Source organism: Thamnophis sirtalis, unplaced genomic scaffold (genome assembly GCF_051295495.1).
Source record: "Thamnophis sirtalis isolate CommonGarterSnake01/CBP01778 unplaced genomic scaffold, rThaSir2_p1.2 scaffold_2, whole genome shotgun sequence".
Lineage (NCBI taxonomy): Eukaryota > Metazoa > Chordata > Lepidosauria > Squamata > Natricidae > Thamnophis > Thamnophis sirtalis.
The window spans coordinates 69322970-69394677 of NW_028261382.1; the positions used below are offsets into that span (position 1 = coordinate 69322970).

At 42.4% G+C, this 71708-nt stretch overlaps 3 protein-coding genes across 5 annotated transcripts in view; 1 reads left to right on the forward strand and 2 right to left on the reverse strand.

The window, feature by feature from the left end:
- Window positions 1–2363: 2363 nt before the first annotated feature.
- LOC148048910 (uncharacterized) lies at window positions 2364–3512 on the forward strand. The gene has a single exon (XM_087703492.1). It carries the CDS (start codon window positions 2364–2366, stop codon window positions 3510–3512), a length of 1149 nt encoding a protein of 382 aa, XP_087559618.1.
- Window positions 3513–7172: 3660 nt separating this feature from the next.
- Window positions 7173–20055, reverse strand: LOC106537829 (solute carrier family 2, facilitated glucose transporter member 11). Of its 2 annotated transcripts, XM_014052090.2 has the most exons (12): window positions 19982–20055; window positions 16167–16265; window positions 13307–13467; window positions 12442–12566; window positions 11967–12096; window positions 11671–11819; window positions 10466–10653; window positions 10014–10124; window positions 9069–9170; window positions 8578–8653; window positions 7820–7947; window positions 7173–7568 (listed from the first exon to the last, which is right to left on the reverse strand). In XM_014052090.2, the coding sequence occupies exons 1-12, from the start codon at window positions 20003–20005 to the stop codon at window positions 7362–7364; spliced, it is 1500 nt and encodes a 499-aa protein (XP_013907565.2). In that variant the 5' UTR covers window positions 20006–20055; the 3' UTR covers window positions 7173–7361. The 2 variants fall into 2 exon arrangements, with proteins under 2 accessions (XP_013907565.2, XP_087562080.1); XM_087705954.1 differs by lacking the exons at window positions 13307–13467; window positions 19982–20055.
- A 33415-nt stretch (window positions 20056–53470) lies between these two features.
- LOC106548565 (solute carrier family 2, facilitated glucose transporter member 11) overlaps window positions 53471–71708 on the reverse strand; it is a 23197-nt gene continuing 4959 nt past the window's right edge. The window contains exons 3-12 of one of the 2 annotated variants that reach the window (XM_014065956.2): window positions 70198–70358; window positions 69343–69467; window positions 68073–68202; window positions 67848–67996; window positions 66291–66481; window positions 62260–62370; window positions 61645–61746; window positions 60115–60190; window positions 57741–57868; window positions 53471–55530 (exon numbers count right to left, since the gene is read on the reverse strand). In XM_014065956.2, the coding sequence (XP_013921431.1) occupies window positions 55327–55530; window positions 57741–57868; window positions 60115–60190; window positions 61645–61746; window positions 62260–62370; window positions 66291–66481; window positions 67848–67996; window positions 68073–68202; window positions 69343–69467; window positions 70198–70358 (1377 nt within the window). In that variant the 3' untranslated portion in view covers window positions 53471–55326. The remainder of the gene's footprint in view (window positions 55531–57740; window positions 57869–60114; window positions 60191–61644; window positions 61747–62259; window positions 62371–66290; window positions 66482–67847; window positions 67997–68072; window positions 68203–69342; window positions 69468–70197; window positions 70359–71708) is intronic. The other variant, XM_014065957.2, reaches the window with a different exon arrangement.

The following is a 71708-nucleotide window of genomic DNA, read 5'->3' on the forward strand; positions in this document are numbered from 1 at the left end:
GCCATCTATAAAACATCTTGTAAAAATTCTCTCTCAGATTTTGGGCTTGCATAAATTTTACATTTCTTACCCATATCTTTTCCCATGTATCCATCATTATTGGTTCTTCAAAATTTTGTGCCCATTTTATCATACAGTCTTTAACTAGCTCTGTTTCAGAATCTATTTCTATCAATATATTATATAAACTTTTTATATGCATTTGATTCTGGTCCCTAATTTGTTTTACTAAGTTATCCTCATTTTGCATAATACCAATTTTCTGGTCTTTTTTCCATCTGGCCTGTAATTGTGCATACTGAAACCAGGTTTGAATTACCCTTTCCTCTTTTAATACATTCAAAGATTTTAACTGTAGTACATATCTTTCTATGGTGAGAAGCTCTCTGTATGTGGTTACATCCTGTTTTTGTTCTATATTCTCTATCGTGTGTCTGGGTACTGCCAACATGGGTATCTTATCATTTAATTTATATTGGTATTTTTTTCAGACACGCAATAGAGCATTCCTTAAAATATGACTTTTAAAAGTCTTATCCAACTTCTTATCGTATATTAAATAAGCATGCCAACCATATACCAAATCATACCCCTCAATGTTCAGTATTCTATCCTCTGTTGAGTTAATCCAATCACTAATTGTTGATAATACTACTGCTTCATAGTATAATTTTAAGTTGGGCATTTTCAAACCTCCTCTCTCACGTACATCTTGCATTATTTTAAGCTTTATTCTCGGTTTCTTCCCTGCCCAAACAAATTTAATAATACTCTTCTGCCATTCTTCCAAATTTGCATCTTTTTAAAGTATTGGTATCATTTGAAAAAGAAATGGAAACTTAGGCAAAACATTCATTTTTACTACTGCTATCCTTCCCAGGAAAGACAGTTGTAATTTTTCCTATTTGTTCATCTCTATCTGTATTCTATGCCATAATGGTTCATAATTATATTTATATAATTTTCCATTTGAGGTTGTGATATAAACTCCTAAATATTTTACCTTTTTTACTATCTTGCATCCTCTTATTCTTTCTAGTTCTTCTCTTTGATTTGTATTCATATTTTTAACTATCATCTTTGTTTTCCCTAGATTTATTTTAAACCCAGATACTTGACCATATTGATTAATTATGTTCATTAAACCTATAGCTGATTTCCCCAGTTGGGTGAAAGTTATAACCAATTCATCTGCAAATACTTGTACTCTGTATTTGTAATGCCTAATCTTAATTCCCTGTAAATCATCTGACCCACGTATTTTATTCAACAATAACTCCAGGGTTAAGATAAACATTAATGGAGATAGGGGACACCCCTGTCTTGTTCTTTTTTCGATTTTAAAGGATTCTGTTAGACCACCATTAACTATAATTTGTGCTGTTTGTTTCTGGTATATTGCCTTGATAGATTGTGTAAAGTACTCTCCAAACTGCATCTTTTGTATTATTTTCATTAAAAATTGCCAATTCGCTCGATCAAATGCTTTCTCCACATCCAAGAATATAAGCACTGCGGGGACTTGCTTATTCTTTCCCAAATACTCCAATATATTAACAATTTGTCTTACATTACTTTTCATTTGTCTCCCTTGTATGAAACCAGATTGATCGTTGTGAATCATTTGTTGCATAACTAACATCAACCTATTTGCTAATATTTTAGCAAAAAAATTATAATATGTATTAAGTAATGATATGGACCTATAATTTTTTGGCTGGCTGAGATCTTGATCTTCTTTTGGAATCAGGGATATAAAGGCTGTAAGGCTCTGATGACATCCCTCTGGGATGCTCCAGCCCCGAGATTGCATTACACTGCCAGGACAGCCTAAATCAGCTGTCTGGCAGTTTGAAAACTCTTTCCATGGGAGAATAGGAAGAGGAGAGCTGCCGAATGAGGATAGAGCTCCCTTAAACCCCCAGGAGTAATTTCTGGGGCTTGGAAGGTGTAAGCTCCCCTGTAGCTCAACACACTCCGCTCTCGGGATGCGTCTGCTATAGCAGATCAAAGAGTCACGACCATCCCTGCAATCAATGTTTTGATCTACATTTGAATAAGAAGCAGGCAGAGCACATACTGGGGCATTTTACAACTGCAAGTACTTTAAAATTTAATTCCATTTCACGAAAGCTCCTTCTGTTAAAATTAACGAGATAGAAGCAAAAATGGTGCCCAAATATTAAAGGGTGTGGTCAAACTGAAACTTAACAAGCAATTACATCTTGTTTTCTAACACTGTTAAAAAAACTAAGAGTTTATGATCATTCAAAACAGCATTGACTTACTCTTAATAATTGGATTAGGTGGATTTTTTTGGACTTAACAATTCGGCTGAAGATAAGTTTGATTGAATAGCTGAAATGGCTTCAAAGCAACTCAAAATAACTGCTCCAAAGAGCACTGGCAGTTCTCCAGCCCAGACAAGCAAATTGCAGTCATTATTACCTCCTCCCGCTGCGGAGGTTTTAACTCTTGAAGCTCTTCATGGTGCCTTAAAGGAACAGGCTTCTGTGTTAGAAGCAAAAATAGAGGAGAAGATCACATCTGACTTTAAAGAAGTCTCTGATGAAATGTCTGAAATCAAGGATTTAATTCAAACTTGTAATCAACAAATAAGAGAAGACATAGTGGATGCCTTTAAGGGTCTGGCTAGCTATATAACCTCATTGGAAGATAGTGTGGAAGAAATTAACCAGTCCAATGTGCACTTAGAGAGTAAAGTTGAAGATGTTCAAAGTAAGATTGAAAAGTCGGAAGCAGAAATTACAATGATGCAATATAGAGCGATGAAATTTGCTTTGAGAATAAGAGGCCTGAAAGAGAATAACCAAGAAAATTTGAAAGAGATTCTTGCAGAAGCTTTTGACCAATTAATTGGTCAACTCAGGGCTGAGTATGATTGGCAAATAGATAAAATTTACCGCGTTAATTCATGGATTGCCAGACAGAAACAATTACCAAGAGATATTGTAATCTACTTTGCTACCAGGAATACAAGGAACCTGATACTACAAGCATCCTATAAAACCAAGTTGCAAATTGCAGGTCAGGAGGTGTTAGTTTTGAAGGAAATTCCACCTAAAATGTTGAGATCTAGGAAAGATTATGCGTTTTTAGTGGATGAACTAAAAAACTGCCAGATGCAATACAGATGGGAAGTTCCAGCCGGATTAGTGGTGAATTACTTGGGAGAAAGATATTGTCTCAACTCAATTTTGAAGGCCAGAGATTTTTACAGCAACGTATTAAAGGCTGATTACCCTCCATTTCCAAGATTTAGAGAAAGGGAAGAAGCAGGAGAGGCCAGACAGCAAGATATTCAAGGACCAATGGGTGCTGCTCAAGCCTTGAATCTTCTTGTGGAGACAGAAGGAATTATGGAGCAAAGACAAACTCAAGTGGCTACTAAACACAAGGAACAAGAATTAAAGATGCAACAAGTCCAGATAACAATTCAAGAAACTACAAACATTAATACAGAAGCTGTGGGGGAGCCAGGCCGAAGATGAAATTACAGGATTTCCAGGTGGCTCTTAAAAAGCTTCAGGGAGCTGAAGATGACAATTAAATTTTTAACCTGGAATGTAATGGCTTAAACTCACCACAAAAAAGGGAAAAAATATTCCATTATTTGAAACAATTTAAAAATGATGTAATTTGCCTGCAAGAAACATATATTAGAACAAATGACCAGAAATATTTGATGAATGCAAGATTGGGACAACACTTTGTAGCATCTGCTTCGGAGAAGAAAAACAGTATAGTTATATACTTAAGAAAGGACTTAAAGGCTGAATTAATTGAAGCAGACGCTCAAGGAAGATATATCTCAATTGAATTATTATTAGAAGGAAAAAAGACACTCTTAATGGGAGTATACGCCCCCCAATCAACAACAAGAACATTTTTTATAAATTGCTCCATACCAAGTTAATACAATGGGATTATAGATTGTGTATATTATTGGGTGATTGGAATGGAGTATTGGATACCAGGAAAGACAAGAAGGGATCACTGCAAAACATTCAAACACGTGCAAGATTACCTAAGTCTTTCTTTGATATGATGGATGATATCGAACTAAGAGACATCTGGCAGGAAAGAAATGCTAAAGAACAGGACTTTACATTTTTTTCTGATAGGCATCAATCCTTTTCTAGGATTGATTTTATATTAATCACAAATGATTTCTTTCTAGGGTGAAGAAGACAAAGATATGCCTGAGAGCTTTAACAGATCATAACCCAGTTTGAATGGAACTGGAATATGGGAAGGGACCTAGAAGGTCTTGGAGGTTAAATAAAAATTTATTTAGATATGAGAAAAATGTCAATGAATGTAAAAAACTGTTGAAAAAACATTTTGCTTTTAATATGAATAAGGGAACATCTATGGAAATGGTTTGGGATGTAAGTAAAGCATATATGAGAGGAGTTTTAATAAACTTAAATAACCTATATAGACATAGACAGGGGGGAAAACGAAGGGAATTAGAAGAGGAGATAAAGAAGAAAGAGCAGGGGCTAATATCTAACCCAGGTGATAAGAAGACAAAAGAGGCAATTACTTTACTATGAGTGCAATTTAACATGTTGATGTAAGATCAAGTGGCTACTAATTTATTATATGCTAAACATAATACTTTTTGCAATGCAAATAAACCAGGTAGATGGTTAGCATATATTACGAGGAAAAAACAAAAATCTCGTACTATAGAAAAAGTAGAATAAAAAGGTAAAGAAGCTTATCAACAGGATATGATTAAAAAGGCCTTTTTAGAATTTTATACAAGATTGTACACTGGTGATAAAATACAAGGTTTAGATATAGATAGATACTTGGAGAAAGAGAAAATTTCCATAGTTACAGATTAGGAAAGGGAGAGATTGAACCAACTAATCACTTCGGAGGAAATCCTCCTGGCAATTAAACAGTTAAAAGTTGGGAAGGCCCCTGGCACAGATGGACTGATAGCGGTTTATTATAAAAATTTACAATTAGAAATGGTAGAACCTCTTAGGGAACTATTTAATAGAATTAAATAGAATGGCTATTAGTTTTTTCTTTTTTCTTCTGTTTTGGAAACATGGATCAATATTCAGATGAGGAAACATTAAAATTCCAAAATATCTTGGCTGGAATTCAAAATCTATTGGAAGGATATGGGACAATTGAGAAGAAGTTGAAAAGACTAGTCTTCCTCACAGCAAGAGATGATAGGGTTGGAGTCCCAAAAATTAAAGGCGAGAATGAAGATATAGAAGATAAATATAAGACAATAGATGAATTTATTAATGGAGCAAATGTGGGTGAAAGTGGAAAGAACGGAATATGGAAAAGGGAATTCGATGAATTGGAGCTCTACTCCAAATTCCAGGATACAGAAGAAACAACAATGGTAATGATGATGGACCTAAGAAGAGAAATTTTTTCAGAAGCAAGATTGACAACCAAAGACAAGCTAATTTTAGTAGCAGCTGGTGGGCAACGAGATTACCTGAGAGATCCTTCAAGCAACAAAGTGAGAAGAGAGAAGCGAGAGAAGTCTATAAAAACCTTATAAAGGAGATAAAAAGAAGACTGACACCACAACTGGCAAGAGAGATAAGACTGTTTTGTTACTGGAAAGATACAGGTTGACAATGAAAGTCGATAATAAAAAATTAGTTGATTTTGGTGATTAATAAGTAGGAATTTAGTAACTCTTAGATTATTTGATTGTTATTAAATGTTTATTTGTTAACAAATAATTAACTATAATAACAATAATGAAATGATAATGGATACATCTTAATGATATATACATGTACTGGCAAACTAGTAAAATAAATTTGGATATAAATTGTAAATTGTTACTTGGGAAAAAGACCTATAAATTTTATTAACAAATTTTTATTTAGATCTTGTTATAAAGGTGTAAGGTTTTGTTTTTATTGAGGGGGGGTGTCTGACGAGAGGAGATGCGACATAATTAGTAAATGATTTTAGCCAATTATAATAACAAGGAAATATCAATGGATATTGTTTAACAATATATACATGTTATGGTATTGGCAAAAGTAACTTGGATATAAATCCTAAACAGTGAGTTGGGGGGGGAAAGGGGGGGAAGGTTTAGAAACTTTATTAATTGACTTTTACTTAAAACATGTCATAAAGATGTAATGTTATTGGAGGTTTTTTTAAAATAGCTAATGAATGCCATTATGTGGTTGTGTCTTTAAGTATGAATGATTTGAGGTAAAAGCATGTTCAAATAACTGCAGTCAAATGAGAATTGTGGTACATTGATAGTAAGATATACAAAGATTTTTGATTTAAAGTGTATAATCTAATATGAACTATAATGACTGTGGAAGAAATGCACGAAAGTTATCTGTAACCAATTGACACGCTTTCTACAAGATGTAATGAAGGATGATTCTTTTTTGTTTTTGTTTAATTAAAATAAAAAAAACTTTTTTAAAAAAGGACAAGACTTAGCAATCCACTTTCTTGCAAATGTAAGACATGGAACATTGGAACCAGATTGAATGGATCTAATCAGCTTCATCTATGAATTCTCAGACTTGTGAAGCATTAACAAATTAAATAGAGAACCAGTTTCTGCAATGGAGTGAGGTCATCAAATTTGTTGACAATATCAACTAATCCATACAGGGTAAAAATAAAAAGGAAGTACAAAGAGCTGTAAACTGTAGTTAGACATTCAAATGGTCAATTTTGAGGAAGTGGGTAAAATGCAGAGGGAAAAGTGAATCTGAAGGCAAGTTAGAAGGACTTTTCCACAGAGCACAGAATTCATTTCCTCAAGAAATGAATTGGAAATGAAATGAAACTCCTCTTATTGGTATCATTATTATGATTATTATTACTTTGTTGCTTTGCATGTACATTTGGCCAAATAAAGCTGTTCTGTTCTGCTACATTCCACGCCACGCCACACAAATCCATCTCTATTCAGTTCCAATTCTATAATTTCCTTAAAAGTCGGACTAAAGGTCCTCTCTGGTGCTGTACCCAGGACGTTCCCAGATTGAGATGATGTGTGTAGAAGTGAAAGCAACTTGGTATCCAGTGCCAGGGACTCTGAATGTGTTCCATTACTCCTCTTTAAAAGACATGCTACAGTCTAGCCAGGCCCTTGTGTGATCTATCAAAATGTGCAATGTTGTCAAGAATACAACGATCTTTATTTCTTACTGGATCATGACATCACAAAACAACTAGGATTTGTGGACTAGAAGTGCTTTAACATCTTAGGAATGGAGAAGCAATTCTGGAGGATCATCTAAAGAGACCTCCAAAAAGCTGCAGGTTGGACCATGCAGGGCTTCTCTGAGATTTGAGAGTCTTTGTCATAGTTTGGTACACAATTCATGGTCTTTGGTCAGCTTGGCGTCTAAGACAGGAATTTGTTTCTTCTTAAAATTAAGTTTATCAAATTCTTCTTGGATTTCTAGGATAGATTTTTTCTTTGTCTCAGGCAGGAAGAAGTAAACAATAAATCCTGAAGTATAAAGGATGCCCATGAAGATGAGAAAGGAGAACTGACGGACGTTTTCCTGGTGATGGGAAAAAATGGCTTTAGGATTACAACAGCGGAACAGAGGCTGATTCTTGTGCAAATTCCCAATAAATATTCCTGTCTGGTTTCCAAATATCAAGCCCTGGGATTCAGCTGGTATTGCCAACTTTGCATCATTCAGCAAGTCAGCTTCAACCAACTTACAAGATGTAATTGGGGCAGTTGATTGTCCCAATTTTCCTGCAGATTGGAGGGAGGAATAAATCCATGTGTATCAGAATCACTTACCAACATCAATGGAAACACCATTCCGATCACAAAGACTCCAGCCCAGCTCAGGGTCCCACTAATCGCAAAGGCAGGGGCTCTGGATGACTGATCAAACATTTCCATCCGGAGAGAGACTGTGGCACCAGCTATGGAGAAAGTAAAGGAAAGTTTGTTACCATCAGCACAACTCTACCAGTAATCTCATAGAGATTTTTCATCTAGAGGACTTCCTGAGCCAGACACAGTGTATCCAAAATTTAGCTGTGGCTAGGAAGGGGAACTAATCACTTTATTAACCACAGTTTGGGAAACGAGAAGTTGGAAGGATTTTGGAATGGTGGCTAAAGAGCAACCGCTTCAGCTCCTGAAAGCCAGGGTCTAGATCATGACACTGGAAACAGACTATATATATATTGTCACCTGTGGCCAGAGGTACTCTTTTGTACACCACAATCCTTTTGGCAAATGCTCAGTAGTACATGCTACCTTCTTTTAAGTATTTGCAGATCCTATAATTTCTCAGGTTCCCATCTTTAGCAGCAGTTGGACAAGGTACAGGTAGTTTCATCTTGCGACTGGAAGCTATGACATATTCCCAAAGCTACTTATGAGCAGGTTTCAAAGTTGTGGCAGTTGCACCATCCCCACAGTTATTTGCCCATCTGATTGATTGCTGCAGCACTCATCCCATCTTACTTTATTTTGCCCTCTCCTTTGAAAGGTTTAAACCAAAAGTTACTTTCGATATCCCTATAAATCTGTGTTGAAGAAATTACCTGGGCCCAAACCAAAGACAAATACAAAACAGAAGATCAAAGAAAGGCAACAATAAGGCATCCAGGAGAACCAGGGCTGAAATAAACAAAACTGCATTTTAGTTCATTAACTTATTATGATTAAACATGGATATCAACCAACTCCCTATGATTCATGAGCCAGAGGTTTAATTTTTATCAAAAACCTAAAAACACCCTGGTTCTTGGCCCCCATTCTTAGCTTCTCCATCTACAGGGCCCTTGTCTGGTCAGCAGAATAAACTATTCTCTTCTGACTTTGCTCAGCCCTCAGCCCTGTTTTTGTCTTGGGAATCATATTATCAGCTGTGTTGCTTCCTTCTTTTCTAACCATAAAGGGATGTATGGGAGGGAGGGAGGGAGAGACCTATTAGATCAGGGGAGTGTAACCTAGTGCAGTGGCCTCCTTGAATAGATCACTCAACAGCTGTCATCCCTTGTTTTAATGAGCAGCTCATGAGGCATTTCCTCACCTGCAGAGAGAGGGATAAGGTGAAACCAGCCAGCATGGTGCCCATCAAAGCGTAGCCTGCCCAGAGTAGCATCTTTCTTCCAAATCGTTCAATGATGAAGCTCTGAGGGATTTGGGGAGAGGAATGAGCACTTGGAAGATGACCTTGCTAACACCCATGGCACTGAGTTCAGTTGCCTCTTGAAAAAGCACCTTTGAGACAACCATGATCTGGATGACTGAGAATCTCCATAGATACTGAGAGCTTGTGTATTCAATCACACTTAGCCAATAAAGAATTCTATTCTGTTTGTTCCGTTCCACTTGTTCTGTTCTGTTCCATTCTATTCCATTCCATTCTCTGCCCTGCCCTGCCCTAATTTCAGTGATATGTCCCAACAGGATGCTCTGGGAACAAGACTATGGAAGTCTGTCCATAGCCAGCACGGAGGACAGTGCTGCTGGTTGAGAAATCCCTGAGGCTTGCAAGCCACCATACGACATATTTTACCTGGCTTCCAAGGGCTAGCAGGAAGTAAGGTTATCACACACCTTATTTATTTAATAATTAAATGTTTATTCCACTTTTATCATTTTTGTATCCAACTCAAGCGGACGAACATACCTAATGCTCTTTCATTCCTCTATTTTCCCCACCACTGTGAGATAGGTTGGGCTGAGAGTGACTGGCCCAAAGTCATCCAGCTGGCTTTGTTGCCTAAGACTGGACTGGAACTCACAGTCTCCTGGTTTCTGGGCAGTCCCTTAACCACAAAACCCACCAGCAGGATTGTGCTATCAATGCCTGGTCCTTGCAGAGGGTTCAGGTTGTGGCCACAAAGCCACTCAGGCAGCCTCTAGCCATGGTCCTGTCCTGGCTTCTCTCCCTTTTGGAGGAAGGGCTGCCTTCTCTGGGGCCACAACCGTCCCAGCCGCTTCCTGCTGCATCTTACCCCCTCTCACTCACACAAAGGATGGTGGAAAGAAATTCGCAGAGGCTCACTCCCAGGGCCAAGTAGGGGATCTGCTCAAGGTGGAACCCAGTGGCCTGGATCACTTCAAAGGTGTAGGAGTAAATCTGAGGAGAAGGAGGAAGAGGAGGAGAAACCAGGGAAGCCATCTGAGGACTCCTGTACAGGAGAAAGATGCTACGACTGCACAGGAGCAGTCCTGGAAGGGGAGGCTTTCAACGGAAGGGAGCGAGCTCAAAACAGGGCATTCATCAAACCAAGCCTAGGAAGGAAGAGAAAGAAGAGCCAGTTCTGGTTTGTAAAACCCCTCTCCTCCAGTAAAGGAGGCACTTCAACTCTCAAGGGGAAAATAGGTCAAAGGGAATTGTAGGGTTTTCCTGTTTCCGTATCTCCAAGTGGAAAGCCCCTCCTCCCACCCAGAAGCAATGGACCAGAGGCCTCACTCAACTGCCTGGATGCCACTCAGCTGTGTGGTCACTGCCAGGACAAGCAGCATATAGAGTTGCCAGCGCAGGGAAGGCTCCTTGACCAGTTCCAGGAGGCTCTTGCTCTGGGTGCTGTTCAGGGCTGCTTGCTCTTTCTGCAAGTCATCCAGCTCTGCCCAATGAGGCTTTTCCCCCCAAAAGGTCTTCATTGCTGGGAATGAGAAAGAGTGCATGGCAGGACACAGGCATCCCTGCCACAGGACACAACTTCGGGTCCAGTAGATACATCTCCTCTGGCTCCCTGCCTGGCAGCAGAACCAGCTGGCCCATTTCTTGGTGACACCAGCTCTACTTTGTGCAGACCAGAATTGGCACAGCTATTACTTCTGTGGATATAAAAGGTGGGGAACTCATGGAGTTGGCAGGGGGATCCTGCTAACAGAGGAACTAAAGGAAAAGTAGAAAAAGGAGAGTGGGCAGGACTCTCTGTCTCTAACAGAATAACAGTGGGAAGGGATCTTGGAGCTCTTCTAGTCCAACCACATGCACAAGCAGGAGACCCCATACCAATCTGGACAAATGGCTCTCTTAAAAACTCCAGTAATGAAGCATCCATCACTTCTGGAGGCAATCCATCTCAGAGAGAGATGCGTAGTTGGAAAGGATCTCAGAATCACTTTGGTGCAGGGCTTGTTTAGGCAGTTTGGACAGTCATCTTACTAAGCCTTTGTTTGAGGCCTTGAGAGAGGGGAGGATCCCCTTCCTGTGGCAGTCTGTTCCACTGGTTAGCACAAAGTCAGGAAGTTGTACCTGATACCTGCTCTGTATCTTCTTGCATGTGGTTTAAATTGGTTCTGGCCTCCCCATCTGTGGCACGGGGGAAGAGTCTGCTCCATAGGAAAAATCCCCTGGCATTTATTAGTGATTTATCCAATTTATATTGCTGCCTATCGCAACTATATGATTCAGGGCAGTTCACAAACCATGAAAAGCAACATGAAAGAATCCAAACAAAACAGCAATTTAAGAACAATAAAACCTAAAACTATATAAAAACCATATATGTGTCCTCACTTAACAATGGTAATCGGGACTGACAGTTCCAAACTCAGCCCCATCTTGGTAAATCTTTGACTTGACTCAATTTCTCACTGCTTTTCTAGCTGCCTTTTCAGAGGCTTTTTAATGTTACCGTTTCTCGTGGAAAGGAGGAAGTGTCATCTGTTACCTTTCACACATCCTTCTTCGTCTCCTCTGTGCAAGAGCAAGTGAGGTGGTGACTCAGGGAAGAATGGTAATACGAGCAAGGGGACCATGGCCGTAGCCCCACTGAAGGCCAGCAGCATTGGCCAGAGGGCCCCACTTCCCAAAAGCTCCCTGGGAAAGCAGACAGAAAACCTAGGTTGTTTCCAAGGCTTATGGATAAGACGCATCTCTGATTGTCATCTTGCACTCTCATGACCGCAATAATTAATGTTGAAAAAGTAACATGAAACCAGAGCATTGTGGAAAGTGTGACTGTACCTTAATCCCATAACTTGACCAAGGACTTTTCCCAAACACCAAAACATGGAAGCAGTTGAAGTGGTAAATCCGCGGAGTTTTTTGGGGGAAACCTCTCCGAGGTACTGGGGATGAAGAAGGATACAAACACCTTGAATTGAAGGCAGAAAACAAGTTATTGGGGCCACAAGAAGCAAAAGTCTGCTGCACCATCAAAGTGAAGCAAGAACAGTTTGGCAACAAAAAGGAGAAGCACAAAACAGGGAGCAGTGGAAGCAAAAGAGTGCCTTGCACAAAAGGCAGCAGTCTACATCCAGTGCAACAATGCAATGCCCTTGGTGCCCTCTGGGGCTCTCACTGGCAGCTCTTCCTCTGCCCTTCCAAATTCCTTATGACTTAACCATTGCATGTTCACATCCTATCCTCCCTCTCAGTCCTAATATGTCCTGGCACATGCTTGGGTCTTGGCCAGCAGTTGGGAGAGCTAGGTGCATACCTGTGCTGATGCCACACAGAAAACGTCCCACCAGAATGAGTTCGACAGATCTGGCCATCTTGCTGAAGCCCAGGAGGAATGCACTGGCCACCATCAGCATGTTGCTGCCCAAAAAGCAGTTCTTCCTGTTCATGAAAAAGAGGCGGAGATGCTCCAATACTTGGAAGAGGATGGGGATTTCTGGCCTGTTCATGGGAGGCCCAGAAGCAACCATCTCTTCCTTCAGAAAAAGAAGGGCCTGCCATTCTTTGGCAATCATTGAAATTCAGGTCCTACATTTGAGAAGAAGAGGACCTGACCTTCTATGTCTCTGGCTTTGAGATATGGGAACAGGGCTAGCATATCTTCTCAGTTTCTTCATAGCTAAATACATCCAGTTTTTTTAACTGTCTTCATAGGAAGACAGGAAAACAATACTGTCAGGAAGGTACATGTAGGTAACTTGCCTGATTTAACATTACTGGCTTTAAAAAATGGCCTTACACAATTTCCAAAACATATCAAGCTCTTGCTAATACAAAAACTCTGATAAACTTTCAGTGATTTTCATCCCTATTGCTCCTATGGCACCAACCTATGATCCCTCTCTGATTTGGATTGAGCTCCCATGGGACTTTCAACTGCATATCCCCTCTTTTTCTATATGCATCTTCCTCCTCCTCCTCCTCCTCCTTCAAAGGGACTTACAATAAACTATAACAATTAAACAACCAAGCAACCAATTAGAATTATTAGCCAGCCAAAAAGGCCTGGTTAAAAAGTCCAACTGCTACCAAAAGACTCTCAAGGACTGGACTAATGGCACATGGTTCTTTAATGCTTTGAAGACAGCCTTGATTAAAGCAAGTATTCAATGGGGACCTACTTTCCATATTTGGCAGCCAGGCATCCACTGCTCATGGAGCCCAGGAGACCTCCCAAGCCAAAGATGGATACCACTGAAGACCACAATAAGGTGAGCGTTGAAGGATGGACCGAATGTCCAAACCTCTCCAACCACGTCTCATTGATGAATTCTTTGATGTGCTGGAAAAGAGGGATGTGGTTAGGCAGAGAGAGTTTTCTCACCACTGATGGTAGAAACCAAGTTCACAAGAAGGGAAAGGTAGGAGATGCCTAAGGAAGACATAGCAACACAGCCAGGCAGGTGATGCCTGTAATGATACCAAGGTGGCCATCAGTCAGCTGGGCCACCAGGCTCAGTAAATGAGAGCCTACAAGATTTTGGAAGCAGAAAAATTTCAATGGAAGGATGATGCAGGTACTCGTCGACTTACAACTACAATTGAGCTCAAAATTTCTGTTGCTAAGCAAGGCAGTTAAGTAAGTTTTGCCCATTTTATCACTTTTTTTTGCCACAGTTGTTAAGCGTATCACTGCAGTAATTAAATGAATCACGTAGTCATTAAGAAAATCTGGCTTCCCCATTGATTTTGCTTGTCAGAAGCCAGTTGGGAAGGTTACAAATGATGGTCTTGTGACCCAGTGTCAGTGCAGTGGTCAGAGATACTTGCCAGTTACTGTGAATGCATGAATTTTGATCCTGTGACCATAGGCATGCAGCAGCAATCATAAATGTGAAAACGGGTCATAAGTTGTTTTTTTTAGTGCTGCTGTAACATCAAACTGTCACTAAACAAATCGATGTAAGACAAGGACTTCCTGTGATCTGGCTGTAGAAGGTCTCTAAAAAGCCTTTGCTGGTGCCTTTCCGTGCACATTACATGGCAAGGAAGACAAAGGCTTCTCAAAATATTGGGAAGAGTTGTTCCAAGTGCCGGAAGGGACGTGGCGTTGCCCACAGGAGAGAACCACAATTTTCTTTGGGGCCTGGGGAATATTTAAAGATGGAAAGGGGGACCCCCAAAGGGGCATTTCCAAAGAACCTCTTAAAGATCTGGGGAGAAACAGGGTGGGGAGCTTGGGGTGTTCTTGAGGCTGGAACCTGGAGATGGCTGCCTCCCAGAGGCCTGCCAGTCCCAGCTGTTTGGAGCAGAAGAAACCAAAACCAAAACTACTCTACCAGCATGTAGGAACTGATATGATGCTTTGCAGCATGCCAGGTTCCCAATTCTTTTAATTCCATTTTTAATATAAAAAGTGTAAATAGGAAGGTAGGACTGGGTCCTGGAGGGCCACAAAGATGTCCTTTGGTACAATGGCCCTGCAGACCACCCTCTGGGGGATTCCAGCAGTCGCCAATGTCTGAAGTCCTCAGTCAGAATGGGGTCTTGTGATTGTGTGGAATACATCCCTTGCATCCCAATAAAGGAGACTATTTGTAGCTCAGGGTTGAAATGAGGGGCTCTTGATGCTCTGAGCTTAATTGTTTTCTTGCAGATATTTCATTTTGATGTTACCTAATTTGGGTAATGAAATGTCTGCACGAAAACAATCTGGCTCAGAGAGCACCAAGGACCCTGCAGAGGTATCCCTGTACACAGCCCCGGTTTCTGCTGCTCCATCCTGCAGAGCAGTCAGAGATATCCCCACAGGCTTCTCCTCTTCTGCCAAAGATGTTGAAGCACAAGGGGCATCTTCCTTTTGTGCCTCAGGGTGATGAGTTCAAGGCAGGTTCTGCAGAGCTGTGATCAGTAGATCTTCCATGCACATCCTGCCTGGGAGGTGGACTGTGGAGGACTAAGGTTGGAATTTGGAAAGTTTGTTAAACAAATTGCTGACACAGAAAGTTGCAGCTGCAGTGAGGGTAACAAATGATGGGACACAATTGTCTAGAATGTTAGAAAAACCGCTAGAAGAATGCTTGGTAACCTGTGGCTTATTGTAGTAGTAAAAGTGTTGTGGCCCAGGAGGAGCCGTTGGAGCTGCCACCAGACTCCGACAGCGAGGAGTTGGCTCTGGAAGATGTGGGGGACCCTGGACAGGGTTCCGACTCTGAGCAGGGCGCAGAGAGGCTAGTTGGCCACCAGGAGGCGCCCGAGGCCTGGAGCAGCGGTGAGAGCCAAAGGGAGCATGCTCCTGAAGTCAAGCCTTGGAGCAGTGGGGAGGAGACAAGGGAGTGTGATCTTGACGTCATGCATTGGAGCAGTGGGGAGGAGACAAGGGAGTTGGTCCTGGATGCCCGGCAACGGAGGGCTAATAGGCATAAAGCACAGTTATGCAGTTACAGGAGATAATTGAACTCAGCTGGTGGTAGTTAGGTTCCTCTCAAGACTATAAAAGGAATGGCTTTCCACAAGCGCGTCGCAGGAATCAACGTATTTACTAGAACTGGAGAAGTTATCGTGGCTATCTTGGCAGGCTGGATTGCTGTCAAGGTCAGTCTGTGCTGGATTGCTGCCAAGGTCTGGTCTTTGCTGGATTGCTGCCAAGGTCTAGTCTGTATGTTAATAAATCCTTGAAGTATCTTTGTCTCTGCGTGCTTTGGTGTATAAAGAGGGGGGTCAGAACAAAAAGATACACTTCTTTTGATAAGAAAGCTTATTAACATAAACATGCAGTGTGTGAAGGAGGGTAAAGTAGAAGAATCCAATCAAGAGACGTGTCAAGGAACCAATGTGTGATTCATAGGATGTTAACTTCCTTAATTGTAACTATAAAATTTGTGCTTGTGATTGTTCGAGATCTTAGCTCCTTTTGCTACTGAGACCCTTTTGCTGGTGGACTCTAATAAAAGAAACTGAAAATGCCATTCCTCATATCTGGTGGTCTTTGTTGGCTTTGGCACCAGGCTAGGACCCATTTTGGGTACAACAATTGCTTACCAGAGATGCATAGGTGATCATAGATCCTTGGAAGCCAACCTGCAGTGATCCTCCGATTCCCAGAATAACCACCATTAAGAGAAGTCTCTGATATTGAATCTGGGAGGAAGAGAAATAACATTTAAAAAAAAACCAAAAAACACCAAAAATCTGTATTCCTCTCCTTTTTATAGCATGCCAAAAAGTGGTGGGGAAGACCTTCTCTTTCACCAGGCGGGGTGTAGGTGGGGTGGGGTCAAATGCTGCGTTACTGGGGCTCTGGCCATGGGTTATATGATACGTGGTTATTTTTCATCGATTGGATCTGTTTTTACTTTATTTGTTTACCAGATTGATGGGCAGCATAGAAATTCAATAAATATATAAATACATAGAAATAAACTATCACACAAAGACATAAAAAGCAAACACTGATAATGGTAATAATATAATAACACCCCTCCCCCCATCTATGCATCTGGAAGAATCTCCCCAAAGGAAGGGCCGGCTTCTAAGTGGGAGTTAAAGGTAAGGGGTATGCTGAACACAGAGGACTTCTGCTGGCCAGGCCAGAGGTTGGGGTTGGGGTGGGGGGCAGCAGACAGAACTGGGGCAAGGTGTTTGCACCTTCATCCCACAATGCTGGCTGCCCTTGGACACCCCTCATCTTAGACTGTCCACATTCAGCCCCCGCCCCTTGCCTGAATCTTGCCATGCATTTATGTAGTTTTAAACCTTTTGGTTCAAAATAGTCTTTCCCCTCACTTCCCTTTGTGTTAATTTCCTTTGACTGGTCCCTATAAAAAAATCACCTTGAGCAGCAATGGCGAACCTTTTTGGGCGCCTGTGCCAAAAGCGGGGGAAGCGCAAGGGGGTCATATGTGGGCGTGCCATACCCATTATGCTATGCGTGTGACCCCCCTTGCGCATGCATGTGTGCACACCCTGCACATGTACGCCCCCCCTTTTGGCCCGTGATAGATGCGTTTTTTGCCCTCCCCAGGCTTCAGAGGCTTTCAAGGAGCCTGGGGTGGCGAAAACAGCCTCCCCTGGCCTCCCGAGGCTCTTTGCTGTCTCCCGGACTGCGCTAGGGGCGACTAAACAGCCTGTTCTTGGAAATGGAGGCTGTGACCAATGGGCTTGGCTCTGGGCTCTTGCTCCACTTGCCCGGGAGACAGAACACAGGGAGGAATATAATGGCCATTTTGGAGGGAATACAGCACCTTCCACTTACATCCATGGCAGCAGTGCCTGCCGCGCCTTGCCGCCTTCAGAGGCAACAGAGGAAAGCACTCCTTTTGGTGGGATGGCTGAACTGGTTGCGCCGGGCCCCAAGCCTTGCAATCACCCCACTGAGCGCACAGACTTTGTCTCTATTGCGGCTTGCAAAGGCCCGCGCTTTGGCCAGCCGACGTCCCGGGAGACCCATTTCCTGGCTCTATGTTCCCGACCTGGGTTATGGGGCAACCCCTGGCCATTATCCTCTGCCCCCTACAATGCTGTTGCCACCACTGGCTCTGCCAGGAGTGTTGCCTACTTCCATGCTGCCGCTGCCTCAGATCCAAGTAGTCATTCTGCCTATTCCATCAGATGCACCAGAAGCATCTGCAATCAGTGACTGCCCCGCCCACCTCCCCCATGGCTGCTTCTTCTTCTGACTGCTCCAGAAGCGGCACTGTGACAGCTACTGGGGGCGAGGTGGCGGTGGTGGCAAAGATGGGCAAGGGCTTCCCTCCCTCCCCACCCGAGTGGGCTACTTGCACGGCTCCAGCCTGCGGCTCTGATGAGGATCTGCAGTCCGGAGCGCTGCTGCTTCCAGCCGGGATATATTCTGCCAGGCCCTCACTGGCGTCTTTATGCAGGTAGCTTGCCTCCCTGCCAGCAGCTTCTCCGGTGTCCCGGCTGGAAGCAGCAGTACAACAGTCGCCGTTACCTGGGGCAAAGGGCTGGCATTGGCGAGAAAGGGCGACCACCTCCCCTTTGTCCCTCCCCCAACAGAGGCTGTTGCGCTTTGCCCTGCCACTCCTTAGCCCTTGGTACCAGGACCCCACCTGGAAACAAAAAGATCATTTTCCTGGCGTGCACATTCGCACTGGGCGGCTCCACCTCTGCTTTCTGGCATGCCAATGTGCGTTAAGATCAGCTGGCTGCTGCGCCCGAATCCAGAAGACAACTGATGATGGCTCTGCATACCAGGAGAAATGACTCTGCGTGCAACTTCTGGCACGCATGCCATAGATTCGCCATCACAGACCTAGAGCCTAGAAGAGTCATAACCCCATTTGAAAACAAGTTTCATTCTTCCACACCCATGCACTGAGAACAATGCTGGAAGATCCTCCTCAGCCAGAGGTGGAATTCAGCAGGTTCTGACCAGTTCTGACCAGTTCTGGAGAACCGATAGTGGAAATTTTGAGTAGTGGGAGAACCGATAAATACTACCTCTGACTGGCCCTGCCATCATCTATTCTCTGCCTCCCAAGTCCCAGCTGATCAGGAGGGAATGGGGATTTTACAGTATCATTCCTCTGCCACACTTACCAAGCCACAGAACATAGTAAAAAATATTGAATCCCACCACTGTCCTTGGCCAATGATTCTGGCAGCACTCACTGCTCCCTTTCTGCTGATATGCAAACCTGTGAGGCCTCCCAAGGGATGGGGGAGAAGGAAACTCCCCTCAGGATTGCCAGGAGTGATTATTGATCTGGAATCTCCAAAAAGAGCTTTCGCAGCTGGGGAGGGGGCAATGACTGAAGGAAAGGCTTCTTGAGCTTGATAACCATCGTTCTGACTTCCCAGAAGAAGACTTGGTCCTCTGAGAAGGGAGTGGAAGCTTTGAAAAGATGAAGAGCCTAGTTTACAACCTGCAGTGGCTCAAGGCACCCATTTTGTGATATAAACCCAGCCAGAGTAAATTGGGGGAAATGGAACTTTTGAAGAACAAAGTCAGAATTTGACCTTGGGAGGCCCTTTGAATATCATATAGCTCAGGGCTCCCCAAACTCTTCACTCATCAATAGCTTCATAAAGGTTCAGATTGCTCATCATCCCCAACCAAGTATTAATTTTAAAAAATAATTTAATAAATACTACTTTAACTAATAACAACTAAAATGATTAAAACCCTGGAAACAAAAACACATGAAGAATGGTTGCAGGAATTGAATAGGGCTAGTCTAGAGAAAAGAAGGAGTAGGGGGTGACATGATAACATATTCCAATATTTGAGGGGCTGCCACAGAGGAGGAGGTCAACCTACTTTTCAAAGCACCAGAAGGCGAGACAAGAACTGATGGATTCAAGGAGAGAAGAAACCTGGAATTAAGGGTAAACTTCCTAACACTGAGGACAATTAACTTGAACAGCTGAACAGCTTGCCTTCAGAAGTTGTGGGTGCTTCATCACTGGAGGTTTTTAAGAAAAGACTGGGCAGCCATTTTTATGGACTAGTAAAGAGTCTCCTCCTTGAGCAGGGGGTTACACCTCCAAGGTCTCTTCCATCTCTAGTCTAATTTTTAAATTTTACTACTACTACTACTACTACTACTACTACTACTACTACTACTACTACTACTACTACTACTAAAAAAACAGTGACCCCTGTCAAGAGTCCTATCAACCCATGGGGCCACTTTGAAGAACTCTGATTTAGCCCAACTTCATGCCTGGGCAGAATCCAGGCATGCTGAGTTTTGCATGGATGCAAGATCAGGGAAGATGCCCATGCAGAATGTGCTCCAGGAGGGTCTGAGTGACCTGGAAGTAACTGCTGCTGTGTCTTTAGCAGCCCCTTGGGATGGGATGCCAGGAAGCCTTGTCTGGCTTGTACTCACCACATCCCAGAAGATCACTGCCATCTCGATTGCAGCTCTTCTGGATCTTGTCTCTAATAGAAGGCAGCCCTGGACTTTGTGCTCTTTATTTCATTTCTTGGTGAAATCCCAAATTGCCTGGTTAATGATTCACTATAATGATTTCAAGAACAAAGGATGAAATGGTACATCTTGTCCGCTGGGTTTAGGCTGTCCATAGACTCTGTGACAAAGCATGATGGGAAGAAGAGGCTTCAGAGAGATCTCTTCGGCAGTCATGGTCTGTAGTGGCTGTTTGGATCTCCCCAGCATCACCTTGCTGGAATTTTCAACTTCAAAGGGTGCCATCTCAGTTCCATTGGAACAGACGGAGTGCCACGGAGTGTCAAGAGTCGGACAGAGTTTGACAACTAATACCGCATTATCCTTTTTAACTTTCCAATTTCCACCTCTTTCTGAACATACCAGAGGGAGTTGAGAGGCTGAAGATCTGAGTCCAACTCCCCTGTTTCTCAACATCTTGTCACTCTACAGCATAGGGGCTGTAGATCAGTGGTGGGTATCAATTTTTTTTACTACCGGTTATTTTGTGGGTGTGGCTTGGCAATCATGTGGCCGGGTGCCAGTGGCTTGGTGGTCATTTGACTGGGTGGGCGTGGCCAATTTAGCCATCCATTTTGCCAATTTAGCAGTCCATTAAACAATACATAGCAGCCCCCTTTTCTATTCTTTTTTAATATTTTTTTAATTTTTAATTTAAAACAAATACAACATCCTTCTTTACATGCTATAGAAAGGGTATCAGTTGGTTACAAAAAGACTTTCATGTATCTCTTCCACAGTCAACAAATATAATTCATATTAACTTAAGTATTTTAACTCAAATATTTATACATGTCACCATCATCATCTCTCCATTTTCATTTGACTATAATTGTTTAAACGTCCTTCATCACAAAATATACCAAAATTTAATACATAGCCACATACTGGCCTTTCAATTATTATTTCTAAAATCCTCCACTAACACTAAATCCTTATGTCCTATTCTAGCTAATTTTATTATTATTATTATTATTCAGTTGTATCACAGCGGCCAGTTGTTTTGCCAGATTTGGCATTGGTTACTAGTTGGGCCCCACCCAGGGGCCTAGGACGTCGTAACGTATTTTCGTAATATGCGTGCAGATCCAAGCAGTGCGGCTTTTTGCATTTGACTGATGGTGATTTTGTCAATTTTTGTCAATTTGTTAAGTGAATCATGGTGGCTGTTAAGTCAGGAACATGGCTGTTTAGTGACCAAAGTTACAATGGCATTGAAAAAAGTGACTGATGACCATTTTTCACACTTAGCAACCATTTTCACACTTAGTGACTGTTGCACCATCCTCATGGTCACGCGATCAAAATGTTGATGTTTGGCAACAGATTCATATTTATAATGGTTTCAGTGTCCTGGGGTCATGTAATTGCTTTTTGTGACCTTTTGACAAAGTCAAATGGGGAAACCAGATTCACTTATGTTACTAACTTATCAGCTGCAGTTATTCACTTAAGAACTGTGGCAAGAAAGGTGGTATAATGGGCTTAATGACCAAAGTTACAATGGCATTGAAAAAAGTGACTGATGACCATTTTCACACTTAGCGATCGTTGCAGCATTCTCTTGGTCACGTGATCAAAATTTTGATGTTTGCCAACAGTTACAATGTATATTTGTAAATTGTAGTTATGTTGAAATAAAAAAAATATTACAATACTATTTTTGCGTTGTATGAAAAGTTTTGTTGCTCCGTATAAATTTTTTAATCAAGCCCCCCCCCACCTCCCCCTCCCCTCGGTCAAAGGTGTCCCTCTTTACCAATCTGAAAATCTGGTCACCTTAGCCTTCAGTAGATTTTTGTTCTTTACTTTGATTAATAGATGTTCTTGACTTTCTTTTAAATAATCAGCCAGTGCATGTTTTTCTTCTTCAACTGTTTGCTTCACTTGTAATAATCCTCTGCCACCTGATTTTCGGGGCAGATATAGTCTATCAGTATCACCACGTGGATGTAAACTGTAGTGCATTGTCATTAGTTTCCTGGTTTTTCGGTCCAAAAGGTCCAAATCAGCTTGTGTCCAGTTAACTATACCAGCTGTGTATGTTATAACTGGTATTGCCTAGGTATTTATGGCCTTGATTGTATTTCCACCATTCAATTTAGATTTCAAAATTTTCCTAACTCTGTTCGTGTACTCTCTCCTGACAATAGTTTTTACTTCTCCATGCTTGATGTTATCCAACTGCAGAATGCCTAAGTATTTGTAGGCTTCATTTTCTTTGCATTTAATTAATTGGCCATTGGGCATTTCAATTCCCTCACATGCAGTGATTTTGCCCCTTTTTATGGATACAGTGCCGCATTTTTCCATGCCAAACTGCATTGAAATATCGGTGCTGAATACTCGGACTGTGTTTGTCAATGATTGGATTTCTATTTCTGACTTTCCATAGAGTTTCAAATCATCCATATATAGTAAATGCGGAATTTTTTCAGCTTCTTTGGCTGTTTGGTAGCCTAATTTAATTTTTTTTAAGATTACTGATAGTGGGATCATTGTGATGATGAAGAGAAGAGGTGAAAGTGAATCACCCTGGAAAATTCCTCACTTGATATTAACCATTCCATAGATCTCATTCCCTACCGCCAACTCAGTTCTCCATTGTTTCATTGCCTTTTCAGTAAAGGATGTAATATTTTTGCTAATGCCAGTAGCTTCTAAGCATTTTATGATCCAACTATGTGGCAGTGAGTCAAATGCCTTTTTGTAATCAATCCAGACCATATTCAAGTTCGTTTTTCTATTCTATTATTCTGTTCTATTATTATTATTATTATTATTATTATTATTATTATTATTATTATTATTATTATTATTATTGTACAATTGTATCACAGCGGCCCGTTGTTTCGCCGGATTTGGCATTGGTTACTAGTCGGGCCCCACCCAGGGGCCTAGGACGTCGTAACGTATTTTCGTAATATGCGTGCAGATCCAAGCAGTGCGGCTTTTTGCATTTGACTGATGGTGATTTTGTCAATTTTTAACTGTTTTAAATGTAATTCCAGTGCTTTTGGAATAGCACCCAGTGTGCCAATTACCACTGGAATTACCACTGCTGGTTTGTGCCATAGTCGTTGAATTTCGATTTTTAAGTCCTGGTATCTTGCGATTTTTTCATGTTCCTTCTCGGCGACCCTGCTATCACCTGGTATTGCGATGTCTATGATTGTGACCTTATTTTTCTCAACCAGTGTGATGTCTGGTGTATTATGCGCCAGTATTTTGTCGGTTTGTATACGGAAATCCCACAAGATCTTGACCATCTGATTTTCGGTGACTTTTTCAGGCTGATGTTCCCACCAGTTTGTTGCTGTTTTAATATTATAATTTTTGCACAAATTCCAATGGATCATTTGTGCTACTGAATTGTGCCGCAATTTATAATCAGTCTGCGCGATTTTTTTACAGCAGCTGAGTATGTGATCAACAGTTTCGTCAGCTTCTTTGCAAAGTCTGCATTTGGCATCATCAGAGGATTTTTCGATTTTGGCCTTAATGGCATTTGTGCGGATAGCTTGTTCTTGCGCAGCCAGGATTAGTGACTCTGTTTCTTTCTTTAATGTACCTGTTTTTAACCATAACCAAGTTTGTTCCCTGTCCACTTTATCTTTTATTTTTTCCAGAAATTGACCATGCAGTGCTTTGTTCTGCCAACTCTCCATTCTTGATTTTATCACATCTTTTCTGTATTCTTGTTTTGTCTGTTGGGCCTTCAGTAGATTTTTGTTCTTTACTTCGATTAATAGATGTTCTTGACTTTCTTTTAAATAATCAGCCAGTGCATGTTTTTCTTCTTCAACTGTTTGCTTCACTTGTAATAATCCTCTGCCACCTGATTTTCGGGGCAGATATAGTCTATCAGTATCACCACGTGGATGTAAACTGTAGTGCATTGTCATTAGTTTCCTGATTTTTCGGTCCAAAAGGTCCAAATCAGTTTGTGTCCAGTTAACTATGCCAGCTGTGTATCTTATAACTGGTATTGCCCAGGTATTTATGGCCTTGATTGTATTTCCACCATTCAATTTAGATTTCAAAATTTTCCTAACTCTGTTGGTGTACTCTCGTCTGACAATAGTTTTTACTTCTCCATGCTTGATGTTATCCAACTGCAGAATGCCTAAGTATTTGTAGGCTTCATTTTCTTTGCATTTAATTAGTTGGCCATTGGGCATTTCAATTCCCTCAGATGCAGTGATTTTGCCCCTTTTTATGGATACAGTGCCGCATTTTTCCATGCCAAACTGCATTGAAATATCGGTGCTGAATACTCGGACTGTGTTTGTCAATGATTGGATTTCTATTTCTGACTTTCCATAGAGTTTCAAATCATCCATATATAGTAAATGCGAAATTTTTTCAGCTTTTTTGGCTGTTTGGTAGCCTAATTTCATTTTTTTTAAGATTACTGATAGTGGGATCATTGCGATGATGAAGAGAAGAGGTGAAAGTGAATCACCCTGGAAAATTCCTCGCTTGATATTAACCATTCCGTAGCTCTCATTCCCTACTGCCAACTCAGTTCTCCATTGTTTCATTGCCTTTTCAGTAAAGGATGTAATATTTTTGCTAATGCCAGTTGTTTCTAAGCATTTTATGATCCAACTATGTGGCAGTGAGTCAAATGCCTTTTTGTAATCAATCCAGACCATATTCAAGTTCGTGTTTCTGTTCTTACAATTTTCTAATATCATTTTATCAATTAGAAGCTGATCTTTTGTGCCCCTGCTTCTTCTTTTGTTGCCTTTTTGCTCTACTGGCAAGATGTTGTTTGTTTCCAAATAATCCATCATGTTATCTGCAATAATGCCTGTGAGTAATTTGAAGGTTGTTGGCAAGCATGTTATTGGTCTATAGTTTTCAGGTGTTGTTCCTTTAGTTGGATCTTTCTGAATCAAGTATGTTTTTCCAGTTGTCAACCATTCATCAATTTGGCCCTTTTGTAAAATTTCATTCAGTTGCCTGGCCAATATTGCATGTAAACTGGTCAGATATTTGAGCCAGAAACCATGTAATTGGTCCTTTCCAGGTGATGTCCAATTCTTTACCTTTTTAACTCGATTTTTGACCATCTCAGTTGTTATTTCTAATACTTGCATTTGTTTGTTGCCAATGCTTTTCTCAAAGTCATGTATCCACTTTGCTTCCTTGTTGTAGTCCTTTGCATTTTCCCACAATTCTTTCCAGAATTCAACTGTGGCCTGTTTTTCTGGTTTTTCACTTTTGGTGTCACCATTCACATTAAGACTTTGATAAAAACGCCGTTGGTCTGATCGAAATTGCTGATTTTGTTTATATTGGATGATTCGTGCCTCATATCTTTCAATTTTTCTAGCTGTTGCTGTTATCTGCTGTTTTACAATCTCTACAGCTTCATTGATGTTTCTTGTATCCAATCTATATCTCCTGATTAGCCGATCTATGATTTTGTTGTTTTTAAGCCGTTGCTCATGCATGTTCTTTAAGTTACTAGCATCTGCCCTTAATTTTTTTATTTTTTGTTCTAAACGGATTTTCCACTTTGGCTTTGATGCTTTTTCTGTTGTATGACTAGGTACTTTAATTTTGATGCCTAGTTCATTAGTGACTATTACAGCTGCACTGTACATTAACTGGTTTGTTTCCAAGATGGATCCCGGTTCAATTGTTGAAAACACTGCATTAACCATTTTCATGATAGGGGCCAAAATTTTCTTAGGCACAGTTTTTAGTGATGGTAAACGTTGCCTTTCCTCATTAAGCAGAAAATGCTCCATGATCTTATCCTTCAATTCTTTTTGAGTTAGTTCATCAGTTGGTTCAGTGATAACTGGTTCTAGTGGTGGTGATGTTATTTCCTTCCCAAGAGCTTCTTCTGGGAGTTCTACTATAATGTCTTTAGTTGTGTCTTGAATATCAGTTATTTCCGCTTGTGATATTGTTTTTTGGGTTTTGCAATTTGCCTGAATTTCCTCATGTTCAACTTCACTAAACACTTTATTCCGTATAATAAATCGCCTTTGATCTGCTAGTCGTTGTTCACTAACATTTGAATCTGGATATTGTTGTTTCCATAATTCATACATTTGCTTTAAATAGCCTCTTTTTTCTGGCTCTGAGTTGTAGTAACAGGCCATTATGGCACGGTTTTCATCTGCACTATATTTTTGTCGTTTTGTTGGCTGGTCCACTTGTAGCCCACTTGTCGACGGATGTCCAGGGACCCCAACATCCGCCGCGGCCCTTGTTAACCCGCGCGACGACCGATGCGGTATGGAATTCTTATTTGTTTTTTTCACCATATTGTATGGGTTGGCGGGGTTTTTTTTACGGGACCAGATGCCAACCTGATCCCAACCTTCCTCCTTTCTCATCCGGGCTTGGGACCGGCAATGGCGGAGTTGTTGTTGTTGTTGTTGTTGTTGTTGTTGTTGTTATTATTATTATTATTATTATTATTATTATTATTATTATTATACAATTGTATCACAGCGGCCAGTTGTTTCGCCGGATTTGGCATTGGTTACTAGTCGGGCCCCACCCAGGGGCCTAGGACGTCGTAACGTATTTTCGTAATATGCGTGCAGATCCAAGCAGTGCGGCTTTTTGCATTTGACTGATGGTGATTTTGTCAATTTTTAACTGTTTTAAATGTAATTCCAGTGCTTTTGGAATAGCACCCAGTGTGCCAATTACCACTGGAATTACCACTGCTGGTTTGTGCCATAGTCGTTGAATTTCAATTTTTAAGTCCTGGTATTTTTATTGTTGTTGTTGTTGTTGTTGTTGTATAATCCAAAGGGATTGGTAATCTTCCTTACATGGGTGCCATTCAGTATTCATATCCAATTATACTCATCATAACACTAAACATTGTATACATTAGTAACATTATCATTTATTTATTTAAGCTATATCTATTATCAATAAATTTCACTGTTTAATTAGTTTTAAATTATATTCTTCCATCTATCAACCTGTATCTTTCCAATAACAAAACAATCTCATACCTTCTGCCATTTGTGGTGCCAATCCTCTAATCATCTTCTTGATCAGCTTTGTATGGACTTCTCTTAGCAGCTCCTTGCTTGTAAGATCTCTCATATAATCTTGATGCCCTCTTTCTGCTTCCTTATTCAGCTTACCTTTGATTGTCAGTAGTGTTATCAATGCTTTTGCTAATAGAATTTTTCTCTTTAAATCCATAGATTCTTTAGTTTTTTCTTCTTCTGTATCTTGCCCTCTGGAATAGATTTCCTCTCCATTTAATTCCTCTTTTAGTATTCCATTCTTTCCATTTTCAGAGACAAACCAATCGCTATAAATATCAGCAGGTTTAATCTCTTTATATTCATTTTCCACTTTGATTTTTTTAGTTTCAACCACCCCGTTTTGCATTTGATAAACATCCTCAATTTCATCATATTTTATTGTTATGTGCTCTAAGTATTCCAGTTTTTTCTCTATTCTTTCATATATATTTGATAATTTCTGTATTTCTGAAAGTATCTTTTGCAAACTTGAGACTTTTATTTTCTTTTAAAATTGTGCCATTCTAACAAAAACAGCTGCTCTGTGTTTAATCCCACCACTTGATTCATCTATTCTCCAATTTAGATTAATTTAAAGTTTTTATAGGCAGTCTCTTTTTAAAACAGTAAAAGTTCCTTACCAGCTGGAAACACTTTCTCTTTCTGTATCCTCCCGTTTTGGAGCCACCCGGACTTTGTCAGCCTTGGCTGGATTTTTTTTCTCTCTCTCTCTTTCTTTCTTTCTTTCTTTCTTTCTTTCTTTCTTTCTTTCTTTCTTTCTTTCTTTTTTCTTTCTTTACCTCCCTTCCCTTCCCTCTTTCTCCCTTCCCTCCCTCTCTATATCCCTCTTTCTTATTTTCTCCCTTCCCTCCCTCTGTCCCTCCCTTCCTGTGAAGAACCCCAGAAGTTCTTTGGTAGGAGGAAGAAAAGCCAGACATTTTGAAAGTGAGAACATGCCCATTGATCATCTGACATTCTTAGAGCTTGACTATTGATTACATTAGTCTGAGCAAGGATAGTTAGCCACACTTTCAATAAGCCCTCAATTCAAGCTCCGTGCCAGAGATCTTTAAACTTGGCAACTTTAAGACTTTTGGACTTCAACTCCCAGAATTTTCCAGCCAGCAGAGCTAATTTATGGGAATTGAAGTCCACAAGTCTTAAAGTTGCCAAGTTTGAAGGCCTCTGCTCCATGCACTTGGGAATCCTCAAAATGGTGAGTGTTAAGTAAGCTCCCCATTGGGAGAGCAAGTACGTTCAGCGAAGTGTTGTGAGAGTTGTGTTGGAGAACACACAAACCAGCATACAGAGACACTGCAGTTTAAATAGGCTTTTACTTTCATGGAAATAGAGGTATCAGAGTCCATCAAACAGTCCAAGTCATACACGGATAATTCAGTCAGTCATCAATGTCTTTCAGTTAAGGGATAATCCAAATAACATAGTCCAATAACATTAATCAGTTCAGTACACAAAGTTTGCTAGCAGTTGCAAAACTCACAATAACTCATGGCACTCAGATCAGATCAGCCCAGCATCTAACGAACAGAGAGAGAACTAACAGGCATTCTGGCTCTCTCTTATGGCCGATTGAGGAATACAGCACCAATCACATTTTACAGTATGTTTTAAAGAAACAGTTACAACATTGTTACATGATTTATATATTGCCAACCCAACTGTTAGATTATATTCCTAACGTTCTCCCCTTTGGGTAGGACAATATATAAATCTTACAATCTTAATCCATATTCTTCGCAACAATGTTTATGCTTTATATTACCTTGGGCTTTAGTAAAATGACCTGCGATGTTGTCTTCAGACATACAATACTCCAGTGAAACTAATTTACTATTCACACATTCAGATATCTTATATCTGTGTGTTTTGACCTAGTTTTTACAGCAAGATTGGATGGCATCTGAATTGCTGCTTGATTGTCTTCATAAACAACAATAGGCTATTGTATGTCATTTCCCATATCCAGCAGGAGTTGTTTATAACACACCAAATCTGTACATACTAATGACAGATATGAGAATTCAGCCTCCATAATCGATAGACTTAAATGTTTTTGTCTAACAGACCGCCATCCAATTAGTGATTTCTGTGTAGACACATCTGTAGCAAAACTTGCATCAGCATATGCGCTCAAGCTCAGATCATCTCTAGGTTCTAAATGCAATGCATAATGCCTTGTTTGCTTAAGATATCTTAGTATTCTTTTAGCAGCTTGCCAGTGCCTTTCAGTAGGTTCAGCATTAAACCTGGCTAATTGATTTACACTAAATTCTATGTCAGGCCTTGATGAATTACAGATAAGATAAACTACCAATTAATGATTAAGAAATACTTTTATCAAACATAGGGCTTTTTACATCATCATCATGGCTAAATTCCAGTCCTATTGGAGTTTTAGCTGATTTACATAGTTCCATCCTGAACGTTCTGAGTAGCTGGTTAATCTTCTCAGTTTGTGAGATTTTGTATCTTCCCCTAGTTTTATCTATCTTTAAACCAAGATAATGCCTAATCTCACCGAGATGTTTTATACTGAACTTTGTTTTTAACAGTGTTATAATACTCATAACTTCTTGCTCAGTTTTCGTGATTAATGCTATGTCATCAGTGAACAATAGCAACAATGAAATCACACCATTACTTTCTTTCTTAAACAAACATGGATCAGCCATGCCAGCTTTAAAACCTATTTTTGCTAATTCCTTCACTATGCATTGATCCATTCATAGCCTGATTGCTTTAAGCCATAAAGATTCTTTTTTAACTTCCAGCAATCAGTGTTATTACCAGTGTTTAACCCTAAAGGCTCCTTTAAATATATAGTATGTTGCAACGGTGCATGGAGATATGCCGCCTCAACTTCTAAATGATTCACTACAGTCTAGCTGCCCAAACTAATGATACACGTAATGTTGTAGCCTTTAGACTAGGTGCAAATACCTCATCATAGTCATTGCCTGACTGATCAAACCCTTGTGCTACCAATCTGGCTTTATGGGTAACAGTCCCATCTACACTTGTTTTAATCTCGTAGATCTATTTACATCCTATGGCATGTTTACCTGGGCGTAACCTTACATTTTCATAACTTCTAAGTTTGTAAAGATTTCAGTTAGATAGATAGATAGATAAATTTATTTATAGGCCGCCCTTTTCCCTGAGGGGACTCAGGGCGGCTGACAAAGTATAGGGAAGGGAGTACACACAATGACATATAAAAACAGTACGTAATTAAAAATAGAAGCAACATTCATCATTCGGGAGGGGACGGATTATAATCTTTAACCCCAGGCCTGACGGGATAGCCAGATCTTGAGGGCTGTGCGGAAGGTCTGGAGGGTGGTGAGGGTACGAATCTCCACGGGGAGATCGTTCCAAAGGGTCGGAGTTACTACTGAAAAGGCTCTCCTCCGCGTAGTTGCCAGTCGACACTGACTGGCGGATGGAACTCGGAGGAGGCCTAATCTGTGTGATCTAATAGGTCGCAGGGAGGTAATTGGCAGGAGGTGGTCTCTCAAGTACCCAGATCCACTACCATGGAGGGCTTTATGGGTGTTAAGTAGCACCTTGAAGCGCACCGGGAGATCAACAGGTAGCCAGCGCAGCTCGCGGAGGATAGGTGTTATGTGGGCGAACCGAGGTGCACCCACAATCACTCGCGCGGCTGCATTCTGTACTAGCTGAAGTCGCCGGATGCTCTTCAAGGGCAGCCCCATGTAGAGCACGTTGCAGTATTCCAGCCTAGAGGTCACAAGGGCACGAGTGACTGTTGTGAGAGCCTCCCGGTTCAGGTAGGGTCGCAACTGGCGCACCAGGCGAACCTGGGCAAATGCCCCCCTGGTCACAGCCGACAGATGGTGATCAAAGGTCAGCTGTGGGTCCAGGAGGACTCCCAAGTTGCGAACCCTGTCTGAGGGGTATAATATTTGGCCCCCCAGCCTGAGTGATGGAACACTAGCCAAATTATTGGGAGGGAAGCACAACAGCCACTCGGTCTTTTCCGGGTTGAGTACAAGCTTGTTAGCCCTCATCCAGTCCCTAACGGCTTCAAGACCCCGGTTCATCACGTCCACCGCTTCATTGAGTTGGCATGGGGCGGACAGATACAACTGGGTATCGTCCGCGTATTGGTGGTATCTTATCCCGTGCCTCCGAATGATCTCGCCCAGCGGTTTCATGTAGATGTTAAATAGTAGGGGGGACAAGACCAACCCCTGCGGCACCCCATATGTTAGGGGCCTAGGGGTCGATCTCTGCCCCCCAACCAACACCGACTGCGACCTGTCCGAGAGGTAGGAGGAGAACCACTGCAAAACAGTGCCTCCCACCCCCACCTCCCGCAGTCGTCGCAGAAGGATACCATGGTCGATGGTATCGAAAGCCGCCGAGAGGTCAAGGAGAACCAAGATGGAGGCATGGCCTCCATCCCTGGCTCTCCAGAGATCATCGGTCAATGCGACCAAAGCGGTTTCTGTGCTGTAACCAGGCCTGAAGCCGGACTGGAATGGGTTAAGGTAACTGGCTTCCTCCAAGGACCGCTGAAGCTGAGAGGCCACCACCTTCTCAACAACCTTCCCAACAAAGGGGAGGTTGGAGACTGGATGATAATTGTTAAGAATGGCTGGATCCAGGGATGGTTTCTTCAGGAGGGGTCTCACCACCGCCGCTTTAAGCGCGGAGGGGAAGATCCCCTCCCGAAGGGAGGCGGTAACAACCGCCTGGATCCAGCCCCGTGTCACCTCTCCGCTGTTGGCAACCAGCCAAGAGGGACACGGGTCCAGTACACAAGTGGAGGCACTCACAGCTCTCATGGCCTTGTCCACGTCCCCAGGGGCAACATCCTGAAACTCAACCCAGCGATGGTCTGCCAATTTGTCCTCCTGTGCCTCGGCTGGATCTGCAGAGGTGGAGTCCAAATCTGACCGAAACCGAGCGACTTTGTCCGCTAAGAACTGGACATAGTCTTCAGCCCTACCCTGCAAGGGGTCCCCCGTATCCCTTCTATTTAGGAGGGAACGGGTTATCCTAAACAGGGCGGCTGGGCGAGACTCAGCGGACGCAACCAAGGTGGCAATATACGATCTTTTTGCTGTCCTAAGTGCCCTGATGTACTCCTTGGTGCAAGTTGTTAAGAGTGCTCGGCTCGATTCGGATTTATCGGACCTCCATAGGTGCTCTAGGCGTCTCCTCCGGCGCTTCCTCTCCCGGAGTTCCTCGGTAAACCAAGGAGGTCTCCGGGATCCGCCACCTCGGAGCGGCCGTAGTGGCGCAATCCGGTCAAGAGACTCCAATGCTGCCGAGTGCCAGGCAGCAACCAGAGTCTCCACCGGACTGTGGGCGAGAGTGTCAGGAATAACCCCAAGCTCCGTCTGGAACCTCAAGGGGTCCATAAGTCACCTGGGGCGGAACCACCTGGTCGGTTCCTCCTCCCTACAGTGGGGGTTTGGTCTCCGGAAGTCAAGCCTCAGTAGGCAGTGGTCTGACCACGACAGGGGTATGATCTCATTACCCCTCAGACCAAGATCACAAGTCCACTGCTCCGAGAGGAATACGAGGTCAAGCATGTGACCCGCTGAGTGAGTTGGGCCCCGAATTACCTGGGTCAAGCCCATGGCTGTCATGGAAGCCATGAACTCCTGCGCCCCGTCAGAGTGTTCACCGAGCAAAGGCAAATTGAAATCCCCCAGGACCATATGCCTGGGGAACTCAATTGCTAGCTCGGCTACCGACTCGAGGAGCGAGGGGAGGGCTGCTGCAACGCTGTTGGGAGGCAGGTACGTTAACAGCAAACCCACTTGACCCATGAGGTCCAACTTTACCAGCAGGGACTCACACCCCAGTTCCTTTTCCATTGCAGTTTTCCAAACTATCTGCTCCTCCTTAGGATACAGGGTTAGTTCATGATAAGTAGCAAGAACTTTATCTACTTGACATGCTATAGTAGCTTGATATCTGTCAGGAGATTGTGTTATATGGGTTGAATGTCTAGGCAACTCAGGGCTCACCAGTGGACTCTCCTGTTTCACCTGCTCCCATTCTTCTAGTTCCTTCTGTACCTGCACTTCCTCTTTAATCGCTGGTTTTGCTATTTCATCACTAGGGACTACCTGGGTGTCGATAATTACATCATCTATTGGTTCTAATTTATTCCACCCCATGTGTTCTAGAAACTTAGCACTCACGCTACAATGAACCTTAGTTGTGCCCTTCTGCCAAAATCTAAACGATCTATGGTTGGCCTCGTAACCTACAAAAAAGTTGAGCTCTTTTCTGCCCTTTCAGTCTCACTTGTGATAGTATATGCACCCATGCCAGAGCTCCAAATATGTGTAGATAACTTAAATCAGGTTTTCTGCCATGCCACCGAGTGAATGGCAATTCACCAGTTGTTGTATTCACCACGTTATTTAAAACATGGTTACTACACATCATAGCTTCACCCCACAGTGTTTCCAGCAAACCTGAATCAGCTATCATAGTTTGAGTCATGGCCTGTAATGTTTACCCCCTTCGTTCTACAAACAAGTTATGTTGTAGCCTATAAGGAGCAGAACATTTGTGCTCAATTCCAGCTGTTCTCAACATCGTTTGGAATTTATAATTCGTAAACTCCGTCCTATTATCAGTAACTACAGTGATAACCTTGGCTTTCAACTTTCTTTCCTCAAACCTCAGCCAATTAAAGAAATGCTGGAATGTTTCTGTTTTGTTTTTCATTAGGTAACAGAAACCGTATCTTGAATAATGATCCATGATACTCAAAACATAACAGGCACCTCCCAAACTGGGTTTCTTAGGTCCTATTAAATCAGCAAAAACAACCTCCAGAGGTTCCTTTGTTTTAAAACCATTCAGTCTGTTTGCAGGAATAACTTTGCTCTTCTCCTGATTGCAAACATTGCAGTTTAAATATTTACTGCATGGTTTTAGTTTTACTCCTTCTGCCAACTTAATAGTTTGTTGCAGTGTCTTGAAATTAATGTGCCCCATACGTCTATGTAGTAAATGTATACATTCGTCATGTGGTTTCACATTATCATAAACTGAGTTAGCTATCTGGCCATCCGGTATAACGTATAAACCATTTGTTAATTTGGCAGTTAGCCTATTACCTTCTTTTTCAATTATACAGTTATTTCCCCTAAAGGTTACTACATAGCCAATATTAACTAGTGCCCTTACTGATAATAAATTAAATTTCAGTTTAGGTACATATAACATTGGTACCTTCTCCTTTAGGAATGAACAACATGCATTACCTTCACCAATTAAGACCTTATACAAGCCTTATACGCTTTTTGCACATTGCGCAATTTTTAATTTTTAATTTAAAATTTTTATTTTAAATTGGTATGATGAGTGTATGTGATTGCATGTGACTGAGTGAAAGCGCCCACTTTTATTACCCTATATTGTTGTATTCGTGTGTTTTAATTATCACGTGGGGACTGTTTGAGTGAACGAATGAGTGTGTCTGATTCGGAGGGCCTGATCGGGAATGCGGGAGCTGTAGGTGTGGTTGGGGGAACCATGGACACGGGAGTGGGTCGGAGCATTACGGTCATAACGGGGAGGGGCAGATATGGCGGGGACTTTAGGGCTGGCCATTACCGGGGAAGGAGGGTTCGCTATGTTACAGCGATCCCTCCTTCCGGCCCTATAGGTCCCACTCCGAGGCCAGATGGCGCGAGTAGTCAGGACCCTGGTCTCCGGCTGTTGTCGCTAAATGCCAGGTCTGTTGTTCACAAGGCTCCCCTCGTCCGGGACTTAATTTTAGACGAGGGGGCAGACCTGGCATGTATTACTGAAACCTGGCTGGGCCCGGAGGGAGGAGTCCCCCTCGTAGAGATGTGCCCAGAAGGATTTCAGGTGCTTCATCAGCCGAGAGCTCAGGGAAGGGGTGGGGGTGTGGCTATCGTTATTCGGGAGTCTTTGGTTCCTCGTAGGATCCCTGCTCCGGAGCTTGTCGGGTGTGAGTGCCTGCTGGTGAGGTTGGACCTCAAGGGTCAAGTGGGTCTGCTGCTAACGTACCTGCCTCCCAACAGCGTTGCAGCAGCCCTCCCCTCGCTCCTCGAGTTGGTAGCCGAGCTGGCAGTTGAGTTCCCCAGGCTTATGGTCCTGGGGGATTTCAATTTGCCTACGCTCGGTGAACACTCGGATGGGGCGCAGGAGTTCATGGCCTCCATGACAGCCATGGGCTTGACCCAGATAATTCGGGGCCCAACTCACTCTGCGGGTCACACGCTCGACCTCGTATTCCTCTCGGAGCAGTGGACTTGTGATCTTGGTCTGAGGGGTAATGAGATCATACCCCTGTCGTGGTCAGACCACTGCCTACTGAGGCTTGACTTCCGAAGACCAAACCCCCACTGTAGGGAGGAGGAACCGACCAAGTGGTTCCGCCCCAGGCGACTTATGGACCCTTTGAGGTTCCAGACGGAGCTTGGGGTCATTCCTGATACTCTTGCCCACAGTCCGGTAGAGACTCTGGCTGCCGCCTGGCATTCGGCAGCATCGGAGACCCTCGACCGGATTGCGCCACTACGGCCCCTCCGAGGCGGCGGATCCCGGAGGCCTCCTTGGTTCACCGAGGAGCTCCGGGAGAGGAAGCGCCGGAGGAGACGCCTAGAGCACTTGTGGAGGTCCGATAAATCCGAACCGAACCGAGCACTCTTAACAACCTGCACCAAGGATTACATCAGGGCACTTAGGGCAGCAAAGAGATCTTATATTGCCACCTTGGTTGCGTCCGCCGAGTCTCGTCCAGCCGCCCTGTTTAGGATAACCCGCTCCCTCTTAAATAAGAGGGATATGGGGGACCCCTTGCAGGGTAGGGCTGAGGATTATGCTCAGTTCTTGGCGGACAAAGTTGCTCGGTTTCGGTCGGATTTGGACTCCACCTTTGCAGAGCCAGCCGAGGCACGAGAGGACGAGTTGGTTGACCATCGCTGGGTTGAGTTTCAGGATGTTACTTCTGGGGACGTGGACAAGGCCATGAGGGCTGTGAGTGCCTCCACCTGTGTACTGGACCCGTGCCCCTCCTGGCTGGTTGCTAACAGCGGGGAGGTGACACGGGGCTGGATCCAAGCGGTTATTACCGCCTCACTTCGGGAGGGGCACTTCCCTGCCGCACTTAAAACGGCGGTGGTGAGACCCCTCCTGAAGAAACCATCTTTGGATCCAGCCGTACTTAACAACTATCGTCCAGTCTCCAACCTCCCCTTCATTGGGAAGGTTGTTGAGAAGGTGGTGGCCTACCAGCTCCAGCGGTCCTTGGAGGAAGCCGATTACCTGGACCCCTTCCAGTCCGGCTTCAGACCTGGTTACAGCACAGAAACCGCTTTGGTCGCATTGACCGATGATCTCTGGAGAGCCAGGGATGGAGGCTATGCCTCCATCTTGGTTCTCCTCGATCTCTCAGCGGCTTTCGATACCATCGACCATGGTATCCTTCTGCGACGACTGCGGGAGGTGGGGGTGGGAGGCACCGTTTTACGGTGGTTCTCCTCCTACCTCTCGGACAGGTCGCAGTCGGTGTTGGTCGGGGGTCAGAGATCGACCACGAGGCCCCTATCATATGGGGTGCCGCAGGGGTCGGTCCTGTCCCCCGTACTATTTAACATCTACATGAAACCGCTGGGCGAGATCATTCGGAGGCACGGGATAAGATACCACCAATACGCGGACGATACGCAGCTGTATCTGTCCGCCCCGTGCCAACTCAATGAAGCGGTGGACGTGATGAACCGGGGTCTTGAAGCCGTTAGGGACTGGATGCGGGCTAACAAGCTTGTACTCAACCCAGAAAAGACCGAGTGGCTGTTGTGTTTCCCTCCCAAAAATTTGGCTAGTGTTCCAACGATCAGGCTGGGGGGTCAAAATTTACACCCCTCAGACAGGGTTCGCAACTTGGGAGTCCTCCTGGATCCACAGCTGACTTTTGATCACCACCTGTCGGCTGTGACCAGGGGGGCATTTGCCCAGGTTCGCCTGGTGCGCCAGTTGCGACCCTACCTGAATCGGGAGGCTCTCACAACAGTCACTCGCGCCCTCGTGACCTCTAGGCTGGAATACTGCAATGTGCTCTACATGGGGCTGCCCTTGAAGAGCATTCGGCGGCTTCAGCTAGTCCAGAATGCGGCCGCGCGAGTGATCGTGGGTGCACCTCGGTTCGCCCACATAACACCTATCCTCCGCGAGCTGCACTGGCTACCTGTTGGCCTCCGTGTGCACTTCAAGGTGCTTCTTACTACCTATAAAGCCCTTCATGGTAGTGGATCTGCGTACTTGGGAGACCGCCTTCTGCCAATTACCTCCTCTCGACCCATAAGATCCCACAGATTAGGCCTCCTCCGAGTGCCATCTGCCAGCCAGTGTCGGCTGGCAACTACGCGGAGGAGAGCCTTTTCTGTAGCAGCTCCGACCCTCTGGAACGATCTCCCCGTGGAGATTCGTACCCTCACCACCCTTCAGACCTTCCGCACAGCCCTCAAGATCTGGCTATCCCGCCAGGCCTGGGGGTAAAGACCATAGTTTGCCCCCGCCCGAATATTGAATGAATGTTGTTTGATCTTAGTTATATATTGTATTTTTATGTTACTGTATGTCTTCCCCTCCCATAAGTTGTTAGCCGCCCTGAGTCCCCTTAGGGAAAAGGGCGGCCTATAAATAAACGCAACCAACCAACCAGCCGCCTTCACCTTCCATCCATTTGCCAAACATACATGTGCCTTGCTCGTGGTCATTTTTACAAATCTTTTTCTATCTCTAGCAATGCACTGTGATGCTCCACTATCAACAACCCACAAATCATGGTTTACTGGTGCATTGCTAGACATAGCCAAAGTAGACATAGCTAAGTTGACATTAGCATTTTTTCTAGCTCTTCCGGCATTCTGTTGTTTTGCCTTTTTACAGAATCTAGCTATATGTCTTTTAGCCCCACAAGAGAAACATTTTCGAACAGTATAGGCAGTAGAAGTTGACTCCTCATGTTGTGGTGGTTTCTCTCTCAGTTGTTCTCTTTCCATCCTTCTTCTTGACTCTTCCAACAGTCGTGCAGTAATGTCAGTCAATGTTAATTCATTTTGGGTTAGGACTTCAAGAGAAGATACAAAAACATCATAACTCTCATCCAGTGAGGAGAGTATGATATAAACTTGATGTAGCTCAGAGAAAATTAATTCTTTTTCATGTAACTCCTGAAAAATCCTTTTCATAAAGGTTAAATGAGCTAACATATCTCCACCTCTCAGAAGATGCGCCCTAAACAGTTTGCGTGTAAGATGTGCACCTACAGTGTCACGCACATAAATCCTTTTCAAATTATCCCATCTTGCAGCAGAATTTTCTCCACGAATGTGTACTAATTGTTGGTCGTTCAGTGATAGACCAATAATACACAATGCCCGTTCGTTGCATCACTGAAAATCTGCTATCCTCTTGGCATCATCATCGTTATCTGGATTCCAAGCAGTTACATCTGGTGGATTCTGCACAGCATCCCATAAACCTTCCCTACGCAGGAGTAGACTACATTTCATAGACCAGGAAACATAATTTGTTCCATCCAACCGGGTTATCATCGATAGGCTTGTTGATGGGTTGCTCGCCATTTTCTCCAGGATAGTAACAATCATTAATGAAAAGAGCTCTCTGTATGTGGTATTGCGTATCAACACCCACTCCCATTTAGCTACATCTGGTACACTCTGGGCCCATAACCAGTGTTAGGTAAGCTTCCCATTGGGAGAGCAAGTACGTTCAGCAAAGCGTTGTGAGAGTTGTGTTGGAAAACACACAAACCAGCATATAGAAACACTGCAGTTTAAATAGGCTTTTACTTTCGTGGAAAGAGAGGTATCAGAGTCCATCAAACAGTCCAAGTCATACACGGATAATTCAGTCAGTCATCAATGTCTTTCAGTTAAGGGATAATCCAAATAACATAGTCCAGTAACATTAATCAGTTCAGTTCACAAACTTTGCTAGCAGTTGCAAAACTCACAATAGCTCATGGCACTCAGATCAGATCAGCCCAGCATCTAACAAACAGAGAGAGAACTAACAGGCATTCTGGCTCCTTCTTATGGCCGATTGAGGAATACAGCAATCAGTCACATTTTACAGTATGATTTAAAGAAACAGTTACAACATTGTTACATGATTTATATATTGCCAACCCAACCGTTAGATTATATTCCTAACAGTGAGGATTTTTTTCTTCCTTGAAGCCCCCCCGCCCACCGCAGCCAATTTTTGCTCCCAAGGGACTACAGAGAGACTTGCTAGGTACCCCTCATGCCCTATTTTGGGCCTGAAGGCCCCCTGAAGCCAAAATGGGGCTCCTGGGGATCCTGGAAGGAGCAGGGGAGGGTAAGGTTGCAAGCCTGGTGGGACAATGGGAGGGGGGATGCAGCAAGCTCCAGGGTGTGTGTGTGTGTGTCTATTGAGACTTACTTGTAGACAGGAGGAGGCAGCTCAGTTGGGGTGTAGGGCAGGCACCATGTGGCAGCTTAGGCAGGCAAACCGCCCAGGAGGTGAGGAGTGACTAGGTGGGGTGGGTGGGCAGGGCCAGCAACTAGGGAACCGGTTCAGTGGTGTGGCAGGCCTGGGTCTTGGCTGGTTCCAGTGACAGGCACCAAGTTACTACCTATTCGGCCAAGCCAGTCCAAACTGATAGGAACCCACCTCTGCTGCAGAGGACTAGGAATTCCTTTGATGCCTATCCTTTTGTATTTTATTCTGTCTACTCTTTGTTTATATGATTTCTTCCCACATGCATTTGTTTTCTACTCTTGAATTACAGTACCATAAAATATAAGAGTTGGAAGGGTCCTTAGAGACCAATCCCTTCCCCCTGCAGGAATGCACCGATCCATCTAAACACCTTCAGGGGAAGAAGGCCATTGACTTCACTGTTGAGTAATTTACTACAGGAAATTCTTCTGATGTCAAATCAAATCTACGTCCTCATAATTTTAATTCTTTCTTGTTGTTCCTGGAGTAATTTTGAATGATTCTGCTGCATGACAGTGTTCAGATATTAAAGACCACTACCATGTCTCCCAGCGGTTTTCTTCAGTTAAAAATGACCCATGCCTCTCTCATATGTTTTCTTTCTCCAGTCCCTTTTTATCTGGGTTGCTCTCCTCTGCACACTTCCAATTAGTCACTGACCTTTCAGTGATGCAAGTTCAGAACTGGAGCAACATTTTGGGAATGGAATGGAGAGGAACAATGATTTTTCTTGATTTGATACATTAGACTTCAGGCAACTGCTTTATCTTTTTGCAAATGCATTACATGTTGAACCTTCTCCCAGTAGGATGTAGCTTCCTAGGTGCTAGACATTGCTGTTTACCTCATACTTCCTATAAAGGAATAAATTTTCTATTACAAAGCCTGCTTCAATAGACTTTGTGCAGGTTGATTCATCCTCCAAGAATTTGAAATGTGAAGTCAGGCTAAGAGTTTGTTTCTTATCCAAGTCTCACCTCTCTGTGTTCATGGTGCTCTGGGGACTGAATAGCCAAGAGTCATGCCACAGTGGGTGAAAAGCTGTCAGGCCTGCAATTATATTCCTTTTAGAATTTTGGCCTGCCACACTTTCTCTTATTTCATTATGCTGTTTCTTTAGTATAGTTGATGAGAGGGGGAATAGACAGGAGTGAGATTGTGGAATGTATTGTTATCATTCTTTTCTAGAAGCTCAAGGTCATCTTTTGTCTCCGTACTTTCACACCTGACCGGAAGCAGCTGGGTGTGTATGCCAGCGTGGAAGAAGAAGATTGGACCATGTGATGGATTGTGGGTATGGGGACAAGATCATGAACTTTTAACTGGGTGGAATTCTGATGTCATTTCCAGTATTGGGATTAACACAGATGTGCTAAGATGTCTGCTTTATTAAATTGGAACTTTAAGGATAGCTTTGCCTGGTGTCTGATTTAATTCTACATGATACTTGGAATGCTGACACTGTGGTGATCAGGGGTTACCCAGAGTGTAACCTTGGGTCAGAAGCTCCTTCTGACTGGAGAGGCGGGGCCGAAGTCGCGACAACACAATGTGCGATCTCAATGCTCTGAGATCGCAGTCGACACTTTTGCCACTGGGGCGGTCCAAATGGATCTAAACTGTCCTGAAGAGACAGTGAACAGGAAGAATACGTCTTGCTGATCTCGGGGATATCGCAAAATCCCTGAAAGAAGCAAGAGAAGTTCTTCAAGCCAGTGATAAAAATTCCAGCCAAAGGCTGATGAGATCGGAGCGGACCCAAAATAGAAGGAATGAAAAGTGAAAGTGTTTCCACCTGGTGAGGAATTTTTATCATTTTATAAGACTGCCTATAAAAACTGAAAAATTGATTTAAATTGAAGAATAGAAGAATCAAGCAGTGAAATTAAACTTCTAATGGTTCTGGACAGTGGTTATCTCACTTTTTTAAATACTATCTTTATGGATGGAATCTTTACAAGCCTTTTAAAATGGATGGATTAAGTCTTCTTTTTCTAATTTTTCTCGGTGACTCTCTGTGCTTTAAAGACCAAAGCTTTCCTGTTTCATTGCTGTGGGTATTTTTTTTTAAATTCATTTAAAGATTGGACTTCTTTTTCTAATTTGAAATACAAAATAGATATAAAAAAGAAACACCATAACAGTGCTACGCTGCTCGAATGCTGGGAGGTTTTGTTGATTGGAGCTTTGTGTATTCAAGCGGAACCTTCTTCTTTCTTCACGGTTTGTTTTGACAGCTCGTTACAGAGCAATAGGGGTAAGCCAGATGTCCCTTTGAAGTGTGTTTTCAATCAGAGAAGAAGGGAAAAAATGGCTTTTGTGAATTCATGTTTTAACTTTAATAATCTTCCAAGAGAGAGCAGCTGTGCTTGTTAAGATGGCACATCAAGAAAATATAGAGAACGTAATCTTGCAGACAAAATTTTCAGAATTACTAAAATTATCAAATACATATGAAAGAATAGAACAAAAACTGGAATATTTGGAGCAGCTAACAGTAAAATATGATGAAAAAATTGAAGATTTATCAAATGCAAAATGAGGTGATTGAAACCCAAAAAATGTATATAAAGAGATTAAACTTGCTGATATTTATAGCAATTGGTTTGTTTTTTGAAAATGCAAAGAATGGAATATTGAAAGAGGAAATAAATGGAGAGGAAATCTATCTCAAAGGGCAAGATATAGAAGAAGAAGAAAAAATTAAAGAATTTATGGACTATGAAACCTTATCAGCAAAAATATTGATAACACAGAAATGTAAAAGCCAGGAAGTTGGACTGGGGATTTAAAATACAAGACAGATTAAGTTGAAAACTTTTTGGAATATGAGATTTGGACCCCTGGGACTTTTAAAAAGCCTTGAAGCAGATGATACAATTTAAGCTGACAAAAGAGAAAGAGAGAGAAATAGCGCGACATCGACATCTACTGGAGAAAACTGCAGAGAAACGAAAGTAATGCAAGTATGACCTTGACTGTATATTGAAGAAGCTTGTTTGTTACAATAACACTTGCTCTGGCAAATTGTTTATACAAGATAGCAGAGGCAGAGAGTGAAACACTGTAACCTTTTAACAGTTTAGCTCTTTGCACTTAGATGAAAACTAAACAGAGAAAGTAAATAGAAGCTGGGATATAGCAAAGAAGTTTCTTTTTTCCTTCCTGTTTGAACCCCTCCCCTTGGGTGATTTATGAAGCTGGGTAGTTGAATTTTGGGTCTTAGTGGGCCTATGTGGATTACAAATTTAACAAATTTACTAAATCTATCAAGAGAAGGAAGTATTTGGGTTTGAAAAACCTAAAGACTAACAAGGAATTTTTTTCTTTTTTCTTTTCTATTTTCCTCTTGTTTGGACTACATAACAGCAAGTTTGTAACTATTTGAAGATTTTGATGGTGCTTAATTTGTGAAAATACTCTTTAAGTGGAAATTGGTTGGGGATTGATAAAATATTAGAATATTATTTGTGTTATTACTGATTATTCTTTTTAAATTTTTTGAGGATCTCAAGATTAGTTGAAATGACTGGTACTTCAAACTTAAGCAAAGTAGGGAGAAAAAAATATACCAGTGCCCTCATCAGTAGCATCAGAAGCTGCATCTAGACCAGTAAATTAAAGATCTTTGGATAGCATGTTGCAGCAAGTAAAGATGAACACAATGAATATGATGCAAGCAGAATTGAAATTAATTGTCAAAACATTTCAAGAAACCACAACAAAACATTTTAAAGACATGAATGAAAGAATGGAAAAGATGCATGATAAAATGGAGAACATTCAACAAACAATAATAAAAATGAACAAAGAATGCAGAAAATAGAAGATAATCAGAACAAACAGAGAAGAAAGTGGAAGAGATGGATGATAGACTTACACAGGCAGACAAAAATATTGAGAGAACAGTAATCATGTTGGAGATAGATAAAGTTGAATACTTCTTGAGATTCCAGAATATTGAGGAAGAAAAAGGGGGAAAACTTGAAGAGATAATGGCAGAATTGTTGGTGGATGCCTTGGACAAGCTGCTTGCTGAGATGGACAAAATATTTAGAGTATACACAAGATATACGTCAAGAAATAAACTACTTAGAGAGGTACATGTGAGATTTACTAAGAAGGCACTAAAAACAGAGACATTTCAAAAAGCAAGAGATAACCCATTGAAATATAAAGGAAGAGAAATAATAGTTCTGAAACAAGTCCCTAGGAAGAGATGGAAGAAAACAATACCAATTTCTGACAAGACAATTAATTAAGCGTTTCAGATGGTGATACTTGAAGGAATCCTGATGACCTGGATGGATCAAAGGCATAGACTGGATGCATAAAGGCATAGAGCAGTGATGGTGAATCTTTTCGGCACCAAGTGCCCAAACTGAAATATGTCTGCGCGAACACACATGCATGTGCACCCATGCCGGAGCCCTGGAAACTCAAAGACCAGCTGGCTGGTGCACATATGCACACTGGCCAGCTGGTCTTCAGGTTTCTGGGGCTCCAACACTCGTGAAGATCAGCTGGCCATCACGCATTCACACACCAGAAAAAGAAGAGCAGCTGGCAATAGTGCACGTGCAGAGAGAGGACTTTGCATGCCACATCTGGTATGTATGCCATCAGGGCTATAGAGAAAGCAAAGCAACTTTATGATGAGCAATTTGGATCATATGAAGAAAAAAGAAAGAGAGGAGATAGAAACAAGAAGAGGCATCAGGAGGAGGAAGCACAACAAAAGAAAAGAGGCATGGTTCAATATATTAAAGAAACAATAAAAGCAAAACAAATTTTTGCAGATGAAGAAGGAAGAATTTTGATGGTGGAGGTAACAATGAACTATAAGCAAATACTTTTGGTAGCAACATGCATCAAATTATAAACAAGAATTTTTTAATGAAAAACTGCATAAGAAAATTACAGAATTGTAATATGAAAATATTTGTGTGGTAGGAGATTTCAACACAATTGTAGACACAGAATTGGACTATGAAGTAGTAAAGTAAGTAAAAAAGCTAGAAAAATGCTTCCAAAATCTTTTTTTAAATATGGCGGAAGAAATAGGTATTCAAGATGCATGGAGAGAAATGAACCCTAAAATAAATCAATACTCATTTTATTGAAATAAAAACACCAAGAATAGATATGATATGGATGCCACTGGAATTAAAGTCAAATGTGCAAGAAATAGAAGCAAGCACTTGGGCAAATCATAATCCAATTGAAGTTAAGTGGAAAGGACCAAATAAAAGACAAGGAATTTATACAAAGTATGGAAAATGAAATTGACTTCTTTTTAAAAGAATAGAAAAGAAGAAACCTCATTACAAAATGTATGGGACACTGCAAAGGCATATATTTGGGGACTAGCTATAACATATACAGTGGGGAAAAACAAGAAAAAGAAACAAAACCAAAAGAAGAACACAAGAGACTGGGATTAGAATTAGAAAAAGAACCAAATAGGAAGATTTAAAAAAATCAAATGAAACTAATAAAACATAAAATGAATCTACTAGATAAAGAAGAATTGGCACACACAAAAAATCAAAAATGCTAAACAGAATTTTTTTGAAAATGCAAATAAACCAGAAAGATGGTTGGCATATAAATTGAAAACAGAGAAAGAGGAAGAAAATTGATACACAGGCTGGTATATGAAAAAGGAACTTTATACTACCAAAATGAGGATAAAAATAATAATTCAAAACTATTATGAAAAGCTATATGAGCAAGAGAAAGTTTCAGAAGAGAAATTAAAGAATATTTGGAAAAAACAGAACTAGCTAAAGTACCAGAAAGTGAAAGCTATGTTAAATGAATGAATATCAATGATGGAATTGTCAGAAGCGATTAAGAGACAAAAGACATCAGGACCAGATGGGCTATCGGCAGAATTTTATAACAGCACATTATAATTAAATAATTAAAGCTATTAGTGGACTTTTTGTGAGAAACTGAAATTAAAAGTTGATTTATGCTTTGATGATTAGATATGGGATTATGAAAATTATGTAGAAAATATTAATCTTAGAGTAAGAGTTTGATATATTTTGTAATATCTATACCCAAGAAACTTGGAAGTCACTCTTTTTTTCCTAGCCTTTTCTTTTTTTCAAATCTGTTTTTATTTGTTTATCCCTTAGCTTTGAATTTTTTGATGTATGAAGAATCAACTACTTAGCCATTATAATTCTACATTCCGTATTTACAGAAATCGTATCAAAATTTAGAATGAAATGCTCTGGGAGCCATCTGATATGAGGCAGGTTCTGAGTCCCTCTAACCAAAAAATGTTTATCCATGGAAGAGAATATTTGTAGCTCACAGTTCTGCACCCCTCCCTCAAATGTTCTTTAAATTCCAGCATTCCTTTAGGAACCTCCACATGCAAACTGTGGTTACTCAACCTAAAATGAATCCTCTTTATCTGGAACATCAAAATTTGCTGTTTGCTAGGAAGATGTGTAGCTAAAAGTCAGTCTACATTTAGTGTACATCTGACTTTGGGGATATTTCTTCATAAACAAAGTGTATTTTCTGTGCAGTTCACACCCTTGCTCACTGGGTCAGTATGTCACAAAGCAAAGCACACATTTTGTAATTGTGCCTCGTTTTGGCTGGCAGAGTGCTGCAGGAAGCTGAGTGCTTTCACGTCCTGCTCACACCCACCTAGCCAGTCATTAGGGCACAGAACTGATTCTAAAGTCTCGAAAACAAGCGCATTTGCTTAAATTTTGTGTCTGTGTGTGTGTGTGTGTGTGTGTGTGTGTGTGTGTGTGTGTGTGTGTGAATGTCAGGAATAATGGAATAACAGAGTTGAAAGGGACTTCTGAGGTCTTCTAGTCCAACCCCCTGCTCAGCAGGAAAACTGAGGATGCCAAAATCTGAGTGGAGGGCCTGGGAAAAGTGTCAGAATAACAGAATAACACTTAGAAGGGACTTGGGGGGGGGAACCCTATACCATTTCAAAGAAATGGCTGGCCAGTCTTTTCTTAAAAACTTCCAGTAATCAAGCACCCAGAACATCTGGAGACAAGTAGTTCCATTGGTTAATTGTTCCCACTGTCAGGAAGTTTTAGGTTGCTTCTCTTTTGGGCAAAGCATGTGAGCCATTTCCTCTTTTCAGTGGTCCATGAAATTTATAGTATGTAGATGCAGATAATAAAGTCAGAAAAAGGTGAACAACATTTTTACAGAACTATAGATACTTTGAGGCCGGGTGTGACAAGGAGCGGCTGGGAGTGGAGGGGCTGAGTGAGGCGCCCCTTGACATGAGTGATGTCAAGTTGGCCACGCCCACCTAGTCACATGGTCATGACCATCTAGCCACGCCTACCCAATCACATGACCACCTAGCCACGTCCACCAAGCCACACACACAGAACAGTAGTAAAAGAAATTGAATCCCACCACTGCTTTAGGCCCATCAATGTTGATAATAAAGTATTGATTGATGCAAAGTTACCAAATTTGTGGATAGAAGCAAATATTACTCTAATTCTGAAAGAAGATTCAGATTTAATGCAGATAAAAAAAACTATAGGCCCATATCTTTACTGAATGCTGACTATAAAATATATGCTTCAATAATGGCAAATAAATTAAAGACATTTCTAAATAAATTTATACATCCAGCCCAAAATGGCCTAAGAGATAGATTAAAAACAATATGAGAATGATTTTAAATACGTCAGAATATTATGAAGCACATCCTGGAAAACAAATGTTGATCTTCTTAGATGTACAGAAAGTATTTGACAATGTGAATTATCAATTTATGCTGTCACAACTAAAATGTATGTACTTTGGTGAGAGATTTATTAACATGATACAATAAACAGATGGTGATGGCAAATGGAGATATGACAGAAAATTTTAATATAAAAAAGGCACAAGGCAAGGATGCCCACTGTTGCAGAAAATGACAGGCTTAGACTTCTCAGGATACAGGAAAAGTTTATTTGGCAGCCAGGTTCAGAAAGCTAGCCCATGGCTTAGCATGCAAGTTCTGAACAACATTAATTATCGAAGCACGCATTCTTATACATTCTCAAAAGCCTTGCAACACGGAAATACTTAACACATTTCTTAGTGGTTACCTTGAGGAGAAAACCTTATAAGGAGATGGGGGTCTTACTTCTCCTTTTGTTTATGGAGTACGTGTCATTAACTTTAATTGAACCTTGGACTTTTGACATCTTGTGGTTAGGCACTGGCTTCCTGTTCTTTTGCAAGCTGCAATACTGCCTATGTGGCTTTAATATAGAAGTAAAGGGGCTCTAAGAGGCTGTCCAGCCTGACCCAGTAGGTTTCACACTTAATGTCCAAATCTCACTTTACGTCTGCTTTACCACTATCTCCTTTACTATTTATTGACATTGGAAGTGTTAACTATAAATATTAGATAAGATATAGAAATTAAAGGTATGGAAATGAAAAAGGAACAATATAAACTACAGGCATTCGTAGATGATTTGGTCTTTATCTTGGAAGACCCACAAGAAAATGGACTTAAACTAATTAGAAAATAGAAGAATATGATGAAGTTGCAGGACTGAAAATAAATAAAGAAAAAACCAAAATAATAGTTTAAAACATTACAGGCATAGAAAAAAGAACTAACAAGGAAAATAGATATATAGATAGTCAATAAAGTTAAATATTTAGGAATTCCATTAACGGCAAGGTGTATAATAATTAAAGAATATTATTATAAACTGGCACAACAAATTAAAATGGATTTGGAGAAGTGGAAAAATCTACAATGATCATTGATGGGAAGAGTAGCCACTATAAAAATGAATATCTTGCCAAGACTATATTTATTCCAAACAATGCCAATAAAATTGGAAAAATATTTTGAAGAATTAAATAAAACAATATTAAAATATATTTGGCAAGGGGAAAAAACAAGGATAACTTTGAAAATGTTGTAAAATGTTCTAAAAATAGAGGTGGTTTTGGGCTACCAGATTGGGAATGGTACTACCAAGCTTTGATACTTGAGGAGGCCAAAAAAGTGCATCGCGTTTCAGGTGGCAGGCAGTTCCAGCATGTGCTGCTACCTCAAAATGCTTTTCTTCCCAGTTCCCCAGTGCACACTGCAGAGCTGCACACCCACTCTGCAGACTCGCCTTCTCTTTTCTCCTGGCCAGCACTGTCAGCTGGGGAAAGCAGGGAGATAAGCAAGATGACAGTGGGTTCGGGCGAGGGTGCAGGAGCTGGGTGCATCACAAGGCAGGCAGATCAGAGGCAGTCGACTGATTGCTGGATTGCCGGCTCAGCTCCTGGCCTGGGAGACGGATCTAGCCAGGAGGAATGCACACCCTGTTTTTGCAATCAGGGAGGATAAAGAGCGTTTCAGGTGCTAGACGGTTCCAGGCTACTCTGTGATCCCTATAGCTTGGAACTGCCTCTTTTTCCTCCCTGATTGCAAAAATGGCTTTTCTCAGGATGATAGATTGGGAAGTTAAAACCTGGAATGGGATACAATCAAGCTCCTGAGATCACTTTGCTGCCACCCGAAAATGCTGTTACCGCAATCTCTGCTGCCTGTGTCTCTTTCATGTGTTTCTGCCGTACCTCCACAGCACTCCAGCTCATGGAATGGGGCAGGCGGAAGAAAAGCAAAGATAAGCCAAGGAGCCACAAGCTAAGATTGCAGGCAGGCCAAAAAAGGGGGGAGAGAGGAAGGGGGCTGGGAGAGAGAAAATACCAAGCTTATCCTTGCTTCTCCCAAGGAACTCCCGCGCCACCTCACAAGAACACCTGGTTTCAATTTTTTGCTGCAAACATTTGGCTCATGCAGAGAAGAGAGGATTTAAGAGGAGGAGGAAATGGCTGTGGGAGGCAATGTTAACCAATGCATTGTTACTGTAAATGCCCTTGTACAGGAGGGGGGAACCAATTTTGCAAAGTGAGACTGAGAGAGAGCGTGCAGGGGATAACAACGCTATGGAGCTCATCCCAGGCTACAAGGTGAGAAGTGGTCTGCTGTGCCACCTTTGATGCCACCCTTCACAGGGGTCTAGTGGGGAGAGCAAGTGCCCTGCTAGAGCCCTGCGAAGGGTCTGAGCCCCTGCAGCAGGTGTCCCTCCAAGAGGGCTTCAGTGATCCTGAGCGTCACCAGTGCTGGGCCAGCCTTTTCGAGCAGCCAAGTCCCTCTTCTGCCTCCATGAAAATCATCCCCCACCCCTCCCCTCCCCATGCACTCCAGTTAAATCCGCATAGGGTGATAGGGTTTGTTTTAAATGGATAAAAAAATCTGTGCTGCTCATTGTCAAAATCCGAATGGAAGTGAGGATCACCGCTGCCTGGGACCACCGGAAAATGTGAGGCACACAGGTGGTGATGGTCTGTGGCATCCTGCAGCCTGGAGCAGCTGGTTGGGGGTATTCCACCCTTCAATCAGCTGCTTCTGCTGAATCAGGCTGCTGAACCTGGCCAGGCCATTTGCTATTTGCTGCAAGGACGCTAGCCAGATTACTACCAATGGATGCTGGTAGGCAGAGGCAGAAACTTTCCCCCCTGTTTTCCTCCCCCAAAATTAGGGTGAGTCTTATACTCCGAAAAATTTGGTAGTCGAGATGAAAGTTGGAGAGAAATTCATTGGAATGATTAGAGCAATCTGCTCAAGCCATGTGGCAAAAATAATTCTAAATGGAGAACTAACAGAAGGATTTAATATAACTAGAGGGGTGAGACATGGATGCTCCCATCCCTCCTGTTTCTTCATTCTCTCAATAGAGCCGTTAATTATACAAATCAGGCAAAATCAGGAAATAAAGGGATTAAAATTAAAAAGGAGGAATATAAAGCCCAAGCTTTCGCAGATGATTTGGCATTTATTATAGAATACTCGTTAGAAAGCGGGGAAATATTATTACAGGAAATAAAACAATTTGGCAAGGCAGCAGGGCTCAAAATAAATAAAGAGAAAACCAAAATGTTAACCAAGAATCTTACTAAATAGACAAATTGAAGAATTGGAGGAGAAATTGGGGATTTCAAGGGCAAAAAAATTAGATATTTAGGAATATGATTAATGGTAAAATGTACAACAATAAAAGAAGACAATTACAATAGATTACTAAAACAAATACAAAAAGATTTGGATAATTGGACTAAACTACAGATATTAATTGACAGAATTTCAAGAATTAAAATGAATATATTACCTTTAATTGCTATATCTTTTCCAATAAAATTAGGCAAAAAACTTTTTGAGCAATTAAATAAAATGGTATCTAAATTTATTTGGGCAGGGGGAAAAAAAACACATATAAAACTCAAACTCCTACAGGATAGCAGAAGTAAATGAGGGTTTGCCCTCCCAGACTGGGAACTCTATTATCAAGCTGCAGCCATGACATGGCTTAATTTTCTATTGAAAAATAAAAGGATACTAACAATAAAAGGCCACGACTTCCAACTTATAAAGTTAACTCATATTTCCAGAGGCACATATTAAGAGATGCCCTGTTAGGTATCTGGGGAAAAAAAAACTTTATATGAAGATCCCAATTTGGTTATCAACGATGGAGGCAATGATCTACTCAAATACCACAGATCTCAATAAAATGGTGAGCTATTAGACAACAAAGGAGAATTAAAATCGGTCCAGGATCCAAAAAAACAAGGAATTGCAATGGAATGATGGCCTTATTTACTGCTTGTCTCCAATCTCAAAAGAGCAGTAAGAGAAAGCTATAACCCTGATTTGTGAAAAAGCAGTTTGAATTCAGGGAGTGATATGATGAAGCATGAATTTTAGAAAACACAGGTGAAGGTTTGACATTTGACCTATGGGTTTTGAGTCCAGAAGGCTTGAGCAGGTGGCTAGATTTTCCCCCTTCACTAAAATGGATGTGAACGTGGCCAGCGCATGACACATTCGGCCCGCAGGCCGGAGTTTGACAGCCCTGCTGGGTGATGGGTTTCCAATCTCTTCTTGTAAACCTCCAGTGATGGAACACCCACAACCTCTGGATGCAAGCTTCTTCACTGGTTAATTCTTCTCACTGTCAGGAAATTTCTCCCTAGTTTTAGGTTGGATCTTTAATAATCTTCCATCCGTCACTTTTTGTCTTGCCCTCAGGTGCTTTGGAAAATAGATAAATCCACTTTTCTTTGTGACATCCCTTCAAAACGTTGAAATTTGATATTCTGGATATTCTTGTAGTTTACTTTATTGTCATTGTACCTCATAGAATGAAATTAAATTCTTACTAAAAAGTAAATTGCGGTCTACTTTGTCAAATGCCAAAGTCCAAGAATATTATGTCCACAGTAATAATGGGAAGCATTATAAAGGGGTACTGGAGGTACTTCATGTGATTTTGATTCTATGCCTCTGTTTATACAACCAAGTATTAGCTTTTTTGGCTGCTGCCAAACACTACTGGCTCATGTTTAACTGATCATTTTAGTACTCCAAGACCCTAAGATGGAACCTTGTGCTACCTCACTACTCATTGGGTACAGTTTGTTAGCCAGTTACAAATTCATCTGGTGGTGATGATGTCTATCCCATATCTTTCTAGTTTTCCAAGAAGTAGGTTGTGATCTACTTTGTCTAATGCCTTGTTCAAGTCCACAGCATTTTGCTAGTCTACTAATTTAGTCACTTTGTCAAAGAATGAAATAAGATTGGTGTCACCTGAACTTGACAGCAACCATCTTTCTGTTACTCAGTTGCCACCAGGGACGTGCAGTCACTAGAGGCAGGGGAGGCGTGGCCTCACCAGTCATGTGGAAAAGGAAAGAATTTTAAAGAATTTTTAAAAAAATAATTAAAGCCAAGGTAGTTGCTGCCAGATTCCAAGTCACAGTGGCTTGGAGTCTGCTTAGTGTTAACTATAGGAGGAGGCGAGAGAACTATGGGCCTCCTGTGCATAATCAATTTTTCATCCTTTAAGAGTTATGCAAGGGTTAAAAAGCAAAAAATTTCATATGCAAAGGAGGCACGTGTTCTCTCGTCTCCTGTAGAGGGCATTTTTAGAGACTTTTTAGAGTTCTCTGGGAGCAACTAGCTCTGACTCAGAGCTCTGGCAAAAGCAGAGTTGAAACCCTCTCTGAAACAGCTGGAAAAGGTCCGTGTGTGGGGAGTGGGAGGAATTCAAAAAGTTTGATTGCATGCAGAACCATGTTGCCTTTTCAAACACACACACACACACACACACACACACACACACACACACACACAAACACACACAGAGAGCTGGATAAAAGTATATAAGCCCAGCTTCACTGATTACAAGTTTGAAAAGGCAACAGCTCCTTGCAATCAAAGGCTCAGATCGGAAGGCAGCAGGGGAAGGGGGGGGGGGTATGGCAGAGGAGCTGCTTTCAAGCCTTTGGAAAATATATCCAATCCAACTTCTGTGTTTGTGTTTGTTTGAGAGTGAGTGAGTGAGTGAGAGAGGAATCCAACTTCTCTGTGTGCGTGTGTCTGTTTGAGAGAGGGGGGAGGGAGGGAGAGAGGGAGGAAGGAGGGGGAGGAATGAAGAAAAAGAATGATGGAAAACTTATTTTGCAAGGTGGGAAAATGCTGTCACTTTAAATCAGAACTGAGCATGCCTGGCTGTGGAATTCTGGGAGTTGAAGTCCACAAGTCTAAAAAAATGGCTGCCTCACCAGCCATAAAGCTCACCGCACATCACTGGTTGCCACATAGAATGGGAAGGGGGAAGGAGGTTGGAATGCCTTACTAGACAACAGAGAGCTTTCTAGTTACAACCAAGATAATCTCTACTGGCAACACATAAGGTTGGAGAAGGAATGCTTGGAGAGCCCATCAATTAGCTCAACTGGCCAACGTGACCTGTGACACTTGGGGTTGGGGTTATTTCCTATTTTAATTATACTGAAACCATGGGAAAGATTTAGAATTTTTTTTAAGCTGTACTGATGTGATGTACTCAATAAAGAAGATGGTTAAGAAGGATCCTAGACTTAGAGTTCTGATTGGCTTGGGTTCATTAATCAGAACTCTGACAATTACGATATTTTTCAGAGTATAAGACCCACTAAGGTTTTGCAGAGGCAAATTTTAAAAAAAGTTTTTGCACTTTGCAAATCTGACAAAAATGGTCGGTTTTTTTTGCAAAAATGGCCCAGTTTTCTTTTTTTAAAAAAGGGCACGAATAGCCCTTAGGAGGCTTATAGAGTGATCCGGGAGGGGGGGCAAATTGAGCAAAAGACGGTCTGTTTTTCACAAAAATGGACCCGTTTTTGTCAAAAAAAGGGCATGGATAGCTATTAGGAGGCTTATAGAGTATTCCTGGGGGCTGGGGGGTCATTTCTGCCCTCCCCAGCCCCCAGGAGCTCTCTGAAAGCCTCCTAAAAGCTATACACAGCCATTTTGGTGAAGGGGGTGGGGTTTTGGGAGGCAAAAATGCTGTATTCAGTGTATAAGACGCGCCCAGATTTTCAGCCTCTTTTTTGAGGGAAAAAGGTCTGTCTTATACTCCAAAAATATGGTAGTTTGGCATGATCTGTTTTTAACAAGCCCATGCTAGCTACTAGTTATAACTTTATTTGTCTCTAGATGTTCACAGATCTATTTTTTTATTATTACTTTTCCAGTATCTTCCCAGATATTGATGTTAGGCTGATTGGTCTGTAGTTTCCTGGATCTGTTCCCTCTCACTTTTTTTGAAGATGGGAACCACAGTTCTTTTCCAATTCTCTGGCAGTTCCCTGGTGTGCCAGGACTTTTAAAAGATATGATACAATGGTTTTGAGGAACATCTGTCAGCTCCTTCAGAACCCTGGAATGTAATCCTTCATGTCCCGGAGATTTATACTAATCAAAGTCAGACATGTGTTTGTTTATCATTTTCTTGCTTATTTTAATTGTATTTCTAGTCTGTATTTTACTGTTACATTTTTGATACATTGGGCTAAAGTTTCTTTTTGCATGAAGACTGATGCAAAGAATGAGTTAAGTATCTCTACTTTCTCTCTAATGCGTGTTACCTCCTTGCCATCTTTTCTCTTCAGTGGGCCGACTGTTTTCTTGACTTTTCCTCTATATTTCTTCAGTCTATATAAAGAAAACATTCTCAATGTTGACAATTTTGAGTGTATTGGACTTGGACTGGAATTGAGTTACTGTTCCTTTTTTTACATTTTTATTTTGCTGTTAACATATTCCAAGTTGCTCAGAAATAAAATGTTAGTAAAACCCTTTAGTATGTTATTTGTCTAAGGTTAAATACTTTAATCATAAAGCTTAAAGATAGAAGGGATGGAAGGAAATAATTTCAAGTAGCAACTCTTTAGCAGCCATTTTTACACATTAACTAGGTTGGTTTAATTTAATTTGATTGAGATTTGAGTAGAGCCATGAGTTGCTTTTCCAACAGGTGAAAAACAATAAGGAAAACATTGTGCAGGAAAAGCATTTGAGCTTGAGCAGAAATGAAGCCAGTAAGCAGTGGCAACCTGGCAACATGTTGGGAGAGATCTATAAATGCTCAGCAAGAAGTGGAAGACACCTCAATGCCATGAAGGATGGGGGTTACAAGATGGTTGGCTGTACTTTAATCTGTGTTCAGATTAAAATGAAGAGTAACACTTACGGAGGGGTGGAGCACCTGAGCTTACCAGGAGCCAAAACTGCTGGGAGCTGAAATATTCGTCTTGGCAACATTGCCCTTCGTGATGCCCATACCCTTTTAAATCTTCCTCGGCAGATGTAGCTCAGAAACTTGAGTACACTGAATGGTCCTCACTGAAATTTTTCCCGAGAACAGCAAGTTTCTTTCCCAAAGATGATCTGCTGAATTCCTCTGTGATCTCTACTGCAGATTTGCCTTTTGTCTCTGGAAGGAATAAGTAGAAGAATATCCCAGAGCCAGAGAGCACGGTGGCAAAGAGAAGGAAGCAAAAGGGACCCAGACTTTCCTGGAATGGACACAATAAACAGCAACAGTCTTATTAGTGTCTGGAGTCATTGAACAAATTACCTCTTTTATCTCCATCATTCCCAAACTTCAAGCTGGAATTGCAGTCTAGTGGAGAAGAAACAGAAACTGCATCTAGAGAAAACTACAAGGATCTCTGGGTCATTAAAAGAGGATGGAGAAAAGGGTGCATCAGAGGAGACTGACTTTCATTTTCCTTCACCTTGGACCTGCAACTTCCTGCAAGCTTCCCCAATGGCTTTTTCCTTGCAAGCTTACCTTGCAAGCAAAGTCAAGGGGGGAACCAGCATGCATGGGAGGGAGGAAAGGATGAAGGATTATTTTTGATGCTCCCATCCAGCTTCCCACAAGGAAAGTCAATGGGAAAGCTGGCAGGAAGCCAGAAGTTGCTCCTGCTTCCCCTGCTTTCTTGTCCACTCATAGTTCTGCTGTTTCTTTACCTAGGTAGGAAATATCTCTGAAATGATGACCCAATAGAGCAGTGGGTCTCAACCTTCCTAATGCCATGACCCTTTAATACAGTTCTTCATGTTGTGATGACCCCCAACCATAAAATTATTTTCTGTTTTTCCTATTTTTTTGAAAATATGTGTTTTCTGATGGTCTTAGGCGACCCCTGTGAAAGGGTCATTTGACCCTCAAAGGGGTCCCGACCCACAGGTTGAGAACCACTGCAATAGAGTATGTTGACATTTAAAAATATACAGAACATGGAATAAAATAGTTGGAAAGGACCTTGGCAGTCTTCTAGTCCAGCTCCCAGCTCCAGCAGGACACCGTGTACATTCTGGACAAATTGTTGTCCAATCTCTTCTTAAAAACCTCCAGTGTTGGTGCACATACATTTTCTGGAGGCAAGTCATTCCACTGGTTAAATGTTCTCACTTGTCAAGAAATTTCATTAGTTCTAAGTTGAATCTCTAATGATCTTCCACCGATTACTTCTGGTTCTGTCCCCAGATTCTTTGGAGAATAGGTCCTCCCCCCGCGCTCTCTTTGAGAGCCCCTCAAGAACTGGAAGACTGCTGTCATATTTTCATTTCATTTCATTTCATTTCATTAGTCTTGTATGCAGCCCACTCCCAGAGGACTCCGGGCGGCTCACAAGGGAAAGGGGATAAATTGACAAGACAACACTTTAAAAAAAGATGCAACATTCACAATTTCCATGTGGCTGGATGTTTCACAAGCCCCCCGGCCTGCTGGAGCAGCCAGGACTTGGTGGCTTTGCGGAAGGCCAGGAGGGTAGTAAGGGTCCGGATCTCCACGGGGAGGTCATTCCAGAGGGCTGGAGCTGCAACAGAGAAGGCTCTCCCCCGGGGAGTCGCCAGCCGACATTGGCTGGCAGATGGGATCCGGAGGAGACCTAACCTGTGAGATCTTATCGGTCTGAGGGAGGTAATCGGCAGGAGGCGGTCTCTCAGGTACCCAGGTCCGATGCCATGTAGGGCTTTATAGGTAGCGACCAGCACCTTGAAGCAGATTCAGAGACTAATGGGTAGCCAGTGCAGCTCGCGGAGGATAGGTGTGACGTGGGTGTACCTAGGTGCACCCACAATCGCTCGCGGCTGCATTCTGGACTAACTGAAGTCTTCGAACACTCTTCAAGGGCAGCCCCATGTAGAGCGCATTACAGTAGTCCAGTCTTGAGGTCACAAGGGCGTGAGTGACTGTCTGAAGGGCCTCCCGATCCAGGTAGGGTCGCAATTGGTGCACCAGGCGAACCTGGGCAAAGGTCCCCCTGGTCACAGCCAACAGATGGTGTTCTAAAGTCAGCTGAGGGTCCAGGAGGACTCCCAAATTGCAAACCCTCTCTGAGGGGCGTATAATTTCACCCCCCAGCCTGAGAGATGGAATAGTTGGCCAATCTTTGGGAGGGAACATCAGAAGCCACTCACCCCTAGTCCTTATTTTCATTAGATAGACATACCCAGTTCCTTCAGTCATTCATCATATGATTTAGCTTCCAGCTAAATAATAATAATTATTGTTCTGTATTGTTGGCATTATTGCTATTTCTAGCAACATCAGACACATTTAAGTGACTGCCCTGGGCTGGCTGAACAACCAAGATGGGACTTTATGTGGTGCAACTCCCTACCTGCAGCCCAACCCAGTGCCTGGAATTGTTCCCATTGTTGCCATGTGGAGGCAACTTGGGAGAGAAATGGAGGGCTGGGAAAAACTGACCTCAGCAAAAGGGAAAGCGATTCCGATAACAAAGAGGCCTGCCCAGTTTAGACAACCACCGATTGTGAACGCTGCTGCCCTGGCGGACTGGCTGAAAATTTCCATCATAATAGAGAATGTGGCTCCATCTAAGAGGGACAACATAGAGAAATATGTTCAAATGCAGAGAAACCCTTTTTAACCCAGGATGAGCAAGAATTCATTTATCTGGAGAACCATTAGCAGTGGCATGGTAATCCATAGCCTTCTTTGGGCCTATAAACAAAAACCACCAATAGTAACATCCAGAAATGAAAAAACCCTAATCATGATAATTCTATCAGATGCTAACTTTCATTTAGCTCAATTTAATGGAGTATTGGGGGCAAAGAGTGTCCATTGGCAGCCAAATCTTAATTGGGGTAATCTGCAAAATTAACTTTTACATCATTTGTATCAATCTAGGTCATTTCTATAATTGATATTTGCCTTATTTGCATCCATTTATGTCATTTTCTGCAATTGATGCAGATGACATTAAAAGTCTCTCTGAACCCAATGGACTGTCAACTGTCCAGTTGGCATCCCCCCCCCCAAAAGAAACTCCTGGGACATAATTTTATCAGGAGTGTAATACTTTATTGGAACACTACATTGGCACAAAAGAAGGGAAACCAGCTCTGGATTTCCCATGCAAATGCAAGCATAGTTATTTCCTTATGCCACCTCTGCAAAAGGCAGAAATTCAGCCCAATTATCTGGAAACTTTAGTTGGTTCAAAATGAAGCAGCTTGACCAGTTTTGCACAAGCCCAGATTTGTGCAGGTGTCACCTCTTTTGCAAGAGCTACATTGGGTACAGTTCAAGATGCTAGTTCTCACTTTAAAGCAGCTTGGGGACAGGTTATTCAAAGGACTGCCCCTTCCCAGTTATATCTAACCGATGCAGGTCTACCCAATGAGAATCCCATCTGACAGAGAAGTGCCTCTGGCAGGACCAAGAAAAAGAGCCTGATCCTTCCCTCAGAGATAAGGTTGCCCCAACTTGCTACTTTTCTGGAAGACCCAGAAAATGTTCTGTCTGCAGGTCTAGGGACCCCTGGGCTGATGTGAGCATATTTGTTGCTGCTGCTAAGGTGGGGGAGGGGGGATATGGGTTTATGTTGCAGATTTTTAATAGCTATAAGTGGCCTAGAGTCATTTGTGTGGGTTGGGTAACCATATAAATTTGTTTAATAAATGAATACATTAATAAACAAATAAATACATTAATAAACAAATTATAACAACTATTAAAAGTTACAGCACTATATGGCAATGGTGTATGTGTGAAAATCAATAGTTGTGCATCTTTATAGTTTTTACTGATCGCCATCAAGCAGCTCTATTTAGGGCAGAGGTGGAGAATTGGTTTTCCCCAGGGGCCACCTGAGAAACTAGGACTGCCCTGTGGTCCTAGGTTTCCCCCTTTGGTTTAAATTTTTTTGGTTTTAAATAATTTCTTAACCGCTCAGAATCACTGGGAGCTCATTTAATATCTCTCTCTCTCCCCCCCTCTCTCCCTCCCTCCCTCCCTCCCTCCCTCATTCTGCCTTTATTATTTTTAATAACTCAAGCCTGTGCATATACTTAATACCCATTGCAGAAAAGGTGGTAAAATTGGGTTGGTCACATGAGATACAAGCTGTGGGAACCACCACCCACTCTTAGAGGATGAAATATTTGGGGGGATATTAAAAAGAGGCAGAATATTATATTTCCCCCAAAGGAGAAATGGGGAAACATGTTCTTAAAGGCAGAAAGCAACCCCGGTATGTCTTAATAGTTCCAGCGAGCCTGAAGTATTTAGAGATGGATATTTTGTGCCCACTGGGCCGTCTTATTCACAAAGGAAACACTTTTGTGCCTCCAGCAATAGGATTAAAATTCTACACCCAAATTCTAAGAACAGGACTTTAGGACATAATAGGATTAAAACACCACCACCATTAGAATAGAAAAAACACAAAGCTCACTAAATTGCACAAACCCTAGGGGCAATTCAGATATTGCACAACCCCCAACAGCATCACAGAAACCTATAAAGATCCATCCACTCATTCAACCAAATTGTCAGCTGTCCCAGAACCACCAATAGCATAAGCTTTCTTAAGCAGACCCCATTTTATTCCCATCTTGGAACTGGACCTTCTTCCAAAAAACCATTTCTGTTCCACCAGTGGCACTTTATTCTTACTCAGGCCTGCCTTCCCCATTTTCTGCTTGGAGTCCCTCCGTTCCTGCCTTTATTTCTCTCCACCAATACTATTGCTTGGCAGGACCCTCCCCCTTCCACCCCCTCCATCAGGCCTCTTTCTCTTTCCACATTGCTACTCTGAAAGGACTTGTATACTCACTTGGTCCAACTCCAAAGAGGATGACAAGCAAGAAAATCAGGATGACACTGCAGAGAGACATCCAGGGGAGGCTTTTCTGGAGGTAGGAACAAGACAACAGGCAGTCTAGAAGTTTTGAAGACTGGAATGTGTAGCAGCCCCCACCCCCAACAAAGGGCTCTCTGGTCAATTCATCCTTCTCAGAAAATGGGATGTTTCATCAAGACTGAGGACCTTGCCTGGAAGAAGGTTCAAACGACTGAAGCTGTGCCTGCATTCCAACTACTGCTGCAGGAGTCCTCCTTCCTATCAGGAGCCCAGGTTGCTGTGTTCAGTCTCATCAAGAGACAGATTGGGAGATTTGGTCAAAATTCAGACCTGTGGATTTGGAAGGGCCATTAGGCCATCAAATCTGACACCCTATTCTGGGCAGGAATCCCAGGACAAACATCCCAGAGTGAGGAAGTGGTATGTGGGAAAGTCCTTGGGAGAAAGGAGAAGGGATGCTGCCTCCAGAAAGGTTACAGAAGAGAGCATGGTCCAGAATATTGAGTGGAGAAAGAGGCCCAGGAGGGACTGTCCTCAGAAAGTGTAATGGCAGGAGAACTCTTGTTAATGTAACCTTATAATAAAGTGGAGTTAGTTAATGTGTCTGTGTTTCCTATCTGGTCTATCTTGCAAGGTTGACAACAGCCAGCTTTCCCCCATAACCATGACTGTAAACTTTTCAATAAATACAGCAAGGAATGACTGAGAAAAGAGAGAAAAGGGGGGTTCTGAAATAGCCAAGTCAAAGCCTAGCTCTCAATTCCACTAAGATGCTGTGGGGTGATCATCTATAAAGCAGGGGAGCAATCTGCCTCCTGGGTTTATTTTGATGCAGACGATTTTAAAAGAGAAGGTACAATTGGGTTTTCTTTTTTGTTTAATAGAGAAACAAATTGAGTAATCTCCTGGATCTTTGCTTTTATACATGACAATGGCACTGAGATTTTTAAATGCCCGAAGGTGGAAGGACTTGTAAAAACATACAATGGAACAGAGGTGATATTCAGCAGATTCTGACCAGTTCTGGAGAACCGGTAGCGGAAATTTTGAGTAGTTCGGAGAGCCGGCAAATACCACCTCTGATTGGCCCTGCCCCCATCTATTCTCAGCCTCCCAAATCTCAGCTGATCAGGAGGGAATGGGGATTTTACAGTATCCTTCCCTTGCCATGCCCACTCAGCCATGCCCACAGAATCGGTAGTAAATTTCTTTGAATCCCACTACTGCAATGGAGGAATGGATGGTGAAACTGATGGAATTGGCAGAGATTGCAAAATTGACAGCCTTGATAAACTTTATTTCTGCTTGGAAGCCATCATGGGCCTTTTTGTGGAAACTGAAAGAAGATTTTAGGATTTGATCATTAGAATTCTATGGGACTATCAAAACAATGTAGACAAATATTCACCTTAGTGAAACTTTCATTTCCTACAGGAGATGAGGCTAACTAGGCTGCCTGCTTTGCCAAAACAAAGAATTTCCAGGCAAGCCTTTTCTTCTTACCTGCAGAGAAAGAGTCCCTGTGAGGAAAAAGAGCACCAAGGCCATCGACCCACAGCCTTTCCACAGCAACGGCCTCCTTCCATACTGTTCAATGGTAAATATCTGGAGAGGGGAAATAAGGGAAACACGGGCAGATTTCCAAGTATCTAAATTCAAATGATAGGTGTCAAGCAGAACCTTTATATTTAAATTCAAATGACACTTCAGTCCTTTTTTCCTTTTGGAGAATTCTGGACCAAGCTCCTCCGGTCTCTCAACTCCATGGAATTGCATGGTCAGAGAGATCCATCCAGACTGGGGTTTAGCCCAGGAGTGTGGACCTTTTCCTCCAAGGGGTCCAAGGGGAGCAGGCCCTGCTAGGATGTCCAGTATGAAAGGACCCAGGTTGACCATAAAGCTTTGCTGAACTTTGCAGGCAGTCAAAGTGGTCCTAGCTAGAGTTTGGGCTTGCTACCTTGTTCTCTAAGCAGAGATGCAGGCTGGGTTTCTGGGGAATCATGGAGGAGGGTGTGAGAAGAATAGTGACCAATGCAGAAGAAGATTCATAATGGCAACATAACATTGGGAGAGGAGTGAGGTTTTCAGAGTAAAATGAACTGTTTAGAAAGGTCTTACACAGATGAAAGATGAGAAGAGCTCAGAGAAGCCGATGCCCAGGGCGATGTAGGGGATAAGTCTCTCTTCTAAGCCTGCATTCTGAAGCACTTCAAAAGCATAGAAATAAACCTAAGTGGAAAAAAGAAGATGATAATAATTGCCAAGAAACAGTGAAGATCTGCCCCTGCCTCAGAAGCTCAGTGCTACGGTCCCTTGTGAAGGCCGGCCCCCCACCCCCAATCTGCTCACAAGTTTCTGCAGCTCAAACTCGCACACTGAAGGGGATCGGAGAGGATGGATGGGGGGAGCAGCTGAAGGGCAAATGTGCCAAATCTGGCCAGGCTTGTTAAGCAAGGCTGGTCCTTTCTCTACAGGGCACTGAAGTTATGCTACCCACCGAGGTGGCTGGTGGGCAAAAGACCCCTCACCTCCCAGACTGTCGCAAGATGGGAGATGGCTTAAAGAAGTGACATTTTCCCCTCTTGAAATCCTTGCAGGAAGAGGAGGAGACCTCAGGAGTGGGGGGGGGGGGAACAACTTTGTTAGCCCTGAGGCAGAACTGCTGTGGAATGGGATGACGTGTCATGGTTTACTTGCCACAGACAACTCATTTAAGGTGACCAGATTTTCAGATTGGTAAAGAGGGACACCTTTGACCGGGGCGGGGCGGGGGGGGGGGGGGCTTGATTAAAAATTTTATATGGAGCAACAAAAATTTTCATACAACGCAAAAATAGTATTGTAATATTTTTTTAATTTCATCATAACTACAATTTACAAATATAAATTGTAACTGTTGCCAAACATCAAAATTTTGATCGCGTGACCATGAGGATGCTGCAATGGTCACTAAGTGTGAAAATGGTCACTAAGTGTGAAAAATGGTCACCAGTCACTTTTTTCAATGACATTGTAACTTTGGTCACTAAATGAACTGTTTGAAAGCTAAGACTAGCTTGCATTATAATGCCTTATGCTAGCTTACATTTTCAAGAGAGAGAAGCTAAACTCCTTATTAGAATTGAAATAGAAATGAATAGAGTAGAGTAGAGTAGAGTAGAGTAGAGTAGAGTAGAGTAGAGTAGAGTAGAGTAGAGTAGAGTAGAGTAGTTTATTAGCCAAGTGTGATTGGACACACAAAAAATTTGTCTTTGGTGCATAGGCTCTCAATGTAATAAAAGAAAAAAATACATTCATCAAGTATAATAAGCTACAACACTTAGTGATAGTCATAGGTTACTAATAAGCAATCAAATTATACTAGGAAACAAATTATTGGATTTTTAAATTATTGGATTTTTTTTCAAAGAAACTCAGTATGTGCTTCCTGATTATTAAAAGTGCAAATTCAGTGTCAATGATTCCTGAATATTTAAAATATAGTCTAAGACAATTTAAAAAAAGAATCCAGAGAATAAAACTATTTTAAAAAATCCTATGCACAATAAATAAAATATTATTTTAAAATACATTAAAAAAATAAAAGAAAAAAACCTGGCTCACTTACCAGCAGGCAGGCACTCCAAGTCAATCCAGAATGATATAGATGATATTATCTGCGGACCACCAAAATTTTCTCACAGATAACCAGTGGTCCACCATGGACCACTGGTTGGGGACCACTGCTTTAAAGCAGAATCTGCAGAGGGGAAGCAGGGAGACGGTTCCTAAATAGAACGCCCCCTTTAAAAAAAGTAAGTTTTTTTTTAATGAATCAATGCAGTCAAGTTCATTTTATGGCATCATGCAAGCCTTGTCACATCTTATTATGCCATCTTCGCTAAATCTCTTTAGAAAGTCTACATGAATATAGTTTGTAAATCCCCCTATATTGCTCCTTTCCCATGACTCCTGATGGTGGCAGGTAGACTGCCCTTGCCCACAGAAGCTCAAGAGGAGAAAATTGGATAAAGCACACCTGAGCCATGCTGGATGAAAATTTAAATTTCTAACTTGCCTCTTTTTTTAGGGGGAGGGGGGGCTTCAAGGCTGCCCAGGAAGACCAGCAGAATAATAATTTTTAAAAAAGAGATAGACTTAATACGATAATTAGAGAAATGTGTAGAGAAATGTAAAGAATGAAGAGGGATGGAGGAGTTTTTAAGAGTCTGGGGCTGCAAAACGGGGGTTATTAATCTCTCTCTCTCTTTCTGTGTGTGTGTGTGTGTGTGTGTGTGTGTGCGCGTGCAGCTTTCATTCCTGCTCACTTCACACTGGATGCACAAAAAGAGCAGTCAAAATGTGTGTGTGTGTGTGTGTGTGTGTGTGTGTACGATTTTTACCAGCAACAAAAGGGGAATTGCTAGTAGAGTCTTTTATTTGCAGCTGTTAAGTGAGAGATCACAAGGTAGGAAAGGGATAGATTAAAAAAATAAGAGGGGATCATACGCCCCCACCCACCCACTCCCAACCCCATCCGACAGAAGGAGACCAGAGAAGAGCAGCGGAGAGAAGGAAATCTCCTCTATCCCCCCGCCTCTTCCAAATTATACACACAGACACTGCCCTCCCCATCCCGCAGCCCCAATTCCAGCCGCCCCAATTCAAGCTTCCAGATCTCTCTCTCTCTTTTTCCTCCACTCATCCCCCCCCCTCAACCAAACAGCTCCGCGAGCTGCACTGGCTACCGATCGGTCTCCGGATACGCTTCAAAGTGCTAGTCATAACTTATAAAGCCCTTCATGGTATTGGACCTGGGTACTTGAGAGACCGCCTGCTGCCAATTACCTCCCATAGACCCGTTAGATCGCACAGGGTCGGCCTCCTCCGGCTTCCGTCTACCAGCCAATGCCATCTGGCTACCACCCGGGGGAGGGCCTTCTCTGTAGCAGCTCCGGCCCTTTGGAATGAACTCCCCGCGGAGATTTGGACCCTCACCTCTCTCCAGGCCTTCCGGAAAGCCCTCAAAATCTGGCTGTGCCGGCAGGCCTGGGATTGATGAGTTCCCCTCCCCTCTCGACTTGTATGGCTGTATGACTCTTATGTATTTTAATTACGTGTATTGTGTTTGTGTCCCCTTTTCCCCTTCTGAGTTGTTCGCCGCCCTGAGTCCCTCCCGGAGAAGGGCGGCATACAAATAAACTAAATCTAATCTAATCTAATCTAATGAGCAAAGGAAATACAAGAAAAGCAACTTTAAATAAATAAATAAATAAATAAATAAATAAATAAATAAATAAATAAATAAATAAATGAAATCCAAGGCACGGGAGGAAAATCCCCCTTTCCCCTAATTCCCACTCCCCTCCCCCATCCCGCCTCCTGATCCATTTGGGGTGGATTTCTTTATTTGCAATAAATCCTGGGTTCCCCCCTATATTTAAAGGAAGGAAAATGACAGATCTTCTCCCCCCTCCCACCCACCCCTCACCAAAGGAGACCGGAGAAAAGCAATCAGATCGAAAGGAAGGGAGATATGATCAGAAGAGCAGGAGGGGAGGGAGGGCTGCGAGTAAGCCGAGTGGAGGGAGGAAAACCACTGCCCTCTAAAGGCCACATCGGAAACAACACTTCAGAGAAATAACATTTTTTTTAATGGCATCCTTTTTAAATCGGGACTTTTTGAACATGCAGCGGGACACGGGACAAATTTTGAAAAATCATGACTGTCTCGCCAAAAGCGGGACGTCGGGTCACCTTAAACTCATTGTTTGACAATTCAACACTTTTATTATTTAAAATAATTTAAAAATTATTTTAATTTTGGTCATTTACATTTCATTTTGTCAGTCCCTGTGTAGCCTTTCTTTAATGACCACCATTTTTCATAATAACCCTGCCCAAATGGCACCGCGGACAGAGCCTTGGTAAAATGCTCTCTGAAAGTTTTCCTATTTTTTATCATTCTCTGTAAGTCACTACAGATTTCATACTCAAGAGACCAACTACTAAGCATCAAGCAATGTTTCTTCTCTGATGAACATCTTTCTGTGACATCCCTCCTCTCTTTACAAATTCAGAAGAGTTTCTAACACAGGGGAATTATAAATAGACTAAGAAAAAGTGGGATAAAAACCCCTCTCCCCTCATTCTTTCTGACTATACTTAACCGCATTGATGCCACAGAACTGCACAGTAACAATGACAGCCACTAGGATGCTCAGCTGCTGGCGAAGTGATGCATCGTGGAACAGCTCTCCTGGCCAAAGCACTTTGCTCCTTTGCCCTCCTGGGACCATTTCTTTCTTCAGCTCCTCAAGCTCTTCCTTGTGATCCCCTTGACCCCACAGCTGGTGCATTGCTGGGGAAGAGAAAAGATGCAGGTTACAAAGATTAGCCAAGTCAGCAGCACCCTTTCCCCACAGCCAGAAAGGCCCTATAGGCCACGAGAGCCCCAGAGTAGCAGTTGGGGCTCTAAGGGAAGGCAGCTGCCCCGACCTCTAAGCAGTCACTAGGAAAGGAGCCCACTTGGACGGAGGAAGCTGCCCCCTGGCTTGGTCCTGTAGCTCCGTGTCCCCCCCCCCCTGCAACTTTATGATTTGGGGCTGAGGAATTCTGAAAGTTGAAATCCACAGATCTTTTGGGTTGCTGAAGTTGAGATCCCCTGCCCTAGCTCACAGCTTGCTAAGGATTGGGCTAGTTGGATAGAAAAACAGAAATGTCTGAATTGCCTGATTCTCTGTCAGGTTGGCAATGGAGCTTCCAAACTTATGACACTGGGAGATTTCACCTGCCTTCCCTAGCTGTGGCAACCATGGCCTTAGTAGAGGACAGAGGTTCAGTTTGTTTTTTGTCTTGAGCCAGTGGCAATGTGATCTGGAGATATTAATATCTATCTCTTGTCATGATTAGATCACTCTTTGATGGTTTTGTAGTTCTCCACAGCTGATGTAGGACCTTGGAAACATTCCTTTGGTCCACTTTGGGTACCTCATGGACCATGCTGGTCCTTTCAAAAGGACCTTAGGATTGTTCTTGAGGGTCTTGTACTATGAATGAGGCCTTAGTTACTGCTTGGAATGATGGTGGACAACAGCACCCTTGTACCAGGTTATTCCTGGGTGGCCCCTCCTGTTCATAGATCTTGTTTTGCATCCTGGCTTTTAGAAAAATTCCAGGAATTGAAGCATCCAAAAAGGCTCCACAAGGAGTGCATAAAATAGAGAAAACATATGTAAGAACCTCTCTTAAGGATGACCTTGTGGCAGCAAGAACACCAATCACCACAATTTTTCTGTTCTTATGACAGCCACAGATTACAGGCCAGCAACTCTGTTCAATATGATCCAGGTGAGTGAAGGCCCAATAGGAGGATTGTTTAAGGATTATGTCCCATGACTTCCCTCTCATATTACATTGATCAGAATTCTGCCAAGTACCCCCCATATATATTTAGTCAAATAAGCCACTCTTATTGCCTTTCCCTTTAACCTTCACACAATAGCCTTATGGCACAGCACATTCTCGACCCTTCAAAAGAAGCACTAGATAATGACAATGAGGAAGATGACGACAATGATGCAAAGATTGGCAGGGAAGCTGAAGTCCCTACCATCTCCAACTCCTCCTTAATCCTGGCCAGTCAAAGGTTTGGAAAACACATTTGCCAAGACCATCTCTACTTTGGTCATTCTGAGGTGAGACCAATTTTTTAAAGGACAACTTACCTTTCAGGCAGCCTTCCTCATCTCCCTCCTGGATTAAGAGATAAGAAGGAGACTCAGGGAAGAAGGGCAGGAGGAGCAGCTGGAGGAATGCTGCCACACCAGGAAAGGCCAACAGCAGAGGCCAGGATGAATCAGTTCCCAGGAGTTCCCTGGAGAGTAGGAGAATGGAGGTTGGAGGTGGAGGAACAGCCCCCTCCCTCTTTTCTCATCCTGCTCCTTCTGTACCTGAGTCCCAAGATTTGGCCCCAGCATTTCCCCAGAGACCAAAAGAATCCTGAGGTAGCATTTGCAAGTCCTCGCCACTTCTTGGGGGAAATTTCTCCAGCGTACTGACAATGAATGGCCTGGCAGAGGCCTAGAAGGAAAGGAAGGGGAAAGGAAGGACAGACAGAAACCAATGAAATTTGAAATAACCACACAGCCCCAGGGGCAGAATTGTTTGCTGGCTTATGCAGATGACAAGAGCTGCATCAAATCACTGGGGCACCTGGAGGTTTTTCAGTGGAGAGTCCAGAGAATATTCATGTCACAAGTTATAACAACTTTTAACTTTAACTTTTAACCTTTTCTGATACAGGCTCCTTTGTTGCAGCAATCATTAGCCAATTGCCCAGTTTATCAGAGAGGGATCTTGTAGACCTTGTGGACAATCATTTATTGCAGTGTGTGCTAGCAGCCAAAAAAGCTAATGCAATCCTTGGCTGCTTAAACAGAGGGATGGAGTCAAGATTACATGAAATATTAGTACCACTTCATAAAACCTTAGTAAGATCACATTTGGAATACTGCATCCAGCTTTAGTCATCACATTATTAAAAAAATGTTGTGACTTTGGAAAGAAAGCAAAGAAGAGCAACTAAGATGATTTAGGGTCGGAGACTAAAATATGAAGAACAGGAATTGGGTATGTCTAGTCTAGAGAGAAGGACTGGGGAGGGAGAAATGATAGAATCTTCCAGTATTTGAGGGGCTGCCAAAAAAAGAGAGGGGAGTGGAGTCAAACTATTAGCCAAAGCACCAGAATGCAACACAGGAAACAATGGGTGAAAACTAATCAAGGAGGGAAGCAACCTAGAACTAAGGAGAAATTTCCTGTTGGTGAGAACAAGCAATCAGTTAAATGGCTTGCCTTCAGAAGTTGTGGTTTCTCCATAATTGGAGGCTTTTAAGAAGAAACTGGACACCCACTTGTCAGAAAAGTTATAGGATCACCTGCTTGAGCAGGGGGTTGGACTAGAAGACCACCCTTCCAGCTCTATTATTCTGAAAGTTGGAAGGGCCGAAGAGCCCTGGTGGATGCAACCAATGGCCCTCTTCTTCCAAAGGCTGAACAGTTAGTTGTCCCTATGACAATCAGTGGATGTGGGCACAGCAAAAGTCCTGGGGTTCCATGGCAGGTTGGCTGGCGTGTAGCAGGAGACTGATTTGAGTCCCTGGGCTTTCTTCAGGGAATATAAAAAGCCACATTAAAGCCCAGTCTTCTAAGGTTTCTTACCAGAACTTATCCCGTAACCAAATCGTCCAAGCAGAACCATTTCAAAGCACTTGGCTCTCTTGCTGCAGATCATGACTATGGTCGTCAGGATAACTAGGAGGTCTGTGCTCAGCTGGCATTTCTTTCTGTGTCCATGGGCCAAGAAAAAGTGTAGGAGAGAAAGTAACACATTAGCTGGCTCACTGCCTTGGGCTGCCTTGCCTGCAAGCCTGTTTTGTAGGGCTGGCTTCATCCACTGCATCCACAAATCACAAGTGTGGGAAAACAATAGCAATAGCAATTAGACTTATATACCACTTCATAGGGCTTTCAGCCCTCTCTAAGCGGTTTACAGAGTCAGCATATTGCCCCCAACAATCCGGGTCCTCATTTTACCCACTTCGGAAGGATGGAAGGCTGAGTCAACCCTGAGCTGGTGAGATTTGAACAGCTGAACTGCTGAACTGCAGTCAGCTGAAGTAGCCTGCAGTGCTGCATTTAACCACTGCGCCACCTCAGCTCTAAACAAGACTTAAGAGTGAATCAGGGTGATTTTCTAAAACAGAGGCAGCATCTTCGATGCCAGCAGGGCCAATGATGAACACAAACAGTTCAGGAAACATCCCTTTTAAAATCCCTTTTGCATTTACATTTTGAATAAGCCCATTGATTTCCTTCATTTATTAGACCAAAATAAAGTTTATAAAACAACTGAAGCCTTGCAGCTGTTTTGTGGCCCTCCTGCTGGATTTTGGCTCTCCTGTTTTCTCTGGACCAGCATCCCAATGGTTTCTTTTGCAACTGAGGGATTCATTTGTTTCTCAGCTCTGCCCCAAGGAGGCTGCCAGGATTCTGGCATCCATTGGGCACACCTACTTCCCATATTTCACAGTCAGGAATCCACTGCAGAGACATCCCAGTAGGCCTCCTACTCCATAGACAGACACAGCAAATGACCACAGGAAGATCAGCATCTTTTCATTGAGGGGGGCTCCAGTGCGCTCCAGCCAGGATTCATTCATGAACCTCTTGATGTACTGAGAACAGAGGGAAGAAGAGATGCCAGCCAAAAGTGTGATGATGATGATTCTCCAGACTAAATTACTGTTGAAATTCCTCAGCAATACAGGAAACTTTTTGCTCCCCTCCCCCTCCCCCTCAAAGCTGTGGCTGGCTGCATTGCACATCTGCACATCCTATGATGTGAAAGTGTCTGAGCAAGCCTAGTATAAAACTAAGGCATGCAGATGAAGTGAGCCTAATTCCCGCAATGGCAGGAGATGAGTAGGACTAAATGGTCCATCTAGTATTTTTAAGCAACACAGATCCATAGTTACAGATAATATTAAAAAAGCGACAGTACCATCTGTAGTTTGAAAAGGAATTTGTAGCATTTCAGTCTGAGGCTCCAAACTCAAGAAATTATCAACCTTGAGGCTGGAGAGTTGGCCTGACTATTGGGCTCTTGAAGCAATGAAGCAGTAGGCCTGCCTGCCTCCTGGGGTTGTGTGGGCTCCATCAATTTGTTCAGGGAGGCAGAATAGAATACAGAATAACAGAGTTGAAAGAGACTTTGGAGGTCTCTTTCAACCCCATTTTAGCATGAGATCCTATACCATTTCAGACAGATGATTGTCCAATTTCTTCTTAACAGCCTCCAATGATGGAGCAACCAAAACCTCTGGAAGCAAACTGTTCCACTGATTGTTGTCAGCTGGATTAGAAAGGCCCCTTCCTGAAAAAGGAGGAGCTGACGTCGCAATGACACAACCTGCGATCTCAAAGTTTCCAGATCACAGTCGCTACTTTTGCTGCTGGACGATCCGTATGGACCTAAACCATCCCGCAGAGATAGTGATCGGGAAGAATATGTCTTGCTGATCTCAGGGATCTTGCAAAATCCCTGATTGATCCAAGAGAAGCTCTTCTAGCTGGCGACAAAAGCGCAGCCACAAGCTGATGAAGTTGGGACAGCTCCGGAATGGAAGGAAATGGAAAGAGAAAGTGTGTACAGCTGGTGAGGAAATTTTACTGTTTTAAAAGAGACTGCCCAAAAAACCCTTAAAGCTAAATTAAATTTGAGAACAGAAGAAATAAGCGGTGAAACTAAGTTACATTGGATTGCATTGGACAGTGTGTTATCAATCACGTCGGTCATGTCAATCACGTCGGGGTCACCAGATGTGAAGTAACCATCCTCTGCTACCAAATGTGATGTTCCCGTGGGTCGTCCGTGAGGCCAATGTTGAGAAAAGACAGGACACGATCTTTCTCGGGATGGAGCGACCCAGATGAGAACCTGAGAGCCCCTTTTATTGGGACAGGACAAAGGCAGGAGGAGCAATAGCATGTGATAGAAAACAGCCTGTAACAGTACAATTTCTAAT

Excerpts from the sequence above, each read along its gene's own strand:
- LOC148048910 (XM_087703492.1), top strand. The coding sequence starts at position 2,364 with ATGGCTTCAAAGCAACTCAAAATAACTGCTCCAAAGAGCACTGGCAGT.
- LOC106537829 (XM_014052090.2), bottom strand. The coding sequence starts at position 20,005 with ATGGCAGTGATCTTCTGGGATGTG. Across the intron at positions 12,567-13,306 it reads CTGGCTGCCAAATATGGAAA|GAAGAACTGCTTTTTGGGCA; the intron begins GTAGGTCCCCAT and ends TTTCATGAACAG. Across the intron at positions 10,654-11,670 it reads CGAAGAAGGATGTGTGAAAG|CAATGAAGACCTTTTGGGGG; the intron begins GTAACAGATGAC and ends TCTCATTCCCAG.